Source organism: Mizuhopecten yessoensis, unplaced genomic scaffold (genome assembly GCF_002113885.1).
Source record: "Mizuhopecten yessoensis strain PY_sf001 unplaced genomic scaffold, ASM211388v2 scaffold8195, whole genome shotgun sequence".
NCBI lineage: Eukaryota > Metazoa > Mollusca > Bivalvia > Pectinida > Pectinidae > Mizuhopecten > Mizuhopecten yessoensis.
Window position 1 is genome coordinate 10,223 of NW_018407426.1, and position 60,504 is coordinate 70,726.

The following is a 60,504-nucleotide window of genomic DNA, read 5'->3' on the forward strand; positions in this document are numbered from 1 at the left end:
AAATAGTTACGATTATGTTAGGTTTAACAAAATGATCAGTAATATCTATATGCATACAAAAGTATACAGTTTGATGTGTGAAATTCCCATATTATTTTTTAATTGTCTTTCTAGTAATTGTATGAACAGCGATATATTTGATAATATTCTAACGTTGCATATTGATATTAATCCTTTCATTTTATGAACAGATGGATTAGAGGTATAATAAATAGTTAAATATTTTCTGCAGATTTGACTTACATAATCATTTGAGCATATAAACAAATAATGATACTCGCTTCCAACTTCAGTAAAACAAAGCAGACAGATTCTGTCTTCACGTGGTGTTCTAGTCCATCGCCCAGTCTCTTTTGACAGATAGTTATTCTATTTTTTTGTTTGAGCATAGTTAAGTTTTTTCAAACTGAAATTGATGTTTAAATATTGCATATGTTTGACCACGGGAAGAATTTTCAATATCAGTATACCATTGTTGTATAAATTGTCCATACAGAATAGTTTTAAAACTAACCCTAAGGTTATTTTCATTCATAGTGAAAGTTTTTTGTTGTAACCATACGTGAAGTCAACTTGTTTTGTATGTTTTGAAGGTATAAATGAAAAATATGTTTTGGAGATGTGATTAATCGTTAAAAGGAGTTCGTAAACACCCGACCCTTTTCGCCATGAATTTTTGAAGTTTTTTGGTATATAAAATGTCTAAATGTGTTCGCTAAAGATAAAGATTTGGCATAATTTCGTTACGCACTAATTGATGACACACCTGCGTACCTGTGTACCGAAAATGTACGATACATAGCAAGTAGCCAGTGGGCTATACGCGGTATCATACAGTGGTCATTTTGACTATAATTTATTCCACGAAATGATCACGATTTCTTTAGGGTGTTAAAGTGCATGCTTCAATAAAATTCAAAAGATGAATCTTATGGTGACGGAAGGGTGATCAAAATAAGGAGCATACATACGATTGAAGGAATTTCTACATGGAGCATCGCCTTGCTATGGGAATTAAATGTTGTATACGTTAAGGATGTGCACTTGCCGGAATATTTCTCTATACAATTTAGTTTTCAACGTGTCAAGAAAGAAGATACATTATCAAATGAGTAGTTCAGCTCTACTTATGGTTTCACTTCACCAGTGTAATTCGTTTGCGGACTTATTTTTTTACTCCGATTCTTCTTCTTATTATTATTCTTTCTTCTTCTTCCACTTTCCGCCGTAAAGGTTTCCGACACATTTTCTCAGAAACTGGAAGTCGGATCTTCACCAAACTTTGAGGGATTATTACTGATAGCCTTTAGATGTGCGAACACCTTTTTGTTTTTTCCGATTACCATCCAAGATGGCCGCCACAGCCTCTGATTGGCTGAAACATTTTAAGCCATAACTTTTGTTATATTCGGCGCATCAAAATAAAATTTGGAGGAAATTATCGGTATAGGACGTGCTCTAAAGTCGAATTGTCAACAAAATGGCCGCCATAATTTTTTGTATTTTTTGGGTAAATAAAATGTCTAAAGGTGTTCGCTAAAGATAACCAATGTCACCTATCCAATTTTACATGTTTTATAGATATTTTCCAATGCATTCCAAATTTGGTATGCAGGTGTATGATTGTACCGCGAACTCAACCATGACATCCGTTTTCTAATTAGACAAAATGGCTGCCATTTACTGGTTATTGATTGGTCGAAACTCCGTTATTGTTCGATTTCGTTCAAATTAAGTATGTATGTGTAATATGGCATTGCAAGCTCAACTGCGACATTTGTTTTCTCATTTGACAAAATGGCCGCCATATACTGGCTTCTGATTGGTTGAAATTTAGATATTGTTCGATTTTGGTGATTTTTTTTTTATATATATTGTTTAATTTTATGAAAATTGGTATAAAGGGGTATTAGGGGTCTGCAAATTCAAATGCAAAAGTGACGTTGCCATACCAACAACATGGAGGCTTCAGATTCGTTGAAATTCAGATATTGTTCGATTTCACTCAAATTTAGAATGAAGGTGTTTTATGCCATTTTGATCCTTTTCTGATGTATCTTTGCGACTATTGGGGCAGTTTAGGGGAATTCTGTAATGGTCCGCCATTATAATTAGTTTAGTACTTGTTTTAATTAAGTCTATTGTAACCTCACTAACATATCTTAGTATGATTTAGTACTAATATTAAAACCCGGCCTTCTCTGCACCGACCGACGCATTTATAAAAACAATCTCGTCGTCAGAAAGCTACGTTATCGCAGCTAAGTGTGATTGAGTCCTGTAGCTTATTGGCACCATGGGCAATCGTCATCATGATTTCAAGGAATTACAATATTGTCATAATTTGCTTAATTTCAGCTGTCATATACTTCTGAACTTGGATCTTGTGAATTGACGTCACGATGAAGCTGTCTCCACGGGAACGGGAGAGCCTGCTGGTATTCCAGGTTGGATCTCTGGCCCAGAAACGTCTCGCCCGGGGGGTCAGACTCAATCATCCAGAGGCGGTGGCCCTTATTGCGTCACAGGTATGATATTTTATCGTTACCGCTTCATTTCTGTCAGATTTATTTTCCCGATTGTTTTGTAAGCGTGACATATCCAAGTATTTGAAGTCATGACATGTGTCTGAGTAAATATTTGAAATAGAAAGGCATGTCTCTAAATATTTTTCGAGTGATTGAAATTTCTTCTAGATACAACGCGAAATTCTTGCAACCTTTCGAAAATATGGTCACTGTATCTTTTTTCTTTTTCAAAATTTCGATAAATCGCACAATTTCCAAAGAAGTTTTTAAATCTTTAAAGTTATTTTGAATGCGGAGTCATTGTGTCGTGTCCTTTTCAATTTATTTGTACTGGAATGTTTCTCTGCATCAGTTTGTAATAGGTAGATAAGCCTGACTTCTGTCTGAAAGAGTAAACAAACTCTACTTTTTCCAAAGGATTTTTTCCTTCGAAAATATACAACGTATTATTTGATGTTCGACATCTTGTATTTAAATTTCTTTATCTGACAGATCCAGGAGATGATTAGAGATGGTCATTCTGTATCCGAACTAATGGCTAAAGGAAGGGAGCTTCTAGGTAGGTAGTTTATCTGATGTATAGCGGATTGGAGGACAATAAATTCTTAATATGTGGCATATCTAATGGCTAAAGGAAGGGGATTCTAGTCAAGTATTATACCTGATCACTAAAGGAAGAGAACCTCTAGGTAAGTGGTATATCTGATGTCTAGTGGATGAGGACTTTTAGGTAAGTGGTATTTATGATGTCTAGAGGACGAGAACCTCTGGGTAAGCGGTATATCTGATGTCTAGAGGACGAGAACGTCTAGGTAAGTGGTATATCTGATGTGTAGAGGACGAGAACCTCTAGGTAAGTGGTATATATGATGTTTAGAGGACGAGAACGTCTAGGTAAGTGGTATATATGATGTGTAGAGGACAAGAACCTCTAGGTAAGTGGTATATATGATGTGTAGAGGACAAGAACTTTTAGGTAAGTGGTATATCTGATGTGTAGAGGACAAGACCTTTTAGGTAAGTGGTATATCTGATGTGTAGAGGACAAGACCTTTTAGGTAAGTGGTATATCTGATGTGTAGAGGACAAGAACTTTTAGGTAAGTTGTATATCTGATGTGTAGAGGACAAGAACTTTTAGGCAAGTGGTATATCTGATGTGTAGAGGACAAGACCTTTTAGGTAAGTGGTATATCTGATGTGTAGAGGACAAGACCTTTTAGGTAAGTGGTATATCTGATGTGTAGAGGACAAGAACTTTTAGGCAAGTGGTATATCTGATGTGTAGAGGACAAGACCTTTTAGGTAAGTGGTATATCTGATGTGTAGAGGACAAGACCTTTTAGGTAAGTGGTATATCTGATGTGTAGAGGACAAGAACTTTTAGGTAAGGGTTATATCTGATGTGTAGAGGACGAGAACGTCTAGGTAAGAGGTATATATGATGTGTAGAGGACAAGAACCTCTAGGTAAGTGGTATATATGATGTTTAGAGGACGAGAACGTCTAGGTAATTGGTATATATGATGTGTAGAGGACAAGAATTTTTAGGTAAGTGGTATATCTGATGTGTAGAGGACAAGAACTTTTAGGTAAGAGTTATATCTGATGTGTAGAGGACGAGGACGTCTAGGTAAGTGGTATATCTGATGTCTAGAGGACGAGAATTTCTAGGTAAGTGGTATATCTAATGTCTAGAGGACGAGAATTTCTAGGTAAGTGGTATATATGATGTATAGGGGACATCTTAGGTATGTAGTCTGATCATATGTTGAATGACCAGGTATTCCTAGTACGTAAATTCAAATCAAATCAGTGTTGATACAACTCCATTTCAGCTCATCTACAATAAAGTTCGTGTGAGCATACGTTTCGCGTTCTCAGTTTGTACATAAAAATCCGTTGCACAACCACGAGGCCAGGAGTCATGATATTTACTCTGTAGTTTGCTGGAATTATGAGCGACTGTAAGATTTGTTCATAAAAATATATACTTGACCCACAGTTTAAGTTACAAATTTTAAGGGGTTAAATAAGCTCCTTTCCGTTCTCTGCACCCTGGAATATGTCAGGAAAAAATTGGCACCTGGATGTAAAATTAGTTTTGCAGTAAAAGTTTATAGGTGGCATCCCGAACGTTTTATTTATTAGTGATGTTGAAACATCTGTGAAAGAGTAGACGTATGGAAAGAGGCGTCGACAGAATTACATAATCCCATTAGTGATTATTCTACGATATCTTTGTAGTATGTTTATTTCCTCCAATGGATAAAGCAACAAAAATATATTTTATATTTTCAATAAGAAAACGACTTGTCATCGGTGGTGTTTAGATAACATAGAATAAGATAGGATTCCACCAGATTGTGTTAACATTCACTGTCTCACCTTGAAAAGATGAGGTAGCGCACAAAAGTAAAATCTACACATTGGGTGTTAAATATCATAGGTAAATATAAACAAATCATTTGAAATTACCTTATATTTTCTATGTATGCTGTAATATTTTTTTATTTTTTAAAACAATATGAAAATATCAGGTCGGTTTGTTTGTAAAAAAGTTAAATTTCACCATCAAACTGGTTGGTTTGAGTGTATAATTTTTTACACACGATGTTTTGTAAAATTTACGTGCTTGACATAATTATCGAACTGATATTTTTCATAATTTTGAATGAAAATTAATGGCTTAACTTGCTATTAATGATATTTGTATGATCATTAGCTAGCTCATCGTGCTATTTTAACGACGACAGTTAAGGTCATCCTTCTTAGCCCTGACCACATGTCGCGTGGGTCCCGTATTCCGTCTTTGCGTATTGCAGATTTATCTTCTCTTGTTAGCAGGTATTGATTGTTACGTCATTGGTTTGTGTGAGAAAATTACTTCGTTTTCCCAAAAATTGATGACGTTACTCTCACAAACCAATGACGTAACAATCAATACTTGCTCACAAGAGAAGATAACTCTGCAATACGCAAAGACGGAGTTCGCAACAACTTAGGTTTTATTCAATATTTCAACTTTACCTGAGACGCTTGATATCTAACTTGATGGTATAACTCACAAAATGGGCTGTGTCAAGGTGATCACCATTAAACTGAAAGCAAATAAAAGAAAAAAACACAAAAAAGGGGGATTATAGGTCCCTAATGCAATTTGTTTGATTACTTTAAGTTTTTAAGGAGATCGACTTCCGTAAAATTTTGTAAGGCGTCATGAAATTGCTCCAATAGTTTGATTTTAGACACATTAATTATCATAACTAGATTCTCCCAATCCCCTTTATCATTGAATGCACGTTTTGTTTCATAGAAAGGTAAAAAACTAAGCCTGTCATTAGTTGCCGAACAAGTTTGACATAATTCCATAATTCCAGTAGGAGGTTGTATGGTTTTAGTTGATTTTTTTCTATCAGCTGTTTGACAAACTACGGAAAACCGTGCTGGTTTAACGGTAGTCACGACCACCATACCTTGGTCGATATCTTGTGGTGTGGAAGGTACTGAAGCAAGAGGCCTTACAATTGTGGTGCAGAAGTTTGAAATTCTATTATTATCTTGAGTTATGAATGCAATTATACAAATTGTGATAAGATTAGTGGGATAGACTGGATTGCGCGTCTGACAAAAATCAACACGTCGTTTGAAACACTGACTCACTTCATCGTTCTTGAGTATAACATATATTTTTTTTTTCAACATTCAATGAAACAGCTTAGGCCTCTAGTTGGTATTTCGCGGTCATAGTACTCGTATGAGAATCACATTTGGAAGTCATTTTTATCGGCAGTAGTAAGTAAGTCAATGGCTTTAAAAATTTCAAATTTCCCATTAATACCCAAAAGGGGGAAAGACGTTATGATCATGATCTTATCATCTTCCATTATAGTACTACATGTCAACAATTTATAGTATTCCCTTAAGTTTGTAATATTGTTATGTGGAAGTTTAAGCGTTAGTGGTAATTTGTTGTCTAATTCGACCAACAATTCTTGTAAGTTGTTTGGTGAAATAGCGCTAGGTGACAGATGTCATAGTGCAAGCATGTATGTATGCGCAAATTTTCTGTGTAAAACGTTGCGGTTTGTAGCCTATATCGTATTTCTTCCACAACCATATCAAGTTGAATGAAAATATGCATACATTCCTTTAACTTCCCCACTCTTCGATTCAACCCATTGGAAAAAGTTAATATTCGCGCATTTTATTGTGTAAAACTCTCGATAATATTATTGATACCACGTCTGTTGCCCTCAACCTGTGTACGTGTTATGTTTTGAATTGTTAGATTTTCCTTAAGGACATGATTTATCTTTCGTTGATTTGATGATAATGTCCCTATCTGACCTCTAATGGCGCTTAAGGCGCTATCCAACACTGTTCCGAACAGAAAACTTAAAGCCTTTCCTACAAAAGGTAGTATGGAACGTTTTGTTTTAGCGTGTAATTTCCTGTATTCAATGAAATTGGACAGTAAACATTGGGTTGCATTATGTACTGATGCTTAGATATTGTTGCGTGTACAGCTACCTATGTCGCCTAAAATACTTGATCTGCAGATATTACAGTTCGCTTTATATCTTGGGAAAGTCTATCCAAGAACATATTGTCTGGTTCAAGATCTATTAGAAAATTTACTAACCATTTTGAACGGGTGATTGTAACTTTATTAATTTTCCTAAAGATAATGTTTTCATACACGTGTTGAATCCCCGAGTGTAAAAGAACCAGTGTTACCATTACCTATTCTTTCATTAGTGCTTTTGTTGTGCAGATTGTTGGTTCGGAATTGCGTTACTCTATCCTGCAGTTATATATCCGGCTATGCCTAAAGCCCAAAGTTGAATTTTCTTGTTTTGCACGGGTGCCTCTTACAAATATTTCAAAGGTTTGTAATCGGTCCTGATTACGAATTCCGCGTTGTGTAAGAAATGATCCAAATTTTGGGGATAGTAATGGATAGCAAATGCTTCTTTCTCTATGGTGGAACACCTAGTTCGTGTATCAGATAGTTTGTGCGGCAGGTTATAAAGTGGTATCTCATTCCTAACGTTAGATAACATATTTTGCCCTTCCTCACATGGCTGAGTCAAATACATATCGCTAGCATCTGTATATAATACAATCCATGTTACTAGGGTTATAACGTCATCTATCATAAGGTCCATGAACCCATCATAATCAATTTTATTTGTACATGCATAGCTGGTCAGTTGAGACTTAAGATTATATATATGTAATCATGGATTCATTCAGCTACTTCCTAGATATACGTAACCATCTGCACCTATATGACTGTACCCTCCACTAAGTACACTATCTAATACAGCTTTTTTGACAGTAAAAAAACACCAACATACCATATAACGTATGTATTATTCAGGTTACAGACAAGTGTTACCGGGTGTAGCAAGCATGATAGGAGATGTGCAAGTGGAGGGAACCTTCCATGATGGAACAAAATTGGTGTGTATATATACAAATTTGAAAACACTTGGGAATCGTTTTTTTTTTTTTACCAATTCTGTAAAATCTAGTGGTTTGACAAACCATGCCTATAACGTGTTTTTGTATTAAATCCTTTACAAGCCATGGGGAAACAGTGATTGTTTTGCTCAGTTTTACTGCTGAATAAAGGCTGTTTGCCGTAGCTAAAAACTGCATTGTTTTCCCAAAATGACCCAAAACTGAGGATGATATTGCCAAATTCAATACAAATAATGTTATTTTTTCCAAATTCGAAAAGGAACAGGCTCTTATAAAATTTAGGTACCAATCCAATGGTAAACAAATTTGAAAATTATTTGATTATTTTACAGGTGACAGTCCACAAGCCGATTTGTCGACAAGATGGTGACCTTGAACTTGCTTTATATGGAAGTTTTCTCCCAGTTCCCAGTATGGATTTGTTCGATAAAAATCTTCCGAAAGACGAGGTATTTGATTACGATGTTCCTTCTTAAGGATTTCTGCTTCTTTACATATTTCGAGTATAAAGCAATATTTGTGTAACTTTTCCAGTGTCGTTTATGTTAATAGCTCCAGTATAATTTACATATAAAACTTCACATTCGTTGTTTTGTCATAAATATGGCTGTGAATGTATATATAGCGACTGAGCTGACCTAGTGTGCTCGATCATGGATGTAAGTTGTTACGCCCCGAAGGTGATGTGCGACGGTGCATAGCGATTTCATTTAATCTACAATAATGTATACATTATATAGTAGAAAGAGAAGAAGATGTTTATGTAGCGTTTTTAGATAGTAAGAAGGCATTTAAAACCGTATGGCATGATGGTTTGTTCGGTGTCACTTCAGAGACATGACATATTTTGAAGGTAATACACACAGATGTAAAAAGTAGTGTTGTATTTAAGGGTTTAAATTCAAGATCGATCCGTACGGAGAGAGGTATTGTACAGGGGGGGTGCGTTGTCTGCCAAGATGTATCTTGTATTCCTAAACAGTTTATTAGACAGTATTAAAAAAAGTGGAAAGGGTGTACTTATTGCCAACTTAAGAATTTATGTCTGGTTAGTACACAACTTAAAAGCTTACAATGCATGCTTTAGATGTGCGAAGCGTGCAGTAGAAAGTGGCGTTTCACATTTTCTGCAGTTAAAAGTAAAATAGTGTATTTCTCTAGAAAAAAGGCGGGAAATCTTAATACGAAATTATATCTATATGGGCATGTTCTTCCAGAAGTTTAGGATATAACACATATTGGTGTGATGTTGAACAATAATTTTAATAGTATAGAACGTACAGTACGCGCATGTAATAAGCTTAAGAGTGGTGTCATGTGTTTAATTAAAAGTGGTTCTCATGCATGTGCATTAAATCCTTTAACGATTAGTAAAATACTTTAATCAAAAGTATATGCTTCAGCCCTATATGGGTGTGAATTATGGTGTCTTCCAAAAAACCGAAATTTTATTGTTAGTAAGAGCACAACGTTTTATTTTGAAGTCAATTCAATGGTTTCATACAAGAACTCGTACGGATATGTGCACATGCCTTCTGGGGTGGTTTAGTTTAGAAGCATACACAGATACCAAGAAATTGTTATTGTTTGGAAGATTATGTAACCTGGAGAAAGATTGTATATCATTTCTTGTGTTTTTTACTCGCATTTTCATGGCAGTTATTGGGACCTGTGTGTATAATAATGGAGTAATTAGAGTTCTAAAGAAACATGATTTATACTAATTAGTACAAGAATGTTCATCAAATGGATTATTTCCAGAGAAAAGTACATGGAAAGCAAAAGTAAAGCATTATGTACAGTTTTATGAAGAAAAAGCATGGAAGGAGAGAATAAGTGGTGACCGCGATTTCTGCAGATTTATATTTGTTCATAATAATTTGGCTCCTCATATATTGTGGAAATTGTTAATAAATTTCCTCAAAATAGAGAAGCCATACATAGTATAATGAAATGGATTGTATCTCCAAGACATTCAGAAAAACTGAATTATGTCATAAATGTGGAAAATGTATAACGATATATATACCCACATAGTTTTACAATGTGATTGTACAGAAGACTTACGAGATCAGTTATGGTGTCAAGCCATTAATACGTGTGAATTTATCTTTAGTGTATATTTACACTCTCATTCAGACTTTGAATTATTTCACCTACTGTTTGGTGACAAAATAACGTATGAACTGAATACATCAGAGTTAACAGAATTTTGTAAGGCATCAGTCAATCATATTTCAAAAATGCAAAAGGCATACTTCGAATGATTATTCAATACTTTTGTGTATATCATTTAATGCGAAACACAGTCATGTCCAAAAGAAAACATACTACTTTCATTCTTAACATTATTAATGATGTATTCTTTTGTAAACTGTACTCAATAACATAACATATTCCTTTTGTGTCAGTATAATAGGTATCGATATGTAATACCTGACCAATCGCTAAGCTAATACCTGTCCTTTGGAGATTACAGAGGAGCGAGTCATAGCCAGTCAAGTTTATCATTACGCGACCCACGTATTCTTTGATGTACATTAAAGGATCAAACAAGTCTCCTCGTCTCATCCCCAAGGTGGTGCACAATGAATCTTCAATTTTGCTATAGCATATTCCAGTGGTACAGAGAGAAAAAGTGAGCGAGCAAAACCCCTTGAGTATCGGGGATGACCTTTGTCGAGCTAGGATAGCAGTCACTGCGCGAGACCAGTTATACATTGGAGGAAAGTATAAACAAGTAGACAAGTCGTCACCGCCACCACTGCAGAACGTTTTGTTCACTAGATGTGAACTGTAAAGTATAAGATATAAAAAAAATAGCTCATGATGCTTTAAGACATAACATTTCGAATAATAATAATATACAACAACAGTATACCACATTTATATAGCCCCTTATTTAATTTGTAAAAGCGCTTTACAACATATGGATAATAGTAATAGTTATAATTGTGAAACAAAAACAAAGGCTTACGATCACTTCTATACATTTAGGCAAGCTAGGATACAGGTTAAGACATAATAACATCATATAGTTTATACAATTCCAGCCTCTGAAAGGGTTAGGGCGTGACGGTTTCCATCGATTAAGACATTACATTCTTGTATGGGTAAAGACATAATGGCTTCTGTATGGAACAAGATCTAAAACATCGTATGTGAGTTAATACTTATCAGGCCTGTGTTGGGTATGATATATGACAGCTCATGTATGGTTTAATATGAATGAACAATGCCGTGTGGGCTTACATATATAGTAATCATGTATTGAATACAATATATTCATTATAACATTCCGTTTATTGATTAAAATATAGAACAGTTCCCGTTTAAATATACAAAGTCCCCGTATAAATCAAGATATATGAAAGGACCCCAGCCCTCATTCTTGATTGTTATAATCATCCTCGATATCCAGGGGTTAAGCTCACTTTCGCTCTCTGCATCCCTGGATTATGTCATAGCAAAGTTGAAGGCACGTGGCTAGCTATTTGATTGGTGTCGGGTGAAAAAAAACTGACCAATAACTAGACTAATACTTGTCCTTTGAAGATACAAAGGAGCGACGTCCGACTTCAAAGCCTGTCAATTTTTACTGTTACGCAACCGCGATATTTTTTTGATGTACATCAAAGGACCAAACTAGTTTTCTTGTCTCATCTTCAAAGTGCTGCACATTGAGCCTTCGATTTTGCTATGACATATTCAGGGGTGTAGAAAGCGAAAGTGAGCTTAACCCCTGGATATCGAGGATGGTGCTATCATATACAACATCTCATGTAAGGGAAGATGAAGTTAATGTGATAAGACAAAATTGAACTACACACACATATATATATATCAGATGACATATCGAGGCACCTAAGACGCAGTCTTATTGTACAGTGTGAGGCCTATCTCTAACTAAAATATTCATGTTATTATTTGGTTGTTAATGTAAACCAGTTCTATAACCTTTGTCTAAGAGAACACAACTGTGCAATCAACCATGACTCTCGTATTGAAACTATTGGAACAGCTCTTCCTCTGTGCATCCAGGCATGAAATTATTACTCAAAACATCACACATCCTGAAGTAAAAGGATCATGCATTTGCATGATATCGAATTGCACATTTTAGGCTTCTACAATTTTATTTTCATCCTGTCTTGCGAAAGTGAAGGAGGTATTATTTTACACCCAATGCAGACTTTCTGAATCGGGCAATGCTATAGATATAGTGCATTGGGTGATGCTTTATTAGAAAAGGGGCAATTTCCCTACCACCCAATTTCACTGTGAAAAATAATATATAATAGATATAGGATTATCTGCAGTTTTTGCACATGTGAAAATTATAAAATCCTTCTTTTTATGTTCCACCAAACTCAAAATTAATAACGAAATACGTCCCAAATACCTTCAAATATTGGATATTTTCACTCAGTAAATAATGTGAAAATTGTAGAAAGATGTACAGTATACATTCTGTCATCTGGAATACTACACAGATATTTGTTGCGCTTGGAATAAATTACGTATGACTTTTTGACCACTAACTTGTAATTGCATATTGTTTATAAAAACAGTTGAAGTGTATTTATGTTGCAATGCTCATTTCTTTTTAATGAAAGTTTATTTAAGAGAGGTCCAACTTACCTATGGTGACTATCCAGTAAGTGACTGCTCAATAAATGATAATATCAATTATAAGACAGCCACAGGTAACAAACATGACGGAACTGGTAATGTCTCTTCAAAAACTTGGATTAAGTACAAACAGAACAATTAATTATGCAACGCAATGTTTTAAGCATTAAGATCAATAACAGTCTTGAGTGCTAAGGCTAAGTTTGTTTTGAACATAAAACAGGACTTAAAAAGCTATTTTCCGAGCTTTTGAAAACGTCTGTTTCCTTTGTCAAGCAAAGAGTTTAAACAGTTTACACTCTTTGTTTGACAAAGGAAACAGACGCATAAAATAAGATATCAATTCCTGTTTGTGTTCAAAATAAACTTAGATTTTATTGTTCATACCAAACTGATGAATCTTATTCCGAAATCTTGTGTGAGTTTTAAGTCACGGATTTGGTTTTTAGGCCTCCGACCATTCTGTTGATGCGCCCATTAATGTTGTTCCTGGCGAAATGTTTGTTCCTGCTGGCGACCTTGAACTCAATAAAGGTCGTAAGACTGTGACAATCAAGGTAACCAGTACCTGTGACAGACCAATTCAGGTATGTTTACTTGATTTGATTTTTATGTTAATTTATGACTTTAATAAAAATGAATATTTCAAAACAATAAATACCTTTGCGCCGATATTTATAGGACTAATGTTATTCATCAGTCTTTCAATTTAAGATCGGATAATTTTTTTTAAATATATGATGTACATCATTGAAATAAGGTAAACTGGTGTTTATATACGAAGAATTGCCACATCGCCTTATTCACCACAGAAGGAAAATTATTTCAAAATATTAAATTTTCAATTTGTATTGTGTGGATATTTGACGAAAAAACATAATAATGATAATCATTTAGAACATTTATATTTTATGCTTTCAATGTATATCGTTTGTGGAAGTGTACATATAAAGATATTTTATCGTTTATGGAATTTTTGGATTGTTTTTGTAGGTTGGTAGTCATTATCACTTCCTTGAGGTTAACAAGGACTTGGCGTTTGACCGAGGGGCTGCGTACGGAATGAGGCTGGTAAGTTTCATTCACCGCGGAATTGAAATTATAATTAATTTGTTTGCATATTCATATAATTAATTAAGTATGAATATTGTTTGAATATATTTTAGTTGCTGCTATATAAAGTGTATTGTAAGTGACCAAATAACAAAGACAAAGCAGATATAAAGCATATGAGGTTTTTATTGATTAAAAAACACCATGCCTCAATATTGGTCGTGACTTAGATGTTACTAACGCAACAGCAGCGTAAACGATCCCTCAACACTGATTTTAACGCCAATATCCGACTTGTGCATCGGCTGTCGCAGCTAAAAGCATATAAGAAAAGGACAAATACTAATCTTTTATATTTTAAAAACGAAATCACTTATTTATTCGGCAGAGCCTTATAATTTGCTTTGGGATTCCCTCTGCGTAAATGCTATTCTTCTCACTTCATTTCGATTGCACAGTGCAGAATTCATTTCTGGCTGTTTTGGCATTTGTAATAAACAACAAGAAATTCGAACTCCAAATTTATAAAACTAGGTGTTCAAGGAGGGTGAGCGTTTTTTACTTCATCAACGACACCCGTCATGTCAATCCCTGTGTTGTAAGTTTGTCCGTCAGCAGTACTGGTAGGCATATATCACGATTATATCAAAATTATGATAATACGGTTTCTACAAAATACAGATTTTGTTTTTGTGTAATTAATTTTTAAACTGGAAACAAAATGTAACAAAATGTTGGTTGTTTCCAAATTGCATAAATGCGGAACAGAATGCATAGAACACCCGATTCTAAAACTTGCATGAAATACCGTCGAAATCCGCAATATAAACTACTAAGTCACAATTGCCAAGTTAGAAAAAGTCGAGTATTAAAATCCTTTTAATCATTTCTTTTTCATAAAAACCTAAAAACAAAAACCATTAAGCAAACACCAATAAGTTGCAAGTGTACAGGTCCACGTACTTTGTCTAGTATAATCAACAATCAATATCGGGCGCACATGATATAACAAAATCTTTGTGTCATGGGGCAGCCGAAATGGGGTATCCTAATAAGAAGTTCCAATGGAAGTAAAATGGATTTTTTCAGTATTGCACAATTTTTTTTAATATTTTTCTGTTGTTTTCTCATGAACGTTCATATAGATATTATGCATTTTATCATGCGCGATGATTTTTACTCGTTTTAGCTTATTGCTTTTGAGTTTAAGATATGTAGATTTTGTAAAAACAATTCACTAGAAAAGTATAGGCAATTACTCCAGAATCGTAACCATGTTTTAAAATGTGGGTTTAGTTCATTTTGATATGTAAAATGAATAAACGCCATTTCGTCAGCGCTAAGAATAAAACAGGAAATTATAAATTATAATTGTAAACCTCTTCAGCACGTGCAATGATATTCATAATCTATCAACATTTGCCCGTGCACGTCTTATTCAAATAGAGATTGATGTACCACGTGAATACTAAGCATTCTGCATGTAAACGTCCTCCGAGGATTCCAACCTGTCGGGAACAAAAGGGGCAGTGTGTTATAACATGTAAACAAATTTTATTGTTATTTTGTAAATATGGCTGCAGATGTCACGGCATATCCCTGCTGCTTATGATTCCAAGCGATAGTTTCAAACAATATTATTGAGATCTATGTTAAAAATGTGCATGTATACCTGTATGAGATATCTAATACTGTAATGGGTTTATTCAGAACATCCCAGCCGGAAATGCAGTCCGATTTGAGCCTGGTGAAACCAAGTCTGTCAATCTGGTACAGGTCGGAGGTGAACAGTAAGTGACTATAGATGTATGTTCCTTGCTTCCACTAAAGTTCATAAATGATTTTATTATAAGTGGTGGATTGGTCCAGTGGTTAAACGACTGGCCTATTTTACTTTATACAATCATACGATAAACATGTTCTTTAGCGCGAATGCTTGTCATGTTGATAGTGTTCCCATTTACCGTCTCACTCTGTTGTGGTTTTTGTGAAAGAGAAAATTAAAACGTGAACAACAAACAGTAAACTTTATCTTGAATATCGCTATTTTCAAGTTTTTAATAGACAATATCTTGTGAAGTGAAAGTTTGAAATTTGCAAGTTCAATTTCAAAAGATATATTCATACTTTTTTTGTCAAATATGTCATCAAGTATATTGACACCATTTCGTAAAACAGCCGTGATGTCCCAATTTGTTCTTAACACTTTTGGTATAATTACATGTTTTTGTGAAGTTGTGTAAACCTTGTGCAATATTGGCAAGAGATAAAAAGCTGACCATCCACGTAAATGACCAGGGTCAGGGTTTGAACGTATAAAACTCGAATCTAGGGGTCCTCTACCTTTAAGGGTCGTTACCGGAATAGTCCTTTGTAAAAGACTCCAATCTAGGGGTCCTCTACCGTTATGGCTCGTTACCAGAATAGTCCTTTGTGTAAGACTCCAATCTAGGGGTCCTCTACCTTTAAGGCTCGTTACCAGAATAGGCCTTCACATAGGACTCCAATCTGCTGGTCCTCTAACGTTTTTGCTCGTTACCAGAATAGGCCTTCACGTAAGACTCCAATCTACTAGTCCTCTACCGTTATGACTCGTTACCAGAATAGTCCTTCGTGTATGGCTCCAATCTGCTAGTCTTATACCTTAGAGGCTCGTTACCAGAATAGTCCTGCGTGTAGGACTCCAATCTGCTTGTCCTCTACCTTAGAGGCTCGTTCGTTACACGCAGGACTCTTCAGGTAACGAGACTCTAAGGTAGAAGACTAGCAGATTGGAGTCCTACGTGAAGGCCTATTCTGGTAACGAGCCATAACGGTAGAGGACCAGCAGTGTAGGACTCTTATCTGCAAATAATGCATAATTCAGAGGGCAGAGCACCCAACAGTAACTTAGGAAGAAACTGGTGGTCAAATCATACAGATAAATCTCGAATTGATTCCTAAAAGGGCCAAGTTGTAAATTTACTGATATTTCATCAAATGGAAAGCAATCTACTGGTCCTCTACCGTTATGGCTTGTGACCAGAATAGGCCTTCACGTAGGACTCCAATCTGCTGGTCCTCTACCTTTATGGCTCGTTACCAGAATAGTCCTTCGTGTATGGCTCCAATCTGCTAGTCTTATACCTTAGAGGCCTGTAACCAGAATAGTCCTTCGTGTATGGCTCCAATCTGCTTGTCCTCTACCTTAGAGGCCTGTTACCAGAATAGTCCTTCGTGTATGGCTCCAATCTGCTAGTCTTTTACCTTAGAGGCGCGTTACCAGAATAGTCCCTCGTGTATGGCTCCAATCTGCTAGTCTTATACCTTAGAGGCCTGTTACCAGAATAGTCCCTCGTGTATGGCTCCAATCTGCTAGTCTTCTACCTTAGAGGCCCGTTACCAGAATAGTCCTTCGTGTATGGCTCCAATCTGCTAGTCTTATACCTTAGAGGCCCGTTACCAGAATAGTCCTTCGTGTATGGCTCCAATCTGCTAGTCTTATACCTTAGAGGCCCGTTACCAGAATAGTCCTTCGTGTATGGCTCCAATCTGCTAGTCTTATACCTTAGAGGCCCGTTACCAGAATAGTCCTTCGTGTATGGCTCCAATCTGCTAGTCTTATACCTTAGAGGCCCGTTACCAGAATAGTCCTTCGTGTATGGCTCCAATCTGCTAGTCTTATACCTTAGAGGCCCGTTACCAGAATAGTCCTTCGTGTATGGCTCCAATCTGCTAGTCTTATACCTTAGAGGCGCGTTACCAGAATAGTCCTTCGTGTATGGCTCCAATCTGCTAGTCTTATACCTTAGAGGCCTGTTACCAGAATAGTCCCTCGTGTATGGCTCCAATCTGCTAGTCTTCTACCTTAGAGGCCTGTTACCAGAATAGTCCTTCGTGTATGGCTCCAATCTGCTAGTCTTTTACCTTAGAGGCTCGTTACCAGAATAGTCCTTCGTGTATGGCTCCAATCTGCTAGTCTTATACCTTAGAGGCTCGTTACCAGAATAGTCCTTCGTGTATGGCTCCAATCTGCTAGTCTTATACCTTAGAGGCTCGTTACCAGAATAGTCCTTCGTGTATGGCTCCAATCTGCTAGTCTTATACCTTAGAGGCCTGTTACCAGAATAGTCCCTCGTGTATGGCTCCAATCTGCTAGTCTTTTACCTTAGAGGCCTGTTACCAGAATAGTCCTTCTTGTTTGGCTCCAATCTGCTTGTCATCTACCTTAATGGCTCGTTACCAGAATAGTCCTTCAATATATAAATGGATTTAAGTATGACTAGACATAGGTCGTAACAGAGGGCGCAGTCTTTAGAAGTAAGATCGGAATACAGCCTGATGCAGAGAATGCATAATTCAGAGGGTAGAGCACACAGCAGTTACTATGGAAGAAACTGGTTGTCAAATCTCGAATTGATTCCTAATCGGGCCAAGTTGTTAAAACTTAATTTATTAATAATTTATTGACATGTCATCGAATAGAAATTTTATAGATACCATTTTTACAATGTTTAAGAGAAGACACTATATTGTAATAAGTTTGACAATGATGGAGTTACGAGAATACATTACATTGTATATCTATTTCTTGTTTCAGAGTATTAAGAGGAGGTAATGCTCTCTGTGATGGTCCAATGGACCCAGCTAAACTGAAGTGTATTCTGAAGAAAGTACAAGAAGGACAATTCCAACATCTGCCCCAGGCTAGTTTAACATCGATTATATCTAAAAGTTTAATTTAAATTTTGATTATAACTTTAATTGAGTCCCCATTTATACGTAAATGATAATATCTTAAAGGTCCATTTGTTTGTGGCTATTTAGTTGAACACTACCATGAAAGAAACTATTGATCGTCATGAGTCACTGAATTTTGATTGTGACGTTATTCCTTATGTCGACGCTTCATTAGTTGGTATGTTTATATTTAACTTACTTGGCGAAAAGGCCACGTGAGTTTGTGCCATAGTGCGACATTTATTTTCATTTGTTTTATCATTAATATTTAAAAACTTGTCCAGAACGGCTTAAGTGATTGTTTACACAAAAGATGTGCCCAGAAGAGGCTGACAGGTACATGTATACAATAGAAGTAATTGGTAAATCCTGAATTTAAAAACTACTTTTAAAGGGATCTAAACCTTCATTGGTATTTGGTATTTCTGGGCCAATGGAATAATGCCCCGTCTCATCATTAAATATCCTAGTTCTGAAAGGCACTCGGTAAGCCCTGTATCTGTATACGGTTTGAAGTTTAAAATCAACTTTAGAAGCATTAACATGGTAGCTGACCACCATTCGTAGTGGAATCATTTTACAATTTAGATAGATAACGGCGACAACCAAACTGCACTGTTAGAGAAATTCTTATAACTAACTATAGTTAGATACACGGGATAAATGGCCATCATTCAGGGAGCTTCTGTTACTAACTATAGTTAGATAAATCTGATAACCGACCGATCACCACTCTTGGACAACCTCTATAACTAACACTGTTTAACCTACTGTTTGATAAACAGGATAAACGGCCATTATGCAGGGGATTTCTGTTACTAACTGTAGTTAGAAAATATGTTTACCGACCACCACTCTTGGAAAGCCTCTATCACTAACTCTAGCTAGATAATACCTTATTTGGATAGGCTCTTCCGTACCTATTAGCATTTATCTAAAACAATGTATCGCAGGGAGTAGATCTGTTTTCTTAATGTGTTGCACTGTAATCTTTCAGCCTGATGCCAAGTCGTCAACAAAGAAATGCGTTATACCTAGACAACAGTATGCGTACATCTATGGACCTACAGTTGGAGATAAGGTAAGGATACAATTGTTATCTCCCTTACCAAGAGACAACTTGGTTTCCCTTTAACCCTTTCACCACTGTAGACCTTAATGGACTCATCCATATCAATGCATGGTAGAGTCTACTAAAGTTACATAGGGGTGAAAGGGTTAATGTATCTCACAAGGAAATGAACAAGTAGATATGACTAATTATTCCAACACCTGATAGATTGAAATAGTCACCAAGTAATAAAATGACACTTAAAAAACAATTATTCAAACTTAATTTTTTAAATCTCATGAGTTGTCAGTAATAGGGTGTCCAATATTGACATTCTAATCTGAGGCGCATTTGTTGTGAACAATACTATTTAGTATGCTCGAACAACATATCCGAGGATGTATTCAGAAATGACTCTGATTTTCCGTTTTACAGACTTTGTTTACTCTTCAAGTGCATAATCCTCATTAGGCTAGACAAGACGTTTAGCTCTGCACCATAAAAGCGGGACCAAAGTCATATTTAAGTCATATTTAAGTTACAGCATTTCATGAAAATTTCCAAATAATGCAACAACCTATTTTGTATTTATCCTCTTTGTCTATGGTTTCAAATATTGATTTATCGCGTAGGTTTTATTTTGTTTGCTTTGCAAAGTAGATTTTTTTTAAATTTTTTAATTGAATCAATCCAGACCCAATTGTTCAATCACTGATTAGCCTAAGGAGCCATGGGCAGTTTATAAAAATGTGTTTTCTGATAAATGTTTTTGTTGTCAAATGACGGGTTTATTCATCAATTTAAATTTAAATTTCACTCGGGTGTTTTTTTTTAAAATAAAGTAGAATGAAGTTTTTGTGTTAAATTGTTGTTAAGTTAATCAGGTATCAATACTTTTTTATAGATCTTAAATATTAATCTTTTTCAAATTTGTTAAATGAGCTTTATTATGTAAAGTCATGCAGTTGAGCAACATATGGCATTGTATATCTTGACACATTTTTACACAGATACGGCTGGGTGACACAAGCTTGATAATTGAGGTTGAGAAGGACTACACAGTGTACGGAGAGGAGCTAAAGTTTGGGGGAGGAAAGGTTATGAGGGAGGGGATGGGCCAGGCCGCTAACCGACCAAACAGGAGCTGGGATGTCCTGGACACCGTAATTACTAACGCTCTCATTCTAGACGCTGTCACTGGAATCGTAAAGGCGGATGTCGGGATCAAGGTTAGAATTTTGTTTGCGTCTGCATATATCCATGGTTGATCCATGATATTCAGATCAATTAGTTGTCTTTCAATGGATCAGTTTATAATTTAATCTTGCTGGTATCAAGCATTTCGATTGGCTTAAAATATGATGTTATCAGCCCATAACGTAAAAAATGACGTCGTCGTTTGTAACGTCGCCGTTTGTAACGTCGCTTTTGATTGACTGATACAGCGGCGTAACAATTTGTAAGAGAAAAGAGTCCATCAATAAAAGTGGATATCCACGGGGATTGTGTATAGAAGTTAAATTATACGGATTAACTTGAATATATAGTGTACTCTCATCATAATGCGCTTCGCGGTTAATTTAGAGTGCACTCCGTATTTTGTGTTATATCTCGATAACATAAAACATATATTCAAGTTAATCCTTAAATAACTGTCAAAAATTTGACGCTATCAAGAACATCTCTATTTATATTATATGAGGAAAAGTCCTTCTTATATCGGGCAGATACTCATGAAAGTAAAACACTCGTACGTTTTAAATTATATCTGTCAGGTACAATCACATTTGCTTGAATATCACAAATCTATGAAATAATATCATATTCTTGTATGTCTTTTTAGGTTAAAAATCGTTAAGTTTTGAAGTCTTAATAAAAAAAGTAAGATTACTAATTTACGTGACTTCCTTTAACTCTATTTTGCAGTGTGTTATGATAGCATAGTTGTTGATAAAATAATAGACTTTGGTTAACATGTAAATAATGTACTCTTGACCCTTACTTTAGGATGGGAGGATAGCAGGGATTGGAAAGGCTGGAAATCCGGATATAATGGACGGGATTACACCGGTAAGTAATAGGAATAATGAACGGGGATACACGGTAAGATGTAAGAATAATGAACGGGGTTACACAGGTAATTAATAGTTCTTGGACATGCTAGGGTATATTTAATGTTAAGTTTGAAATACAGTAAATAAAATATCCAGATTATGGTGAAACAAAAGCAAAGATTGATGTCAAGTTGTGTTTTAGTACTCAATTGTTATATTATTGTATTATGTATTCATTTCCTTTTTTGTGATGAAAGTATTCACGTTCATGTATCTGTCAAAGCTGTCTATGTCATATTTTTTATTTGCCTTTAACTATCCATGCTATTGAATATATTTATACCGATAAAATCGAACTGTATTTTTTAATGGATCCCTTATACTTGAATATGGCAGTGTGTTTGTTGAGTACGTTCACTTATTATTGAATATATCCATGCATTTATTGTATGCGTCATTTTGTGTATACCAGGGCCTTGTAGTAGGTGCGGGGACTGAGGCTATCGCTGGGGAGGGACTTATTCTAACAGCTGGGGCACTCGACGCCCACGTCCATTTTATCTGCCCACAGCTGGTGCGAGAGGCAGTGGCCTCTGGGGTCACCACAATGTTTGGCGGGGGCACCGGTCCAGCTACTGGTTCTAATGCTACCACATGTACCCCTGGACCTAACCATATCAGGTAAATTATTATTCACATATACATTTCATTTAATTATTTGTATGTAACAATGAAATATTAATGAAGCGAATTGTGTTCGTGCGATTGTTTTTATAGAATGACGAAAAATTCTTTTATGCATCTAACTTTATTTACAGAGATATGCTGCAAAGCACGGATGCCTTCCCGCTTAATTTTGGATTTACAGGGAAAGGTAACTCTTCTTTCTCTGGAGGTATTGCCGCTGATATTGAGGAGCAGGTGATTGCTGGAGCTCTAGGGTACGTATAACCTGATACTAGTAAAAACTGTATCTAAGTAAACCTCGCTGGGATTTTCACGCCTTTCCCAAGATGTCTGAGGGGAAAACGCATTTCAAAACAATTTTGACTTCCTTGAAAATAATTAAGTCCAATTAGATCAATCTCGACAAAGATTGGACGTTTGTTCAGGACAAGAAGAACTCAAATGGGGATAATTCGTGCTTTCCCCAGGTCTTGACTGGTCTTGTTCTTGTATTTAATTTGACGTTTGTTCCGAGATTATTTATGTTCACATTGCTGTTGATAGGACGTAAAACACAACCACTTAAATTTGTGTACTGCGCTTGCTGTATTTATTCTGGGGTACAATTTTCGCCCTTTTCGCCCTCCGTAATGAGGGCGAGTTTATCATCACAGCAAACTTTTGTAACAACACCATAAACATAGTAATTAAATGTGAAGGGGAATTTAATATTGAGCGAAAATGTTTTTTACCGTCGAACGGCGAAAGTTTGACTGAGCGAAATTTTCTCGGTATATATTATTCACTTTGAAATACGTATAGATCATTGTGCCCGTGATTCTTCTATTCGATACCGGAGCTTAACGCAATTTTACTGGAAAACAAAATTAAATTAAACTAAAATTAGAATGAGATCTACAGTACATGGAATATTTGATGGCAGAACATTGCCCCCATGTAACGAACGAATGTTAACTGCAATGTTCTGAGCTGATCTTCTTGCTTCCGAAGATTGAAACTTCACGAGGATTGGGGAACCACACCTTCAGCCATTGACACCTGTTTAAGAGTTGCGGATAAGTACGATGTGCAGGTGAGTGCACGTAACTGTCAGGATTTTGTTGATTAACAATAAGGTCATCAGATTTCAAGGTTGTTATGTTTATTGTTGTGTTATAAGGGCACCGCATCAAAGATGTGGTTGCCCTATAATAATAACTGTGTCTGACTATCTGTCCGTCCATGCACCTGGTTAAGGATTGCTCTCAAATGCATCTTGCCTACTACATGTGCTGTATTGATTATACTTTACATCAGCTGTGTATCTAATGTTGCTCTACTGAATGCATATTGCGGATGATCATTTTGACCTATATATTTTGACCTATATATTTTGACCTATATATTGACCTATATATTTTGACCTATATATTTTGCGCTGTATTGTCTTGGTTAAGAATTGCTCTTATCTTCATGTAAGGTTTAGACGAGTTGCTCTTATCTATATCTTGCCTACTTCAAGTGATACAGCCATTATACTTGCATGAATGATCACTTTATAAAGGTTCATCTACTTATTGCATGTTGCAGATGCTGAATTTGCCAAATATTTAATGTTTTAGAGACTTGTATAATACGAATTCATTGAGTTGATTAAAAAGCACTTGTCATATATCATGTTTTAATGACTTTTGAACTGCCAGAGGAGGATATCGATGACAGCGTCTTGTTCTCTCAGTCACGATGGTACTCTGATCGGTTTGCGTACCATAGGTCGTCTTCGGAGAGATTACTGGTATTAAATTCAACGCGCTGTTGATAACTTAACGGTTGTAGCATATCTAGAGTTCGAAAGGGGTCTAAATGGGAATTTTCGTGAGGGGTAATGTTACTCCTGTATTACCTGTTATTGTATAAATTGATTGGATACAGTGAATGGTATGATAAAGATGGCATTTTCCAAATATTGATGGCACAGTTGTTAAGTTCCAAGAAAATATCTTTGTCCAAGATGTTCCTTCGACATTAAAAAAAATAGTTTCCTGCCGGCAATAATTGTTTTTTATAGAAACAAAATGGCGACATTTTTTTAACTTATAAATCTTCACGAACACAAACGACTATAGTGCACTGACAGGGATATTAGTAACAGTAAACATCTTTATAAAGACATGTTCCGACGCCGTGGAGAAAAGTTCGGTCGAGAATTGACTACGATTTGTAAGAAAACGATATTTTTTGCAGGTGACAATCCACACAGACACACTGAATGAATCGTCATGTGTTGAGCAGACCATTAAGGCATTTAAGGGTCGGACAATCCACACGTACCACTCGGAGGGGGCAGGAGGAGGACACGCTCCTGATATTATACGGGTGTGTGGAGAGAAGAATGTCCTGCCATCCTCCACGAACCCCACGCGACCCTACACTGCCAACACCATTGATGAACACCTGGACATGCTCATGGTCTGCCACCATCTTGACAAGTAGGTCCAGCTTTCTATTCTTCCTACCCCTACCACATACTGCAGTTGGTCCATCTATATGTTCAATATTGCTTGATATTTCATTTAGATGCATTTGTAATTCCTTTAATAGTTGAAGTCCAGCAAATACCAATCTTCTTTGTGCTTGTATCTTGAACAGCGCTAGTATTCTACCGAAATATCATAAGTAGGTCATTGCGACATATATTCTCAGTTTAACAGCTGTGGTCAGACTTTTCGTTTGACTTCATTTCTTTGGTGCCCCTGTAGGTAAGGGAAAGAATAAAACTACGGTACCCCACTGCTTGGTATCGTAGGAGGCCACTATAGCATCCTCGATACTTCAGGGTTACGCTTACTTTCGCTCTCAACCTGACCAATCGCTAGGCTGAAACCTGTCCTTTGAAAATTACAAAGGGACGACACCCGACTTCAAAGCCTAACCCTAACCCAATGTTTAACGCTACGCGACTGCGGGATTCTTTGGATGTACACCAAAGGATCGAACTAGACTTCTTGTCTCGTCAACAAGGTGGCGCATACTAAGCCTTAATTTTGCTATGACATATGCCAGGGGTGCAGAGAATGAAAGTGAGCGTAACCCCTGGATATCGAGAATGACTATTATGGGCTCTACTGCAGATTAGGATTTTTTTTTATTTCTGTGTCTTCTGGTCAGACGCCATTGAAGAAACTAAAATTAATCTGCTGCCCCATTGAAATACGTTGAATCTAGATATTTTCTTTTTCTACCTTTTTGTCGGTGTCTCCCTAAGCACCCGTCTCCATATGACAATAACTGTTTCGACAATGTTAAACCTCATACAAATAAACAATGATTATTTCTTTGATAAGATTTTCATAAAGCTTCGAGTCTATGAAAGCGGAAGCAGGGGTAAATTTGAGAAATACTTTTCAATCTTTTTATTTTATTTCTAAAGAGTTGTTCATTTCATAACTTGCATTGTAAGAAGTCAGCAGCTCTGGTAGAGTACTTATGGGTATATGTTTTCCTATATTGACGCTTAGTGTGAGGTTCCAACAACTAACGGATTTAAAAACCAGGAATGGATTTCATAACCGTCCAATTTGGTTGGAAAAAGAAATCGAATGATGCAAAAGAAGTGAAAAACCATTAATTTAATTATCTTTGATAGAAATATCAAGGAAGATGTGGCTTTCGCTGAATCCCGTATACGTGCCGAGACTATCGCCGCCGAAGACATCCTGCACGATATGGGGGCTATAAGTATCATGGCTTCTGACTCACAGGTATGAAAGATGGCGTATTAATTACAGTATACAGTCATATTTTACAGATATGAAACATGGTGTATTAACCATCGGTATACTGTCATATATCACAGGTATGAGACATGGTGTATTTATCATCAGTACACTGTCATATGTCACAGGTATGAGACATGGTGTAGTAACCATCAGTATACTGTCATATGTCACAGGTATGAGACATGGTGAATTAACCATCAGCATACTGTCATATGTCACAGGTATGAGACATGGCGTATTTATCATCAGTATACTGTCATATGTCACAGGAATGAGACATGGCGTATTTATCATCAGTATACTGTCATATGTGACAGGTATAAGACATGGTGTATTTATCATCGGTATACTGTCATATGTCACAGATATGAGTCATGGTGTATTAACCATCAGTATACTGCCATATGTCACAGGTATGAGACATGGTGTATTTATAATCGGTATACTGTCATATGTCACAGATATGAGTCATGGTGTATTAACCATCAGTATACTGTCATAGGTCACAGGTATGAGACATGGTGTATTAACCATCAGTATGCTGTCATATGTCACAGGTATGAGAAATGGTGTATTAACCATCAGTATGCTGTCATATGTCACAGGTATGAGAAATGGTGTATTAACCATCAGTATGCTGTCATATGTCACAGGTATGAGACATGGTGTATTTATAATCGGTATACTGTCATATGTCACAGATATGAGTCATGGTGTATCACAGGTACGAGACATGGTGTATTAACCATCAGTATACTGTCCTACGTCACAGGTATGAGACATGATGTATTAACCATCAGTATACTGGCATACGTCACAGGTATGAGACATGATGTATTAACCATCAGTATACTGGCATACGTCACAGGTATGAGACATGATGTATTAACCATCAGTAACCTGTCATATGTCACAGGTATGAGACATGGCGTATTTATCATCAGTATACTGTCATATCTCACAGGTATGAGACATGGGGTATTAACCATCAGTATATTGTCATATCTCACAGGTATGAGACATGGTGTATTAACCATCGGCGTACTGTCATATCTCACAGGTATGAGACATGGTGTATTAACCATCGGCGTACTGTCATATCGCACAGGTATGAGACATAGTGTATTAACCATCAGTATGCTGTCATATGTCACAGGTATGAGACATGGTGTAGTAACCATCAGCATACTGTCATATGTCACAGGTATGAGACATGGTGAATTAACCATCAGCATACTGTCATATGTCACAGGTATGAGACATGGTGTAGTAACCATCAGTATACTGTCATATGTCACAGGTATAAGTCATGGTGTATCACAGGTATGAGACATGGTGTATTAACCATCAGTATGCTGTCATATGTCACAGGTATGAGAAATGGTGTATTAACCATCAGTATGCTGTCATATGTCACAGGTATGAGACATGGTGTATTAATCATCAGTATACTGTCATATGTCACAGATATGAGTCATAGTGTATTAACCATCAGTATACTGTCATATGTCACAGTTATGAGTCATGGTGTATTAACCATCAGTATACTGTCATATCTCACAGGTATGAGACATGGTGTATTAACCATCAGCATACTGTCATATGTCACAGATATGAGTCATGGTGTATTAACCATCAGTATCCTGTCATATATCACAGGTATAAGTCATGGTGTATTAACCATCAGTATCCTGTCATATGTCACAGGTATGAGACATGGCGTATTTATCATCAGTATACTGTCATATCTCACAGGTATGAGACATGGTGTATTAACCATCGGCGTACTGTCATATCTCACAGGTATGAGAAATGGTGTATTAACCATCAGTATGCTGTCATATGTCACAGGTATGAGAAATGGTGTATTAACCATCAGTATGCTGTCATATGTCACAGGTATGAGACATGGTGTAGTAACCATCAGTATACTGTCATATGTCACAGGTATGAGACATGGTGAATTAACCATCAGCATACTGTCATATGTCACAGGTATGAGACATGGCGTATTTATCATCAGTATACTGTCATATCTCACAGGTATGAGACATGGGGTATTAACCATCAGTATATTGTCATATCTCACAGGTATGAGACATGGTGTATTAACCATCGGCGTACTGTCATATCTCACAGGTATGAGACATGGTGTATTAACCATCAGTATACTGTCATATGTCACAGGTATGAAACATGGCGTATTTATCATCAGTATACTGTCATATGTCACAGGTATGAGACATGGCGTATTTATCATCAGTATACTGTCATATGTCACAGGTATAAGACATGGTGTATTTATCATCGGTATACTGTCATATGTCACAGGTATGAAACATGGCGTATTAACCATCGGCGTACTGTCATATCTCACTGGTATGAGACATGGTGTATTTATCATCAGTATATTATAACATCCCCCACCTAGTGCTCTTTATCAATTAACAATTTAAGAATTGTTGTTTATAGCTCGTTAAAGTGCCATCTGGCTTTAAAAATAAAGATGTGTTCTCCGACATTTAGATTTGCTAGCCCATTTTCAACAACTTCAAGTTATTTGTAATTTCAACTAGGTCTATATTACCTAATTTTGATTTTGATCTTGTGCGGTAACCGATGCAGATTTGAAATACCATCCATGTATTCTGATTGGCTGAAATATTCTTGATAAACTTGATATTTTACCCAAATCAGTGCAAATGTCCCCCTTGCTGTCCTGTTATTGTACGGTCATTCTGTTGAATAAGAGGTGTAAGAAGGCCGCTACCGCCTACCGCAGACCCCATGGACCACTTCATTCTATAAATGTTCTTTGTGAAATACATTGTATGATTATATTCAATATAAGCTTGGTGACATTTTAAATGTGTGCAGGCGATGGGCCGGGTAGGTGAAACGATCTGTAGAACCTGGCAAACAGCTGACAAAATGAAGCTCTTCAGAGGAAGACTAAAGGAAGAAAAGGTTTGCGTTTCCCAACCAATTACATTTAGGCACTAACGTTAGTTTAGACTGAATGGCGTCGAACAATGCTTTTAAATGATCTACTTGTGAATACAGTAATTTCTATCGCAAACTATTTAACCGTCAGCATGTGTATGTATCTTACTTTCATCATATACTATGCTCAATATTGTACGTTGCTTGTGTTTCGTACAAAAACGTTCTTGCACAACGCCTTTCTGATTGTTCATGTTGATTCACGCCATATATTATATTGTTTACTCGCAATGCCTTGTCTAAGCATGTTTTGCTAACTGTATTTAAAGAAATGAACTCTTACAGATAGGGAATCTCATAATCAATCCAGATTTTCATGTCATATTTTATTTATATCATAAAACCAATAACCACAGGGTGAAAACGACAATCTCCGAGCAAAACGATTTATTGCCAAATACACCATCAACCCTGCCCTGGCCCATGGAATGGCTCATCTGATTGGTTCAATAGAGGTATGTGATCTTTTCTTTCTGTGATAAGTTATTTTTATATGAATGCTAATTCAATGAATTCAGGTTTTCGAATATATCCGTCTAATATGCTGACATTTTACCGGACATATCACAAATATTTACCTGCTCGTTGTTGGTGTTACTAGTACTACGTATATTTGGCTGATTTCCAAACTAAGTCATACCTATGAAACTAAGTTTGGAATAATACTATTGTGGTATATTTACACAGGAAAAGCTCGTGAAAGACTGGGAAAATCACTGGTGATCAGGGTTCAATTCTTCGAAGGAAGATTTTTTTAATACAAATTTCCATCAAATGAATAAAATAGTACATAAATTAAAATCTAAAAAGAAAAACAAAGAATTCCAATATGAGTATCTGCAGAATGAAAATTAAGAAATGTTTGCAATTTTTTTCATTTTTTTTTTACAAATCAGGTTATGATCAAAACTATGTTATGTTAATAAGTTGATTCACCAACCAACTAGATTTTGCTTTTCAGTCTATTCCGTTGCATTTTCTATGCCTTTAATAGTTTATTTGATTCAATTGTTACTGATGTGTTCATTGTTTGTTAATGTTTAATTTTAAATCATCTAATGAACCAATTTCGTCAGTAGAACAAGAAAATGGCTGATCTTGTCCTGTGGAACCCAGAGTTCTTTGGGGCCAAGCCTGAAATCATTATAAAAGGGGGCCAGATTGCTTGGGCTCAGATGGGTAAGTTTCCGAACAGAACACTATAATCTATAACATTGTACGCTTTCCATGGTGATATTTCAAACATATGTTTACCAGGGCCTGGTGTTATCAAGTTTGACTATTATGAAATGTCCTTTTCCCCCATTTATGAAGATGTAGAAACCCTACTTCAAATTAATGGTTCAATTAACCTCGACCTACGCTTTGAGAGATTTAAGCCTTCCACGTGTCATCTAGTATCATTCTTTGAATGAAACTGAAGCGTCTGCATGACACAGAATGATTTCACTTTTGATTGATCTTTTAACTCAGGGATGCCAAATGCATCGATTCCTACCCCGGAGCCCAAGATGCAAAGGAAGATGTTTGGGGCATACGGCAAGGCAGTAGGGACACATTCCGTGGTGTTTGTGTCACAGGTAATGCCAGCTGTTAGAATTTGCTCATCTTCATATTTAAATAAATGACTTTAAATACTCATAAGTTTTTGCGTTCTGAAATTTTGAATGTAGTTATTGAAGGGTTAAGGGCTTTTAAACTTCTTCAATTGGATTACCAAACGTATATCAAATGTCAATGATCCTTTATCAATTTACCATTAATCAAAGACATGTTTCAGGTGTTTGTTAGAGAATAACGCAGTTTTGTCAACATACTGAAATGAAATACAATTGTTGACTGCAGGCAGCAGTTGACAAGGGTGTAGTGAAGGGATATGGCCTGAGTAAAGGCATTGAGGCTGTGCGAAGGTGTCGAGATATCAGCAAGGACGACATGATCCTGAACAATTATCTCCCCTTAATAACAGGTAAGTAATCAATTCTAATTTATTTCTGAATAGCTTTATTCATGATGAGCTTGAAAGGTCGATTCTGTTCTGAGAAAAATATCTTGTTTTACTCGCTTGCTCCTTACTAACACATTCAGTCACGTTTTAAGACAAATATTTCAGACAACAGTGTAAATATGTTTCATTCAATAAATCTTCTTATCACATTGAAACGTCATGTGGTGTGAAATACTTGGTGTCTTACCTATTGAAATGATAACACTGAATTGTTTCTGTTGTATCCTTAGTTGACCCATGTTCCTACAAGGTGACTGTCAAGAGTTCAGACGACGACGAGACACCCGTCCACTTGACCTGTCCTCCCGCGCGCAGACTCGCACTGGCTCAGAGATACTTTCTGTTTTAGTACGCTACACACTCTCTCTCTATCAATGATCCTGCTCAGCAGGAGAAAAAACATTGCACATGTTTAATGTCAACTGAGTCAAACAAGTATAAATCTCATAGAATGTATCATGAGTGGAATAGGTGAATTAAATTAGAACGATTCTAGTCCCATTGAGGGGTATCAGCAAATCATATCAACTATTATTCAGGGACATGTTTTCTTATTCGGAATCGTACCACTAGGAAACAATATCGGCACTCCCAGGGCCAAAGCTAGTTGTATATTATGTAAAGTAAAAGAAGTAGTTAAATTAATTTTGATTTTATTCGACCTTTAAACAAAAAAAGGTCAAATGGTCAGTTCAGCCAAAGGGGAAATGATGTTAAGCTTTAAATATAGTTTTACAGTTCTAGAATCGAGTCGGTATTGTAGTATATGGATGTTCGTTAAAGTTTTTAAAGTTCATGAAGGGGACACCGTAATGGACTACACATAGGGTGTCAAGTTAAAGTTGTTACTGTTCATTTGGGGACATCGTAACGGACTACACATAGGGTGTCAAGTTAAAGTAGTTACTGTTCATGAAGGGGACATCGTAATGGACTTCACATAGGGTGTCAAGTTAAAGTTAATTGTTACTGTTCATTTGGGGACATCGTAACGGACTACACATAGGGTGTCAAGTTAAAGTTGTTTCTGTTCATGGAGGGGACATCGTTATGGACTACACATAGGGTGTCAAGTTAAAGTTGTTACTGTTCATGGAGGGGACATCGTAATGGACTACACATAGGGTGTCAAGTTAAATTTGTTACTGTTCATGAAGGGGACATCGTAACGGACTACACATAGGGTGTCAAGTTAAAGTTGTCACTGTTCATGAAGGGACCATCGTAACGGACTACACATAGGGTGTCAAGTTAAAGTAGTTATTGTTCATGAAGGGGACATCGTAATGGACTACACATAGGGTGTCAAGTTAAAGTTGTCACTGTTCATGAAGGGAACATCGTAATGGACTACACATAGGGTGTCAAGTTAAATTTGTTACTGTTCATGAAGGGGACATCGTAACGGACTACACATAGGGTGTCAAGTTAAAGTTGTTTCTGTTCATGGAGGGAACATCGTAACGGACTACACATAGGGTGTCAAGTTAAAGTTGTTACTGTTCATGAAGGGGACATCGTAATGGACTTCACATAGGGTGTCAAGTTAAAGTTAATTGTTACTGTTCATTTGGGGACATCGTAACGGACTACACATAGGGTGTCAAGTTAAAGTTGTTACTGTTCATGGAGGGGACATCATAATGGACTACACATAGGGTGTCAAGTTAAAGTTGTTACTGTTCGTTTGGGGACATCGTAACGGACTACACATAGGGTGTCAAGTTAAAGATGTTACTGTTCATGGAGGGGACATCGTTATGGACTACACATAGGGTGTCAAGTTAAAGTTATTACTGTTCGTTTGGGGACATCGTAACGGACTACACATAGGGTGTCAAGTTAAAGTTGTTACTGTTCATGGAGGGGACATCGTTATGGACTACACATAGGGTGTCAAGTTAAAGTAGTTACTGTTCATGAAGGGGACATCGTAATGGACTACACATAGGGTGTCAATCGTGCGATGCTATTTGTCTAGATATTATTTTAAAAGTATATTTTATCAAAACTAATGCTAATTTGAAAAAGAAATTTAATCATAACCTCATTTGACTCTAAAATTATTTGAAATATGTCTGCTTTTCTGCTGACATTAATCGTTTATCCCCAAATATTAGCCAAATTACCAAAGTGTCCCTTTCTGGGTACAGTTACGCCGATTCAAGGGCCTACGTAACCCTGATGGTATTTTGCGTTTTATTTATAGGACCACTCGCCCGAAATATCAACTTGTGATAGAAATAAAAAGTGATCATCCTAGGACATGTACATTTTTATGTTTGTTGTTTTACGAATGTTAGCGAAATTTTGTGGGTTAGCGAAATATCTCGCCCTTACTTCGTTTAACTTGGATTACCGTGTCCGTCAAGCAAAGCAAAGAAATTGAAAAAAAGGCAACATAACAATCTTCTATTTGAAGTGAAAAGAATGTATACCAGAACAAAGTTCGGAAGTGTTTTTTTCTGTAATGTTGAGAGTGAAAAAAATGTATGATTTACTGGGACGACTTGACAGAGGAAATAGATTCTTACGTTCTTACGTGAAATCCGTTAAAAGGGGGATATATTTCAATTTTATGTTTTTCGCATCAATGTGATGATGTTTAATGATATTTCCACCAGACTGTTATTGTTAAGTTTACTCTTATGCTATTTCCTATTAAAATTCTTTTATAATCAACATTTATCATTTTGTATTATGAACATATATCTGGAAAAAATAAACGTTGTAATTTTGAATATTTTAGTTTTGTTTATCTCTAAAACATGTCCAACACATCCGACCATTTCTAATAGTGTTTGCATCAAAAGTTAAGAAAATGGTTTTATATACTTATCATACCTAAAACTACACCCACAGCCATCTTTCACTTTTACAACACCCTTGCTCCGCAATCTTCATTTGATGCTATTTCCTCGGACAACGTTACGTCATTGTTAATTGTTTTAGGGATCAACTTCTTTTTTTTATCCAAAACAAAAAGTCGTTGACTCAACTGTGTCATTAAGTATAAATAAAGACTATTGTTATTATTAATATTATATAGGAAGTTTGGTAATCTTGTATTTAAGACAATGTAAACTACTAACATAATTATGTGAAACTTGAAATTGCTTTTTTGTCATAACGGTAACATTTGATCACAGAATTTTTCGCACACGCCGCACAGATTTGAATGATGCAAATAATAACAAAATAACCAGAAATATATAGTCCCTACGCATCCATGAAGTGAATACTTTCAAGAAAATTAAAAGTTTAAGCTTCAAATGTCCATAATGATGCAATGTATTTCAATGGGATATACTACACAAAGCTGAAATGGCTGACCAAAAGTAAAAGAAAAGCATGAAGCACGTCTTTAATTTCAAATGTTGTTTGTTAAAAAGAGGTTTTGATGTACTTCCTCGGGTGACTTTATTTGGATTGTACACTCAGCTTTTTAAGCGTCATGATCGGTTGTGATTATATCGGCTAGAAATGCACATACTCATTCTGGACATATATTCCATGCAGCTTGCTCATTAGCATCCCATGTGGATTCGCTGTGACTACCCCGATTCTTTCTTTGATAACCTATGATTACTTGAATTATACCTTGCATAATACGACAGGTGTCGTCAATGAGACAGAACAGACCTACCTTTTCGATGCATATGACCTAATTTTCCGTATACTTTTTGATTGTTTCCTCTCTTCATATTTTGCCCGATTTTCATCTATATTTTGTTCCAATTACTGGGTTATTAGCACTTCGGTATCATTTCTAATCAGTCTTTGAATAACCTATAATGAAACATATCCAGGCAGATGTACAGGTCGCATGCTAGTTACTGTGTTACCATTATGTCAATATTAATGTGTCTAATTGGTTCTTACACAATCTCCTGAAATATCCTGAAGTAACTGCTAAATGTGTTATTGCTACGTGACAAATTATCTTATTTTCAATTAATGACGTATGTGCTTTGTCCATGTTTTGGCCTAATTACTATAGCTCACCAACAACAGCCGCACCTTTACCGGGTTATAATATATTATGTGGAATTGATTAGATACGATACGTGACTTAATGAAGCAGAGGTTTGTTATAACAGCTATATTCATTTATAGAGGTCAAAGCTAATTTGTTCGCGCTGAAGATATGATGTTTAACTATGGATTTCCATTGTCTGACATGATGAAATACATGTTGATGCTGTCATAGACAGTGTTTGAATTTCACAGGAGACGTCATGACGGGTGCAAAATATAACGCCTTTCCTCTGTCATAATGTTCCTGTTTTCGTCTTTAATTTGTAACATGTCTCCTCAGTTCATGTTTTTGTCTTTGTATTGTTCGATTTCTCCTGAGTTCCTGATTTCGTCTTTCTATTGTAAGGTTACTTCTAAGTAAAAAAAATATTTTTTTCTTTCTTTTTCTAGGCATGTCGTAGACTCCTATCTTTGTCTTTCATTTTCAGGTGTCTCCTCAGTTCCAGTGTTTTCTTTCTTTTGTTAGATGTTTCCTCAGTTCATTTTTTTTGTCTTGGTATTGTAAGGTGTCTCCTCAGCTCATGTTTTTAAGCTTTCTATTGTTAGGTGTCTCCTTCGTTTCAGTTTTTCTTTCCTTATATAGACTTAATTTATTTTAACAACGATTATGAAATAAATGATCCCGACTTATACCAACCACTCTTGTATCTTAATGTTGGAGGGAACAGCAGTACTTGAAAAATCCAACTATGTCGGACAGATGACACTTTTCACTACCGATTGGGGAATAGAACCCCGGCCGTCTTGATGAAAAGCGAGTGCTCTTTTCACCTTTATACCTGACTACCTAATGTGATCCCAACGTCGTCTCCAAGGTCACTGTTGTTATTTATAGGTCAACCATTGCTATTTTCAATATATTCATTATCATCACTGTACCAACTTGCCTTAAAGAAATCTTCTAACCTTCTTCTCCTCCTGTACATTAACCTTCCATGTTGATGTACACAATATATTTTAGCTTGTCAAAACATTGAATTGGTATGTTTTTTAGCCATTTAATTTGCTTACTTTTTGGATATTTCTATAGTAAACTCAATTACTGTGTTCTGTCTATATACAACATTTATTATATGTAAGGTTCCTCCTTTTTGCGAAATTTATGGCTGGCACTGCGATGTTGGTTAATTTTAGTACTATTCACCGAAATTTCGAGAAGTTTGAAGAAAAAGACCGATTGTTGCGCGGATGGGTTTACATGTCGAGTTTGCGCAACTACAATTATTTAAACCGAGTGTTTTGTTTACCAATTGTAGTAAACTTAGTAGTGTGGTTATGCAATTGTTCTGTAAATATGGAACAAAAATATATATTAAGCTTTAATTAATGTAGCCGTTGAATTGCTTTTTTTGTCTAATTTAAAGATATGGATTGAGTCAAAGCATATGACGTTTTAATATTTAGTCGTTTACCAGCAATGAAGACAATTGCATTAAAACCATCACGCTGAGCTGGTTTATGTTAATGATTGGCCTACATATTATGTGCACATTATGTCAAATCATTGACAATATACATCGTGTTTCGTAGACAAAGCTCTACTCTAAACACTCCAAAGATGTCTGACGTGATAGAGTGAATCAGAAACGTTCCTGTTGAAATACTCAACCACTAACCGACAGTACTAACCATAAACATTTAAGAATCACCAAAATGGCCATGTGCTCATAAAGAAAATAACTTCCTATATATAGACATATTTACAAAATTAATTTATTTATCACAAGGATACAACAGAAGCAATGCATGAAAAAAAGGAAATGCATTTAGACAGTGTCTTTATGCTTTAGGAAATACATAAATACCACTGAGAAGCATTTCGAGGGGATGTTATTGGAGAGCGTTAAACACATCATAAATTGTTTATTTCTCATTCTTCGAAGATATCAAACGTGCTTTTAACATTCAAACATGTTTGGACAATGATGAGCTTTTCAATACATTGTTACCAAACCGTAGCATTCTGTAGTTGAGATATCCTCCCGTATAGGTGATGATTTGAAGTCGCCAGATGATGCAATCCGATTTGTTCTTCCAGTCACGTGATTCTCAGCTTGATCGCGGTGGACAGTGTAACTCAAATACGTTGAAACCTGTTGTCGGTGCTGAGGAGGGTGAATGGTTGTTAGTCGGGCACTCCTGTCTATTAGGGCAGTGACACCTGGTACACAAAAATACAGAACATATTTAATGAAACTAGCCTGACAAATGATCAGGACAAAGCAAAAGACATTTGGGAATATAATACTAAAGCTGTTGTTTTGTGGTTTTCAATAAAAGTAAAGATTTTCTTCAAAGATGAGTTTTGCAACCTTAGGGTAACTTTTGTGATAATTTAATGAAAATTTTAATAAAATATTACCTACATATACAATTACGTGATGAGTGACGGGTGGTGCTATTTTTAGACCGCATATATAGTATGTCCAAATTTAGCGGTGATCAGGGTGTTTTCGATTACAAACTGCCCATTTCTATTTCAACAAATTTTATTGCTTAGAAATCAAATGGATTGGACAACAGGCAAGCCTATATATTAGCCCTCTCCAATAGGTACCACATCCATACAAGTATGAGTGAAAAAGGTAAATAGTAGATATCATATGGACAATGATGTATATATATATTAAGAGAAATAAATTTTAGAATGAAAGCATTGGTTGTAGCATAACATAAACATTCAGAGAGTAGAATAATTACTTCGTGTATCGTTTTATAATTAAATATGTAAAAACTGCCCATACAAAATATCGTATGTTGTATCCTCTATACTCCATGGGTGACATTCACTTTCGCTCTCTGCACCCCTGAAATATGTCATAGCAAAATTGAAGGCTCAGTTTGCGCCACCTTGCTGATTAGACAAGAAGACTAGTTTGATCCTTTGATGTATCTCGCGGTCGCGTAACGGTAAAAATTGACTGGCTTTGAAGTCGGGTGTCGCTTCTCTGTAATCTTCAAAGGACAGGTATCAGCCTAGTGATTAGTCGGTGTTGTTTTTACCTGGGACCTTAGTCAAGTGCGTTCAATTTAGCTATGGCTTGTAAGAGTGCGTCAATGGGCGCAACCCCTGGAGTATCGAGAATGCAGATGTTGATATTTTAAATTCTTTGCAAGTTGCTTTTCAAATGGAAGAAAAAGGAGTGTTTTTTTTATAAAGATTTTGAACTCGATTTACGGTTTGTTAACGCTTAGGTTTTTAAATAGCTTTTTAATGAATATCCTATTACGCATGATTATTTTAAATAGTATTTAGTTAAGTTGTTTATGTAATTTAAGAGAGCATCCATGTATTGCTTTTTTTCATTATTAAACTAATCGAGTATCGGAGGGCTAAATTAGTTCGAACAAAACTGTTAGCTTTCTTGCGTGTTTGGTCTGTATTTAAGAAAAGCCTCAACATTTCATAGGAAAGAAAAAACCAATCGCAAAGCGTGTTTCTGTATAGAAATGTCATTTGCATTTTCTTCATTTCAATTCAATTCTAATATTAAAAAGAAACAAACGTATTCGTGTTGTTTTGATCAATTAAAGAAAGTAATAGATGAATTGAATAAATGGTCTGGGTAAATGTGAAAACCTTAATGTAAAAGCATATATAAAACAGAAGTATTTGATAAAAACACTATTTAAATGTTCGATGGTGTTTTTATTTGTAAAGATACAAGCTATATACATGTACAAAACAAATATTTGCCTCTTCATTGAACAAAATATTCATTGTGACAATTAGAATTGTCATATCACGAAAATAAACATTTGAAATATGTTTTCATCAAGATTTATTAAACAAATTTATAGCTACAAAATTTAGACTGAATTAATTTTGCGGCTGGTAACCTTATCTATTTCTTTCTAAATCATTTTTTATCATATGTTTTTACATACAGCCTGCATTCCTACTGTGGTTAAGGGTATCTCCCATCCAAAGTTGTTAAAACAGACATAAAAAGCTTCAATTTATACAACTTACAACCAAATGAAACCAAAATATTTGCGGCCTTAATGCAACGAAAAAACATCATGTTTGCAGCATGTTTATATTAGTAAAAGAGCGACAATTTTCTCGTTGTGTGGCATTCGTTAAATTGATTATATAAATAAAAACTGTTAATCAAATGTGATTTTTCACATTTGAAGAAAGATAATTAAATTTTACTCTATGTTTCTTTCTGGATTGAACCGAATCAGAGTGTAAAGGGTTTTGAATTGTATAAGAGTTGAAACAATTTTAGTACGAAATATATTATATAGTTTCATTTCGGAGATTATTTCGTTAAGAGAGTGCTGTATACACGTGGTTACTCTTTAAATGCATCAATAAGGAGTAGAATGTGATTTGTTTGTATGCATGGCGGTGTGAATGCAAGGCGCTTAATACGTGTAAAGATTATTGCAGTACCATGAATACCAAATATGAAATAAAACATTTTGCCAAATTGATTAAATTATTAATTAACATTCATGTTTTAAAAGAGGAATACTTAAAAAGGGGGTTTAAACATCAATGTTATATATGTTAAGTTTTATATAAATATATCACCTCAGCATCTGTTTTAGCTAACACTTACGTGCTCAAAAGGTAGGCACATGTTTCATCCGGAACGAGAAGGTCTTGTCTCCACTCACACACAGCATAGCCACAAGCCATACTGGCTGAGCACATCACCTCGTAAGGTTCAAGGTTCAAGCCCTAAACGCAAAAACAAACTACGATTTACTCGCACCAGGCCATGAATTATAAAGCAAACTACACAATGCTGACGCCAGAACCAAAATACTAAGCTAACTTCGCGCTTGTCATAGTATTACGAGAAACCGAACTACGTCCAATAGCCAAACCTCATCAAGTAGGATTCTGGATTAAGGTTTTAACACACACAAAAACTACATATTATAAGCGCTAAGGCTTAAACACAAAAACAAACTAAATTAACTTTACAAAGCCATATGGAAGCATTCTAAAGCCAAGGTCTCAATTCAAAAGTCATCCGGTTCTTCCTTTAACTGGGGTTAAAGGGATTTTCGCTTTCCCTTTAGATACCATTTGATTCCCAGTAAAAAAAAACATGGATTCTTCAAAGCTAATAAAGCCATTCATGGCAGCGTGATTGTGTTTGTTTTTAGATTCCCAGTATTGGTATATATGGTAAAAAAAAAATTGATATATCGACCGTGTACATGTTGTACTTAGCTCTAAGGGTTGAACAACACCCAGGGGGTAATTCTGGTAACATAACTATGTTCATCTTTCCATGACCAGCAACTGTATATATGGCTATTAACAGGGAATTTCAATCTTTTCTTTGTTATGAGTCGGGGGGCTTTTCCCGAGGGATAAGACCGCACCACAACATAAAGCCTAGTAGTATACATATGCAAGACCACACACTTGTGTTTTTCTAACGAATCAGAACCCACTCATTTATTGCGCGGACGTATATATGCGTCCGCGCAATAAATGAGTGCTTTCTGATTCGTTAGAAAACCACAAGTGTGTGGTCTTGCTTTTATCCCCTATCTTCCGTATTTGGTAGAGATCGATACAAAGATTTTATAAACTTTGATATATTTTGCAAATACCGGGAACTTTTCAGTTCGCCATGACAAGGGGATTCCCATAAAAAAAGTAGTTTCGGCTAGTAGGTAAATACAACATTCCGTATCGCACGTGTGCAATACAGAACGTTGTATTTCATGGTCTGAAAATTGCCTGTATTACTATAACAAGATTCAACAGATATGTGATAAATACATGTATTCGTCTCCGCACACCTAGCAGAAATAATCTAAGTTTAAAGATTATCATGTAGGCTGTTTCGAAAATTTGACAAAGACTAAATCTACAGAAACTGGAATTTAAAATTTCATATTTTCATACTTCATTTATTCCAGATAACAATTTATTCAAAATAACCGATGAGGCCGAAATTGACCCTTAACGCCCCTAGTCCTTTGGTTACATCCTTACTGAAAATGTTTTTATTTGATTAATTTACTAACTGATTAACCTTATTTCAAAATTAATGTAAAGATTACAGAAAAAAATGCCTTGCACACACTGAAACTGTTCATTGCAGTACAATCAAAATCACGAGATTAACAGTGTATGCCCATTCCGTCTTTGCGTATTGTAGTTATCTTCTCTTGTGAGCAGGTATTTATTGTTACGTCATTTGTTTGTGAGAGTAACGTCATCAATGTTTGAGAAAACGACGTAATTTTCTTGCACAAACCAATGACTCACAAAAGAAGATAACTCTGCAATTGGCAAAAACGGAATAACACATATATCAATTACTTACCTCCTCAAAACGTCTGGGAGCAGCACGGGTACGTTCGATCTAGAAAAGAATGAATACGTATATCAAATGAATGATTTTTAAGCCATCAAGTGAAGATTTAAGCAGCAACATTAACATGGTATAATTGCCTAAATGATCATACTTCAATGTGTTTTTTTGTCTTGCTATCGACATTTACACCTTTATAAAACAGGTAAGATATTAAAACGTTTACATCTGACAGTTGAACTTTTATAGTCTACTGTAGGCAATAATACATATACTAGTATATATTATGATGCATGAAAGGGATGAATAACCCTTTCTCAAAAAGTTTCACCAGATTTAGTTTCCATGGGTACCTTTTCCCTTGAAAAAAAAAGTGAAAAATTAATTTACACGAAGGTGTACTTTGAAGCAGTAAGTGCATGTACTAATACTTAAAACAGTTCATAGATTTTCGTTACTTAGATAACAATATTAAGTGGACAAGTACAAATTACCACGGTAGGCCTCTTTATTACATTTTTACCAGTGAAATATTGAAAATACTTCATTCAATGAAAGAGATATTTTTTACTAGTGAGTAATATCATTTTTCTGTTTGAAAAATCAAAACATTGATTGCAAATTACCATTGGGAAAATTACATATGGTATACATGGTCAAAGTCTGGTAAGCTTAACAATACGCAGGCCTCGAGAAAATCCGTCAAAGACATCAGCCCATGGCCACGGGGCACTCGTGAAAAATATCAAAATATTAGCCACAATCGTGAACTATATATGTTATTACTGAAGACATCTTTAGATATACTCTATTCATAACTGTATAATGCAAATTGTCCATTACATCTACGCACTAATATGCTCCAATAAAGAGATATCGAACATCGCTAGGGTCCAATTACTTACACAATCCCATGCCATTCATAGGTTAATAGGCTAACAAGAACACTCAAACAATGACCAGTGGTTGACCATCAGATCAATGGGGGAATCCAATGGTTCAACTCGTTTACAGCCCAGCAGGTGGTTATGTCACAACTCTACACCACCGACGAGCCTTTGATTTATCAGTGTTGTGGTAAACAGAACGATTGTAATCATTTAACAGTTTAGCGACCATTTAGGCAATAACAGCTGCTGTATGTATGAACACTGATATACTATATAAGTAACATAAAAACGTGTGAAATTTTACTTCATCGGCACGATTGAACTGAGTAATTTGATTTAGGTTGAAATCAATAAATATGCTGTTTTATGGTAGAGAATATAACATATGTTGATTACATCTATTCTACGATTTAGCATAGATATATATGGAAACGATTAGATAACATTTTGTTCAAGTTCAAGTTCAAGTTTATTCATTTCCTTAAGCTTTACAGCTCGTCAGTTGTGTATATATACAGTGCAACATAAAGTAAACAACTAAACAACAACACACATACACACCACTTCCGCACCTTCTCCTAGAAGTGTAGAGACATATCTAACTGCTAAAAATAATGTAACTAATAATAGGATAATATCTGATGATAAGGACATATTATAGTATTACTGACAAACACTGGATACATTTGACTTAATTCAGTAATTTTGTCGTCTTCTATTAGCGATTCTTACATATTTGGCTAAATTAGTTATTTCCTTCTTATTTTCAGTGTATGTCTGATATAGAAAGGTTTAATAAATGAATTGTATAAATCGGAATAAAATGAACATTTAAGAACAAAATGAAATTCGTCTTCTACATCATTAGTTCCTTTGTTCAATACCTTGGTATCTACCGGTTTCTACTTTAAGTTTATAAGAAGATGTTCTGATCCTTACTAACTCAATTATGCACGTGCTAGTATATACTAATTTTTTAATGGATTAATTTTCCGTATTGTTTGATTTGTTCTGCTTTTTTCAGTATTTGTCCGACCAAAGATGCATAAGCATTGTAGCGGTTTACGATGTATTTATAGATGGTATTCAACTAACGTAAATGACCTGTTTCGAGGAGAATAGGTACCGACTTGACGGAAACGTATATGTACTTAGACAATCGTGAGGGCCGTGGACAGAAAATTAGGTTAAAGCATGTGCTGTAAATAGTTACTTCAGTTGGCTTTCCGCATCGACTACCTATAACCACCTTGCTTATCATTTTAAGTGGTTATCAATATCGTGAACTATTTTTCATTACATTTCAAATATTAAAAAGATATATATACATTTTAATGTTATTTTTATCTTACATTGTAATAATTAAACTTTTTATAGTCCCCATTGCTTATTAACCCTGACGTTTCAGGCATGCTTGCATATACCGTGGCTTTTACTATTTTTGTCTTTTATATGTTGCAAGATGGACATAACACACATACAGGTGGACATAACACACATACAGGTGGACATAACAGACATACAGGTGATTGTAAATTTCAAGTTATTTGGTAATAGGTACAGAATGCCCAAATTGAATTACAATGCAACAATGCAGCTGAGTCGTCCCTTTAAAAATCATTGGTGATGAAATAGGCCAAAAAATTGGAATTCCAAATCGGTCTAAACTACTGTTAAAAAGCATAATATCAAACTATCAATATATTTTACTCATTTTTGAACTTATTTACAACATCATTAAATTGCGTTTGAAATTAAGAAACATAAAAAAGAACAATGTATTAAAATATATATATATTTTCTTAATGTGAACGTCAGTTAATCAGCCAAAACCAACTTACTTTTCTATATCCGGTTGCATAAGATGACACTGATGCTGATAATGATAATATTATCATGGCGACGATAGTTGATGAGAGTACCAACATTTTGGACAGCGTATAGTCGGAGCTGTTGCTGAATCGGTTCTGTTTCCACACGACACTATTGCTGTTGATGAGTATGGCCAATACTGGTCAATAACTGCATTTTATACACACGAGATGCTGGTGAGAATATGACGTCATTACAATTTTCTAACACCTCGTCCACGCGCAAGTGGTCGCCTCTATTTCCTTACCGTGGAGAAATAATTACCGATTTGACAGAATCAAATGGACTCCCGTTTAGTTTCTGTGATTTCCATTATACCAATCTACGGGAGGTACCGAAGTACACCAGTTCTGGTCATTGGTTCGGCTACTTCCATACAGCCGGTCCTGATATAAAACATTTTCAATAAAAAGGAAACACTTCTTTATAAATCTATTTTCAATGTCTTGTTCTGTATATGAATCTTCTGTGGCAGATGCTTTGATAATTCAGTTGGTTAGGATTTTATTTCGTAATCACGGCTATTTGACTACATAGCTGACACTTTTATCTTTTAAGAAATAGCATATATTGGAGCGTTCACAACAGTAACGTTACATTGAATTAGTTAAGCGTAACGTTCATTTTACATATAAAGCATAACATTTAATAAATCAAAGTTAATCTGTTTTTATTTGTTGCTTTTTATTAAATAGACCTAAGCGTCACCACTAAAATGAATTTCATTATATTAAACAGAATGAAACCCCTCTGCCTACATTAATAATATTATATTAAACACAATGAAACACATCTGCTTACATTAGTTACATTATATTAAACAGATTATATTACATCTGCTTATATTAGTTGCATTATATTATACAGATTATATTACAAATGCAATGAAGAGTTTGAGTTTGATATTGATAAATGGCAGAAAATACTTAAAATTCCATTTACAGTCACCAAAACTCAAAATTGCAGTGGTTTCAAGTTAGAATTATACACCATATTCTAGTAACTAACACTTTTCTTTTCAAAACAAATGTACATCCTAGTCCCTTATGTAATCTGTGTAATATGGAAAGAGAAACTATAGTTCATTGTTTATGGGAATGTCAAGAAGTGCAGGGACTACTGCAGAGACTTGAAACTCGTTGTGACATTCTTCTAATCCCTGTTTTAATAAATAAAGAATCGTTACTTTTTGGAATATTATCACCACGAGCGAGTACTGTTGATAATGGAATTTTAATTCTCATCAAACACTATATATATAAGACTAGATGTCTTAACAAATCTTTGAGTCTCAATGCACTTATCAATGTCATCAAAGACCATTTCTTTATTCAGAACTATGTTAACAATAGTAAAAACAGTTACATAAGAAGGAAGTTTGAAATTGATTGGAGAAAACGGAAACCTATCCTGGAATTATAACCTGTCATCCTATAAATATGTATTTTTTCCTGAATCCCAAGCCTTGACTTTGCCATTTTTCTTTTGTTCTTTAAATTACATATGTACTTCTGAATAAAGTAAAACTATTTACATGTATGTGCATTATTATGGGACTTCTCTCTCTGTCTCTCTGTCTCTCTGTCTGTCTGTCTCTCTCTCTACAAGTCTGTTTTCTCTGTGCGAATGTCTGTGTGTGTGGTTGCATTTTGTAAGCAGGTTAGTATGATGTATGTGTGTGTGAGGTGTACAAGTGTGTGTGAGGTGTATGTTTATCAGAATATATGGTGGGATGAGTATTTGTGTATGGTTGTCAATATCTATTTTTATATATATAAGAACATATAATGTAAAGTTAAATATGGTTTATTATGGGACCCTTATTATGAAGAGCCCTATGAAGGGTAAAAGCAGCTAGTTTTTTAGTCGGTCGTTAATCTTATTTTTGTATATGTATACATTGATGGTAGCAATGATGATACAAGATGATTGATGTATTGATGATTATTGAGGATTCATCTGTTGATGATGATGATGATGATGATGATGATAGATTGATAGAAAGATAATGATGATGATGATGATGATGATGATGATGATGATGATGATAGATTGATAGAATGATGATGATGATGATGATGATGATGATGATGATGATGATGATGATGATGATGGAGTGATAGAATGATGATGATGATGATGGATTGATAGACTGATGATGTTGTTGATGATGATGATGATTGATAGATTGATAGAATGATGATGTTGATGATGATGATGATGATGATGATATGATGATGATGATGATGATGATGATGATGATGATGAATGATGATGTATTAAGATGATAATGGTGTATTACTATTGTTGATGATTGACACGGCTGATGATGATATTCAGTCACGATGAGGATGATGCTGATGAAAGATATGACGATGCAAAAGACAAACCATGCAAATGGGAATTGTATGTATGTGGGTGTATGTGGTGTTTATGTATTTATGTAATAAAAATGTCTTTAAAAGTAAACAAATTATAAAAAAATATATACAAATGCTTATATTAATAACATTATAACAACAAATTATATTACAGCTGCTTTTATTAGTTACATTACAAAACAGTTTATAATATACAACATTTGATATAGCGGCCATCTATCTTACATAAGCCACTATAAAGCGCTTTACAGTACATAGATATACAATAAATACAATTATCATATACATTAATCAATACAATTTTAATGAATTCGCAGTAGCACCTTTTAAGGCGCTTACTACTTAATCATATGCAACCTGGCTAATAGCTCCCCATGTGTGTATGCATGTGTGTGCGCTGGAGATGAAATGTGTTCTGTTTGTAGTGGGACCGTGCTTCCAACGGCATCATTTATTGTGTCACCTCACTTGAATGCTACATCACAGATTGTTAGAAGTAGTTGATGGAACATGTATGTAATCAATGAAAGTTCAAACATTTTTTTCACTAAATAACGTTGCAGATATCATTCGGTTTATTACGCGGACGCAACATCCGTAATCACGCGCACATTAAACTAGTGTAATATGTTAAATCATCTGTGATATCACAAGTGTTTTATTTTCATTATTACCTCAGTTATTTGGTATTGTGTCTTTATTTGGGACCCTTGTAGAGGAGAATTTAATGGTCACGATAAAAAAAACATTAGCAAAAATAGGAAAAACTCTAGAGGAACCGTAGTTAAAATGTGTAATATTTCCGAATTAACCAACATGACTGCCAAAAATCTCGGATATATCATCTGTTATGTTATCTTCGTTGTATATAATATTTATAGACTGTTACATCAGAGCTATTCTCATCATATGAATCTGGTGTACATTTTTGTAATACAGACCAGATAATACAACCTCATGTAACAAGTTATTATGATGTCATGATATTTTAACGTCGCGATGCTGACTACATGCATTTAGTAAAAAAGGTGATTTGAAAAGCTTGACTGGGAACAGATAATTTCTAAATCAAAATTTAACATTATTCCTACATTTTCTTGCTTATGTGATAAAAAAATTCATGAAGTTGTTTCAGTTTCGTGAAAAAAACACTATTCTGTTTAGTTTGGCAGAACCTCGCTTAGATAAAAACATGTAGACTCATGATCATATAATATGAAAATCATTAAGACACACAGACAGACAGACAGACTCACAATATGGATCATAATGCTCGCATATTCGAGAAGTTGGAAAAAATTTTTTATTGACTTAACTTCTGTGAAACCCAGTCTCACCGATATCGTAATTCTATGTCAATTATTCATATCTTTTGTTTTAAATTTACAGGCCTTATATTATAACTGTGAATCGATTTCTGTGCTGAAAAAAACACCTACATCACTGCACAAATCTTGCAACGCTAACGGAAACCACAAAAAGATAATCATGTATGCATATTTATGTATTCTTGATAGGTCATCTAATAAATGTAAATAGATTGCAGAACTCCATCAGAAAAAAATATATTGTTATGCATGGCAAACACCCGAGTTATGGTCCTACATCATCCTCGATATCTAGGGGTTTCGCTCACGTTCGCTCTCTGAATCCTTGGAATATGTCGTAAGAAAATTGAAGGCTAAGTGTTTACCACCTTGTTGATGAAACAAGAAGACTAGTTTGATCCTTTGATGTACACCAAAAGAATCTCGCGGTCGTGTTACGGTAAAAAAATAACAGGCTTTGAAGTCGAGTGTCGCTCCTTTGTAATGTTCAAAGCATAGGTATCAGCCTAGCGATTGGTCAGGTGTTTTTTTTACCTGTGACCAATCAAACAGCTATCTTCGAGCTTTCAATTTTGCTATGACACATTCCAGGGGTGTAAAGAGCGAAAGTGAGCGTTACCCCTGGATATCGAGGATTGGTCCTACATGTGTATAACACGGAATAGGATTGCAGACAAATAATCGTAACGCGCTAATGCGCGTTATTCATTTCGTCTGCAATCCTGTTCCGTGTAATTTATATAGTTATGGACATCTCTTTGATATATATATAGACATACTTAAACATACATCATTTCAGTGTGTATGCTGTCACACGTGTAATGACTTTGTGAATGAAGAACGGTTTTAGTATTTACCAGAAATGGACTATTGTATAACTGAAGTTTATGAAAATCAACAAATGTCGAAAAAAGTCATTATAGACCTCTTCAACAACAACAACGATAGATACGGACAGGTTCTGACGTCAATCGCTGTTTAAGCCTTTGTCAAACCTGATTACTTTCATGCACACCTGAGGTTATTAAAAGGCAGGTGTGTAAGTTAAAAATACATGTATCTGTTAATCAACTGATTGATAAACACCTTTTCGTCAGTTTGATTTGTTGAAATCCTGACCTATATAACATGATGGTAGGAATATTTGCGTTCTTTGACTGCGATTACGTACCATTCTGGATGCTTAAATTTTACAGCTGACTTGTTTGACTTAAACAAAGAATTAAATTAAAATCGCTCAATTAAAAAATGTGTTGTATTATAAAATAAATTTGGTTCGAGTGCTGTAAGCATAACTGTAACTTTTTTTCATAGAAATAGGCAAAGCAAATTTTGTAAACCAGATGTCGAACACTTGACGGGCTAAAACAATTAACACCTGTGGTAGAAAACGAACGTAAGAAACACACGCTGTTGTTTGCAATTTTAAAATCTAGTAAAAGAAAAACAATCAATAACAGAACACATTACATCTCCAGCACACACGCAGGCACACACACATAGTGAGATATTAGCCAGGTGGCATAGGACTAGTAGTTAGCGCCTGATAAGGCAGCTCCTGCGAATTCCTCAAAATTGTATTGATTAATCTATATACATGTACTTAATGGTATTCATTGTATATCTATGTACTGTAAAGCGCTTTAGAGTGGCTTATGTTAGTTAGATAGGGCGCTATATCAAATGTTGCATATTTATTATTTATTATTATAAAATGATTACACTGCATCAACCAGATGTTTATGTTTCGTCTCTCTTGACTCATCGGTGATGCTAGGGGCCAAACGTTGGAAATATAAATAGGTCTTAACTATATCTGCGTAAAGCCCTTAATTTTTATTAATTTCAACAACTCTCCTAGTACTTCTTCAAAAGTAACCTTGTAAATCCTTCACGATAATGATTCTGAATTTAAATCACGCTTTTATTTCTAATTTAAAACGAAAGAGCAAAAATCATACAAAAAATACAAAAAAATAATAATGTATTGAACATGATATAAATCGTTGTTGTTATGCCGACAAGAGGTGATAAATGTAAATATCCACAACAGTAAATCCTTGTGATGCGATTTAAGGCACAATGCAATACGTCAGCCCTACTTTAGTACAGTTTATATTGATATGAACAAGTTCATTAGTTAATAAGGATGACCAAATACCGTACAGTCCTCCCCCTCCCAACCCTCTCCCCCTCCGCCCCCACCCTTATTAGAGTTAGATAAACTTATTTCAACCCTTGATGTAAACTTGATGTAGAGGAGGGTTTGTACGAAAGTGTAAAAAAATGGGGTAAAAAAAGGAAGAAATTATGGTATGAGAGTGTGAAAAAGTTAGGGAGCAAAATTGAACAGGCGTTGATTTGTGAAATAGAAAATAGAGAGTGTTTCATGTATTGCGAGGTCTAGCAGGGGCAGCCCATCCCACGACAAACCACGAATGATGTATGCATGCCTGGATTATTAAATGTATAGCGAGAATGCTGTTATTATAATTTTGTGATCCTTTACATTGGAAATCAATCAGAGCTACATTAATTATTTATGAAATTCATGGAGTGAAGGATGCATGTCTAATGTTGTCGTCCTACTGTTCACGCTCTGTATGTATCTAAACGTAGCTAAAACAAGCAAAATGAGCTTCAGAGCTGGATGTTTGATTCTGTAGTATTGGCGGATTGGCCGAGTGGTTCACACTCCGGCCTTCCACGCAGGCGGCCGGGGTTCGATCCCCAAAGTCGTCGTACGCATGGATATTCAGAGAAAGTGCTTTTCTCATGTCAACATAACTCCAACAACCCAGATGGAGTATAATTTGTTCTGGGGACGATGTTTCGAAATATGTGATGTAGCATTTAAGTCAGGTGGCACTATAAATGATGCCGTTGGAAGCACGGTCCCACTGCAAACAGAATACATTACATCTCCAGCACACACGCAGGCATACACACATAAGGAGATACTAGCCAGGTGGCATAGGACTAGAAGTTAATGCATGATAAGGGAGCTCCTGCGAATGGTATTCATTGTATATTCATGTACTGTAAAGCGCTTTAGTAGAATGGCTTATGTTAGCTAGATAGGGCGCTATATCAAATGTTGTATATTATTAGTTCACGATTATGATTTTTATGCTGAAACAACCCATTCAGTCGCCCGTCTGTCTATTTGTCCATATGCCATTATGTTAGTTTTAGGTCCATTACTTGTGTTCCTTTTCACTTCACACACACTTTCACATTACTCAGTTAGGGCGAGTATCCTCATCAATGCTTTTTGTTTTATTTCGTTTCAAAGGTAAGAGCCACAATATAGTTTCAAGTAAAAGGGCAAAAAAATCTATTCATCTTTTGTCAAAGGACATACCTCTGAAGCCACGTTGTTACACTGTACTATCCTGGTGTTGAAGTTATTATAACCAAAGGGTTTACATTTTAATTGTTATTGTGGTTTTGAAATTTGGCAAATAGGTTCCGGGAGTTCAAAATAAAAAATATATTGTCTAAGAAAGCGAAGAAAGCAAAAAAAAACACCCATACCCTTAGAAATCCACCTTATACATGTGTATGTAGTACCTATACATTTTTTGATAGTCGATTTGGGCAACAACAGGTTAGATTTACATTTGCATGGCATTGTCACTATATAGCCTCTTTGAAAGCTGTGTCGTTGATGGGATTTTAATTACCATGCATCACGAGACACAATTCTTAGCGTATTAATACAACACTGACCGGAACTACAATATCCAATATAAATAAACATGACGGCTGCTGAAATATCGCTGGGCATTGTGAGATTTGACAATGTCATTGTAAATTTATGTGCAAAATAAAAAATAAAATAAAAAACACTTTTATTACAACGAAAACAAGACCAAGGTCTGCAATATCGTACAAAATGCACATCGGTTGAAATCACCAATGCCAATGCCGGCAATGGAAACAATTTTAACGCTCATGCAATTTATCAGAAATATCGTCTGTTACACTGCACTGATCAACAGGGGTTAGTTACAAATGTCTGAAATACACATATTCTATAGACCTACTGACACATATGTTACAGACCTACTGAATGAGTCACAGCACACATAAACATTTCAGACATTTGTAACGAGCCTGTGCTCCGTCGCAAGATCAATCACTTCAAACGCTATCAGTTTCACGCGTCTCGCATCCACGGTTCCTGATTTCTGACGACATGTCTAATAACGAGGCTGTTATTGAATCTACCGACTGTTGTTAGGTTCCCATACAATCAACAAATACATTCACGCCTGGAATCTTCACAAAATGAGCAAAGAGAAAAGTTCGAATTAATTTCCATAAATAACTCCCTCGTGGATGGCAAGGTCAGATTTACGGTGTTCACTGTATTTGTCCAGGCGCGAGGAAAAATCGAAACAATTTCAAATTAACTTTCAGCTCAGAGTTCTATTGAAAAACTTAAATCACCATATAGACATATCATACGCAATTGAATTGATATTGAATTGTGGAATAAAATTGAAGTGTTTGTTAAAAGGGCCAGTTTCCAAAACGGCCCCTTCTCTGATTCAAATTTCCTGTTGGTTGTGCATTGGCCATGCCGTTGTGGTCACAAATCTATAAAGTATAAAGATTTAGGTCACTTGGTTTGTTTTATATGGCTCCTCAAAGTTGTACCTTTCAGAAGCTGTCTAAGTGTTGATAAAATGTGCATGTTATGTAAAATATTAATGAAAATCTAATCAAATGATGGTCACCGTAAAGAATACATTCATGGCATGATTATGACAAAAAATCATGCTTCCATCGCGCCATTTGGCTGTTTTATGGAAGAAACAATCTCAAAAATGCCATTTTCGATGATAACATTTTAGACGCAAAAACTGTGTTTTTAGAGAATACACCCTTTTATGGGCGTAGGATGCAAACCAATTTTTATCCTATTAAACAGTACGTAATATGCTATTGATGAGAGGAAAAATCATCAAAATGTAAGTGGTGGAACATTTTCAAATGTTGGGTTGAATTAGCCTATGGTTGAATTGCCGATTTTCGACTTTCTTTAGATAATTAACAAAAAAACGAGAGTATTTGCTCGGTATGTTGAGAATATGTACACAGATATGAAAAAAAGTGAGAGAAACACTTTTTCATAAAAAAAATCCAAGATGGCTACTTCACAAGTCCCCGTGGTTGAAGACATTGGCTGACAAATAGACAGAACAACAAACAAAACGTGTTCCTTATGATTTTGGTTGGTTTTCGCATTTACGGGAGTGTTCATAGCTACGGGCGATTGTATAATACCTATATTTATAAGTTTGGTTAGTCACATGGTAACGGGGATCTTTCATATCGAGCCCCAAACATACTTTCGACATATGCACTCCGTTGCCGCATGGAAAACTATTTCAAGTTTTGTCGGAATTTCTTTACCTGTGGTTGTAATGGTCGAGGGTTTTCCAGCGTCCTGTAATACCCAAGGTAGTACAAGATACTGGAGATGTGCGCACACATTCCCATCGTTCTCTCTCCAACTGGGCACTGGCAGTAGTAGTCCTTTATTGGGGCCTCAACATCGGGTGAAACGGTGAACCGTATCCAAACGTTATATTTCGTTTGGCTTTTGTGTCGAGAATGTATTTGACATCGGAGAAGGTCTGGGGAGTGCTGGTAAAGCCACACCTCATAGTCTCCGTCATCACTTAAATGTTCGGCGATGTAACCAGGAGCCAGAGATATCTGATACGTTCCACACGTAATGGTTCTCAAGTAATCAAGATCGAGACGGGGAAACAGTACGGAAGATGCATCCATCTTGACAAACTCGGACCTTGCCCGTCTAGATAGATCCGGATCTGTCTTGACTCTCTGAGCTAAACCATTCGGTGTTGTCAAACGGTCCTTCATACGTTCAGCCATTAGCCTATCTTTGGCATCTCTCTCTGGAGATCTCTGGTAGATCGGTCCTCTAATACCATTCAGACAGGCTGTGACGGTTCGAAGCAAAGCCTCGATGACATTGATAAAGCTGTTAGACACCAATTGCGTTCGGAAGAACGTCCAGTGTTTCAGACGACCATGATAGGATTCCACAATCCACCTCGATTTGGTGATAGTTCTGTCAAGATTTGCTTGGACGTCAGAATGTTGACTTTGACCGGGTTTCAGGTATGACGGCATGCTAGCATTGAGGCCAGAGGCTTCGAGAACTGGTAGGACATCTCTAAAACCTCGGTCAACGACAACGTTGTCGTCTGGTTGTAGCCAAGTAACTAGCTTGTCCATGACTTTTTTTGTAATTGTAGCATCATTTTCGCTGCCAGTGAATGGTCCTACTGTGTCCAGAATGTAGCCATCTGGTAAGGCGATGCTCATGAATTTGAGATAGTTTCTCTTCTTCTGGCCACAGTAGGACATTCTCTGGAGCTTGTGGTCGGAGCTTTTCTGGATATAAATATAGGTGCCATCTAATATGGCAGTGGCTTTATCTCCAAAAAATGCTTCTGAAAAGACAGTATTGTGCCCGAGCAACTGTTCTCTTGTCAAGTGATCCGGACCTAGAAATTGTGGGACTATCGATGTGTCTAATGCCTGTACTATGGAGTGGAAAGTTTTGGACACACTTGACTTGGAAATTCCAAAAAGAGAAGAACACTGACTCCAGGAAATGTCGGTTTTCAGTTTTACCCAGAACAGTAATAGAGCATCGTGTGTAGTCTTGGTATATATACCAGATGAAAGATATGGGGAACAGTGCGAGTGGATTTCGAGGAACTGATCTTTGGACCAACCTGTCCAGGCCATGCATGCCGAGTCATCAAGAGAAGAAAAGCTTATTGTAAACGCAGACTGGTTCTGTGAAAGGACGTGCGACACCTCTAGGAGGTCATTAATGATTTCGGACGATTTTGATGGTAACTGAGATTCCAAGGAACCTCTACCATCAAGGACAACCTCTGTAGACGGATCTAAGTCGTTACCAATAAGGTGAATGGAGCAGACGCGGGATGAGGTGGGACACCACAGTTTGTGTGAATAGATCAGGTGATGTCTTGCACGTTTTGGTAAGACTGATGATTTTGTTCCATTTCTTGCAAAGGTAACAAGACAGAGACAGCATTTTTTGTGTGAAGATGATCCATTCAAAAGATCATGAAGGGTCAGCAACGGCAGGATATGGGACGGGGAGTCGTCTTCTTCCTCTATTTCCTGGTTCTGCTCGGGTTCAGGTTCAGGCTGATTTTTGTTCCGAAGATACTTCATGTAGCACTTCTGGCAAATAAGTGCTTGTTCCTTTGCTGACATCAATCCTTGTTGCACCAGCGTATCTAGGAGCCATTTATATTGTGGACTATTTACATTGCGTGCACTTCTGTTCTTATTGCCACTACGTTTCTTGAAGTATACTTGACACCCTTCTCCAACACATTTACCCTCCATCTTGAAACAATAACGATTGGTTTATGAAGCGTCGATAAAGTAACAAAATAGCAAGCCACCGATGATTGCTGTAAACAGCTAATACTTAGTAGTTTGGTACAATTATGCGAAAATGTGTGATAAATAACGAACAACTAATTACACAAAATAACAAGACAATATAATAAATCACATTCAATACCTCCAAGAAGCGCAGAATTGATTGATTACTTAGAACAAAATAAAGTATTTCATATGGATAATCTATCTATTCGATGTGGCGTGGTCGGCAGGCACAAAGAAAGTGAGACAAGTCAGGGTCCCAACCCTGACAGAGCCACAACGCTTTGGAGATGGGACAATAAAACAAGGAAAGTGAGACAAGAATAGCTAGCGTCGAGTCAATGATTCCGTAAACGTATAGACAAAGACAAGAAGATACGGATAAATGTACAAGGCCACACGATCAGAAAATTCAGAAGAGGACAACTTGAGATAGAACAGTATTCATGTATCAGGGTGTCCTCAGTGTAAATCTTTATATCGATACTGTTTATTTAGTCGTTACACATCATAAAACTGTCATGAAAATATCCGCTCTGATATTCAATATAAAAGTTTGTATATAATAAGCTATATAATAGGGTTTCAGACAAGGTTGTTACTCATTTCCCCTTTTCTTTCAATTTACAACCACATTCAGGCGGCGATATGAGAACGTTCCACCACATGGAATTAGCTGATTTTTGGTACACATATGAAACAAGTAAAGCTCTATCCGATTTTCTGATGGAAATTTGCATCCAAAACTATATAACGGGAGAAAATTGCAATTTTATGGCATTTTTCTTCATAATTGTGTCTCTGCAAGTGCATTTTCATCCGAGAATATTTTTTTTTATGTTTTATGAATAAACACGATGTTTTGGAAATATTTATCAAAAGAAATTTATACTATGTTGCGAATTACAATTTCGAGATAACCTTCTTTTATTTACGAACTTATGTCTTTGATGCTGAAATTGACAACTTTATAAAAATACATTTTCACTGAAATTATGAAATCTGGGTGTCGGAAAGGTGTAAAATTATTCTTCGGAAAAGAAAAAAACAGTAGTTGAGCTAGATAAGAAATTATACGGGGGCAGGCTCCTATGGAGAATTAACATTACTGGAAACAGGCCCTTTCAAAGTACTACTTTGTTCGCCAATCAGCACGCGACAATACGCTGTTCAAACTATTGAACGAAATTGTGTGGACTGTCGATAAGGCGGGCATTTTTAATTTTAAATATAAACTATAAGTCAAAAAAGAACATAAGAGGCAGAGAAAACGTAAATATAAGTATTGAACTGTTTTTGTATGGTATTTATGATCTATTTGAATAACAAAGAGCGCGCATTATGTTGTTTGCTTGCAAAGCTGTGTCATTCAAATAGATCATAAATACCATACAAAAGCAGTTCAATGCTTAATTACGCTTGTGAATACAATACAAATATACAATGTACACCGTATATAGGGACCTGTTATATCTCATTACACTTGTGAGTACAATACACATATACACTGTACACTATATATAGGGACCTGTTATATCTCATTACACTTGTGAATACAATACAAATATACACTGTACACTATATATATAGGGACCTTTTATATCTCATTACAATAGTGAGTACAATACACATATACACTGTACACTATATAGGGACCTGTTATATCTCATTACACTTGTGAGTACAATACAAATATACACTGTACACTATATATAGGGACCTGTTATACCTCATAATACTTATGAGTACAATACAAATATACACTGTACACTATATATAGGGATCTGTAATATATCATTACACTTGTGAATACAATACAAATATACACTGTACACTATATATAGGGACCTGTTAAAACTCATTACACTTGTGATTACAATACAAATATACACTGTATACTATATATAGGGACCTGTCATATATTTCATTACACTTGTAAGTACAATACAAATATACACTTATGTTTCCTTCGACTGGAATATTACGTTATTTTCAGCATAATAGCATATATGCTGGGAAATGTTTAATTAAAGTGGTTCTTTCAGTAGGTGATAACGATTCCAAGGACATTTCGTTTGAAATAGATTCCATGGCTAATCGATCAGATTAGCATCGCTAGCAGACGACGTTCAAAGGGGCTCTGTTTCGTGATTTTGAGTAATGGATGACATCACTGAAAAACCACAACCCTTAAAAAAATATTTATACACATTCAAAAAATCTTGTCGATACCCTCGACTTTTACAAGGTTTTAGAAATGCTAAATTTTAGTGTTGTTGTTATTCACTGATGTTATGCATAACTCAAAATCTCGAAACAGATCCCCTGTGTGATGTCGTTAACAAACTTGGTAATTTCGTTTCTAGAATGGCGCTTACAATAATTTTGTGTACCTACACATCTTATGATAAGTTTATATTGTCATAATTTGTCAAGTTGCTTAATTTTTTTGCGATGACCTATATTGCTAAATTCTAACGAACCCAGAATGGTTTCCGACTATAGGCCTATTGATACCGAAAGTATCGGGCGGCCATGTTTGTTTACCTTGTACCAGCTGTATTCCTACACTGGCCAGTATCACTGTAAATTGCAGTATACAGTCTCATATACTGCAATTTGCTTTACTAACGACATATAGGCAAATGCAACACAGAATGTAAATATATGAGAATATCTTCACTCAGAGATGTCAGATGAGCACAAGTGTGTGTTAATGTTTTTGTATTCACCTACAAAGGTTCTTAATTTGCATTTCATAATTTCAGTAAAACATGATTCACTCTTTTAGTGTTAAAAAGGAACGATATCTTATGTTAGTCTACTGATAATAACACAGGGTAGGGTGCCCCCATTGACACTATAAGTTATGTTACAGTTTTATTTCGTTTGTGTCGATATTAAGTAATGGATAAAAGCATGAGTTGGTGTTGAATCAGCCTGTGAAATACTGCCTGTCGAAGACCGATAGCACGAGACAGGTTGCTGGCATTGGCTGATCTTACACCAAAGGAGTGATTTTGATTTATCCCTTTCCTTTCTTCACAGGTGTGTCTCCCGTTTTAGCCGGGAAAGATCAGCTTGTCACCACCTAGGGGGAGATAACCTCGTGCCGATTAACACGTGTTAAATTGTGACGTTATTAAAATGCGTCATCGGTAATTGTGACGTCATGAAAAGTGAATGACGATATGCATACCCCACATGTGTTTTTGTTTACAAATATGGCAGACTACCGTCGGTGGAGCTGTGACTGAAATAATAGGATGGGAGAAAAATAATCATCCCCTACGTTGAGGGTGTAACAGAGAAATCACCAACCCTCAAGGTAGGGGAAGATTATATTAATCAAATATCTATGCTATTCAATATGCTTTAATATACTCTAATTAAATACCCCTACCTAGAAAACACCGCTGTATCTGAATATCGTCTACAACCTCTCCCTTTCTTCCTTAAGGTAAATCTAATTACGCAGGTGTATCAACTAAACCACTCCCCCACCACAGTAATACATATTTCGTTCACAACGAAAAGAAGACAAGCTATAAAAATATAATTAATATAACATCTTTAAAAATATAATTAATATAACATCTTTAAAAATATGATTAATATAACATCTTTAAAAATATAATTAATACATAATTCTCCTATATGATGCTGATTTACTTTTCGCATATTCCGTCTTTACGTATTGCAGAGGTATCTTCTCTTGAGAGCAGGCATTGATTGTTACGTCATTTGTATGTGTGAGAAAATTACGTCGTTCTCTCAAAAATTGATGACGTTACTCTCACAAACAAATGACGTAACAATCAATCCCTGCTCTCAAGAGAAGATAACTCTGCAATACGCAAAGACGGAATAGGACGACCTAGCCTACGTGTCGCCATAAGTGATTTAAATTATTTAGTTACGGGACTGAAGCTCCTGCTACGAACTAGTGACATTTGAGGTCCGCTACTATCACCGCGATCCCGATTCCGTCGATGGAAAACCTACGATTTGAATAAACACTCACTCAGCATACAATATTCTAGGAGAAGGAATTAACCAGTTTATAATGATAGGTTCACAATGTTTTCACGGACAGTGACTATTTTCGCCATTTACACAATCTCCCGAGTTGCAGCAGCGGGTAAATACAACCCTTCATTTACTGACTAAATTTCTCTAGCTGTTTTATGAAGTAGTTTCATTGGGTATTTTTTTCAAAATATCCGAGTATTTGTTTTAAAATCAATATATTATGACATACGAAGACTAGTGTATATAATATATTCACCTTCCGTCTGTTAGTCCATCTGCAAAGTTGTTCAACACATTTTAGCGAATTGGGGCCGTTAATAAGTAAGATCTTTTTATGAAAATTATCCTCGTTCATATTATTTCAGGTATTTCGGTTTCACGCAGTCCTTATTGGCATCAAACATTTACCCTACTAACACATTCTTAAATCACTAAATTTAATGGGTGGAACAATCAAATGTATTATTATTTGCTACATCGTCTTTTAATGACCTGTTATGTTATATTATAACTGGTATTAGATACTCTCATGGAATACTTATGTGATAAAATCAAATTCCTCATTTTTTAAATTTCTATAAACCTTCCGATTTATTTAATCGAAGTCCCGTGCAGGAGCAATTTGAAAGCTTGAAATAAATTTTGCTTTTTTAGTTATTACAAATAGAAAAAAAAGTATTTTAATTTAACTTGTCACATGAAAAAAGTAATCTTCATTTCTTGTAATCCTTGAGGAGTCATATTAAAAGGGGGAGGGACCACAGCACGGGTTAAGGCAATTGGGTATAATATATATATATCCCGGCAGGGAAACTATGATTTTATATCTATACACACACAAACATCATTGTGTAGTTGTTTATTCAAAGTTGCTAGGTAATTCCTCAGTATCGAAGGTCATGCTCATTTCGGTGTTGCTTTCCTAGCGATATTAAACTCCAAGTAAACATTGATATGACACTCATACTTGGGGTATAGTTACAGCGTACAGCTTGCATTACATTATCCGCTAAAGATGCTGAGTATGACCAATGGTCAATTGTCTGTATTGGATGTTGAGACTTAAATAAATACAACGTAAAGTTTTCGTTTAATGCTGCTTCCAACAAGCGTAGGTCGTCTCAATCCGTGGTTATAGGGCCTTTGTAACCAGTCAGTATCTTTCTCAACTCCCTTGGGAGCATACAGCCGGTACTGCCATTTCGGCGCTCACAG

At 35.7% G+C, this 60,504-nt stretch overlaps 2 protein-coding genes across 2 annotated transcripts; one reads left to right on the forward strand and one right to left on the reverse strand.

Annotated features, from left to right (window-relative positions):
• The first annotated feature begins 2,363 nt into the window (after nucleotides 1-2,363).
• LOC110455317 (urease subunit alpha-like) lies at nucleotides 2,364-31,937 on the forward strand. Its single transcript, XM_021505392.1, has 22 exons — nucleotides 2,364-2,528; nucleotides 3,021-3,087; nucleotides 7,914-7,996; nucleotides 8,350-8,466; nucleotides 13,099-13,236; nucleotides 13,643-13,720; nucleotides 15,413-15,492; nucleotides 18,282-18,387; nucleotides 19,419-19,502; nucleotides 20,483-20,701; nucleotides 21,480-21,542; nucleotides 21,999-22,207; nucleotides 22,345-22,467; nucleotides 23,204-23,285; nucleotides 24,437-24,681; nucleotides 25,839-25,953; nucleotides 28,849-28,938; nucleotides 29,331-29,429; nucleotides 30,054-30,153; nucleotides 30,448-30,554; nucleotides 30,820-30,943; nucleotides 31,213-31,937. Exons 1-22 carry the CDS (start codon nucleotides 2,403-2,405, stop codon nucleotides 31,329-31,331), a joined length of 2,574 nt encoding a protein of 857 aa, XP_021361067.1. The 5' UTR covers nucleotides 2,364-2,402; the 3' UTR covers nucleotides 31,332-31,937.
• A 4,782-nt stretch (nucleotides 31,938-36,719) lies between these two features.
• LOC110455328 lies at nucleotides 36,720-44,189 on the reverse strand. The gene is made up of 4 exons (XM_021505408.1): nucleotides 44,045-44,189; nucleotides 41,326-41,364; nucleotides 39,592-39,713; nucleotides 36,720-37,181 (listed from the first exon to the last, which is right to left on the reverse strand). The coding sequence occupies exons 1-4, from the start codon at nucleotides 44,129-44,131 to the stop codon at nucleotides 37,070-37,072; spliced, it is 360 nt and encodes a 119-aa protein (XP_021361083.1). The 5' UTR covers nucleotides 44,132-44,189; the 3' UTR covers nucleotides 36,720-37,069.
• Nucleotides 44,190-60,504: the final 16,315 nt, after the last annotated feature.

Coding starts and splice junctions, on each gene's coding strand:
- LOC110455317 (XM_021505392.1), top strand. CDS start 2,403: ATGAAGCTGTCTCCACGGGAACGGGAGAGCCTGCTGGTATTCCAGGTT. Junction 21,543..21,998: donor TAATGGACGGGATTACACCG/GTAAGTAATAGG, acceptor TGTGTATACCAG/GGCCTTGTAGTAGGTGCGGG. Junction 25,954..28,848: donor TCATGGCTTCTGACTCACAG/GTATGAAAGATG, acceptor AAATGTGTGCAG/GCGATGGGCCGGGTAGGTGA.
- LOC110455328 (XM_021505408.1), bottom strand. CDS start 44,131: ATGTTGGTACTCTCATCAACTATCGTCGCCATGATAATATTATCATTA. Junction 41,365..44,044: donor ATGCAACCGGATATAGAAAA/GTAAGTTGGTTT, acceptor ATTCTTTTCTAG/ATCGAACGTACCCGTGCTGC. Junction 39,714..41,325: donor CTCCCAGACGTTTTGAGGAG/GTAAGTAATTGA, acceptor TTTTGCGTTTAG/GGCTTGAACCTTGAACCTTA.